The sequence below is a fragment of the Protopterus annectens genome, chromosome 3.part1 (assembly GCF_019279795.1).
Source record: "Protopterus annectens isolate FY-2018-M chromosome 3.part1, PAN1.0, whole genome shotgun sequence".
NCBI lineage: Eukaryota > Metazoa > Chordata > Ceratodontiformes > Protopteridae > Protopterus > Protopterus annectens.
The window spans coordinates 1,593,577,483-1,593,649,571 of NC_056732.1; positions in this window are offsets into that span (position 1 = coordinate 1,593,577,483).

The window sequence follows — 72,089 nt, forward strand, 5'->3', positions numbered from 1 at the left end:
ACCAGGGTCCGTAGAAGCACCGCCTTTGTGGAGTGGGACCACAGTTGCCGTACGCCACTCTTTGAGTACGTATCATGTGGTAAGGCTAAGATTAAACAGCAGCCTTATGTGTGGGTTTAGTTCCTCATTGAGTTTGTGTAGTACACAGCCGGGGACACCATCCGGTCCCATTGATGCTGTGTTTTTAGCTTTAGAGAGAGCAGCTCTCACCTGGGCATTTGAGATGTTTGGGAGGCTACACTCTGCTGGGATAGATATTTCTCCTTTTGTGGGGGGGGGGGGGGAGAAATTTGCAATGAACCTGTCTGCCAGTATGTTGGCAATGTCTGTGGGTTCAGTGATTTTTGTATCATTTTGGACTAATTCTGAGCATATCTGGGAGTTTCCACCCAGGTTTCTAACATAGCTAAAGAAGGCCTTATGATTGTCTTTTGAGTCCTTGGCGATTTTTCTCTCAAAGTTGGACTTGGAGGATTTTATGAGTGATTGTAGTTTTTTACTAGTATTGATCAGAGATGTCTTCCCTTTTAGGGATTTTGCTCTATCTGGAAGTAGCTTTCTCCTCTTGTTATAAAGTTTGTTTATGGCTGGGGTCCACCAGACTGGGTGCTTGCCTTTGGTGGAAAGGGTCTTGATTTTATTTGGGATTGCTTGATCCATGCAATCCTGGAGGTGCTCGTAGAAAGCATTTATAAGGGATTCGGCAGCGTGGGTTGTGGTTTTCACTGGCTCAGGGGCCTTGAAGGATACCACACCACTCTTAAGAAGTGTGAAGTTGGCTTTTGAGAAGTTCTTCACTGTGGTCTTTTTTGTTGGGGGTGGGGGCGGGATGTGGATCTCCAGTGAGATTAGTTTGTGGTCTGATCTCACCAATGAGGGATATACTTCCAGTGTGGAGCATTTTGTCCCCATGCTTGTGATGATCAGGTCTAGTATATTTTCTCCTCTTGTGGGAATGGTGACTAGTTGTTGCATAGCATTTGAGTTTATGAACTCCAAGAACCTTTGGGCTAGGGTATTGGGGCTTGAGTAGTGTTCCCAGTCTATGTTTGGGTAGTTAAAGTCACCCAATATGATGGTGTTTGGAGAGACATTTATACTCTCCAGTGTCTTCAGGAAAGCTGTGTGGGGTTCCTGAGTTTGAGAGGGTGGCCTGTAACATGCTACAAATGGTAGGGCAGTTTTGCCTATGGTGTTAATTGCACCTGGATGGTCTCCGATGCTTTGTGCATTGCCACCAACCTGGAGGTGTGGGTGTCCTTGATGAATATGGATACACCCCCTCCTTTTGCGGTACGGTCCAGGTTTTGGAGCCGGAACGCATGATATGAGGTAAAACCTGATAGTGCCGGGGTGCTCTCAGGAGCCTTGAACCAGGTTTCAGTCACAGCACAGACATCGATGTTCTCCATACTGAGGAGGGCTTTGAGGGTGTGCATCTTGAGATTTAGACTTCTGGCATTGAGCAGCATTACCCTTAGTTTTTTTCCATTGTTTTCTAGGGTGGTAGGTTTAGAATTTGAGCCTTGCCTAAAAAAGGCACTATGGGGGTGGCAAGAGCCTTTGCCAATATCCGGAAACCCAGGGGTGACATGTGCAAGCCGTCCCTTGCAAAGCAGCGTGGCTTGTCAAGCATGTCATCCCAGGCAGACAGACATTGGATCCCCTTAGAATGACACCAGAAATTAAGCCAATTATTAAAACTGATCATTTTTTCTCTGTATTGTGGCATCATTCTTGGTGAAGGTAGGATACTGCTCAGGGTCAGGGTCATACCCGCCTGGGCTACATAATCTGAGAGCTCCTCTATGTCTCTTTTCATGTAGTCCAGGGAGGTACGTCTCAGGTCGTTCACACTGGCATGGGCAATGACGGAGTCATACTTGTACTTGCTGTGGAGTGACCTGAGTGCTTGTGTTATGTGGCGGATTCTAGCACCCGACAGGCAGCTTACTGTGACCCTCTCCTTGTTCAGTCTGGTGAGTGGGACGTCAGTGTGTCTGACTATGGAGTCACCTATGACAAGTGTGTCTGGCATTGTGTTTGGCCTTAAGGGCTGTGACTGATTTGCACACTGACTTTGTGATCTATGTGTTGCTTGTGTTATGTCATGAGGTGGCAGTTGCTTGGGTGTCTGCTTTGGAGGCCTCTGCTGTTTTGGTAGATTATTGATCAGTGCCTCCGAGTATGTCTTTGTGTGTTTATGTGTTTGATTTGTAGTTGTGATAGTTCTATGTGATACTGGGTTTGTGGTGTGTGTGGCCACCTTCTCCTCCTGTCTGGTCTTGCCAGTCCTGAGTTGAGAGAGCTCAGCCTCCAGTTTGGCTATATGGTTGCATCTCTCACATGTATTTGTGTTTTGTGGGAGGAGGAGAGGGTTGTCTGTGTACATGAGGCAATTGTAACATTGCCTCAATATTCCCAGATTCACCAGCTGAGCAGGAGAGGATGCTAGCAACTGACCCTTCGTCATGCTAGAAGAAATGAAAAAAGTTTGCTGTGTAACTGAGTCAGAAAGGACCTATAGGGAAGTGGGTATTCAAGGGGGTTTTAGGCTAGTGAAGTACTTTGTATAATATAGAAGTGCTTTACCTGACTAAAAATGCTTTAGGAACAAGTGCTGAGCTTTTGAGAATGAGAATAGATTGTTTAGATTACAAGTAGAGCAGTTATAAGGGAAAAAATGAAGAGCAGACTTTACAGAGCCAGAAATAGTTTAACCTTGTTTAACCGGCGCTGCCCGATGGTGCTCTAGTGGCAACTCCGTGCTAAAGCATGCTAAAGCGTGCTTTATAGCAGGGGGTTGGAAAGAGCTAGGAATTGAACCAAAATGGCCAATAGACTACAAGTTTCTGGCTGGAACCACTCCTTTAAGGACAAAATGCAAGTTTTGAGAAAAAAATGATTTTAAAAATAAGTGCAAACAGGAAATTCAGTAAACAGCTTTAGGTTCATAGATTATAGATTAGTACTAAACTGACTGCCCTTGTGAGCCATTTTAAGCTTGGCCAATTATCCCTTGTGAGACTCAAACACGGCACCATGTGCTTGTAAGGCAAGCACCTTAACCATTAGGCCACCCTCCCACCCCCTTAAGGTTGTGCTCTAAATACAGTTACTAATGCAGAAATCAAGTTTGACAAGCCATAAAATGCTCAAAATAGGTGGCTATGCAGAAAAACATAGCAAATAAACAGAGGAAAAATACTTAAAATCTCAAAAGTGGCTCCTTTCTTCTCTCAGTGTTTTCTCCTCTTGGTGGGTGCTTCACCAACAGTCAACAAGCCTGAAAAGACGCCAAAACCACAAGGCAACCCGTTTTAAGAGAGGAAGATGAAGGAGTTTTGGAATTGACCCAAAATGGCCAATAAAACTACAGTTTCAAGTCAGTAACCACTCCCACAGGGGCAGGCAAGCTGCTTAATGTTTTTCACTGCCACTGATCAACAGACAGACTTCCCTTTAGCCCAAGCAAAAAATGGCCTCACAGAAACTTACAAACAGTTCAAGAACAGCAAGCCTGTAACTGAACTTTTTTAAATCTCAGAAAAGTGGGAAAAAAGCAAGATTTTTTTTGTTTTTTTTGTTTTTTTCAGAGATAGCAGAGGTTCACAAGTATTAACAAGTTATAACAGTGCAGTAAATGACCCCACATAAGAGTGCTAGGCCAAAGACAGATAATATGCAAGTTTTGAGAAAAAAAACGATTTTAAAAATAGGTGCAAACAGGAAATTCAGTAAACAGCTTTAGGTTGTGCTCTAAATACAGTTACTAATGCAGAATGCATTCACTGGGAAAACTACTCAAGTACAAATTCCTAGGCCTAGCGCTTCCTGGAATTCATCAACTCATTTACCCTGGATGAGCTGGTAAACTCTCTACCAGAAGTGAAAACATATTGAACCTGGTCATCACCAACATGGGTGACAGGTGTTCCACACCAGAGGTCAAACCGTCACTGGTTAGATCAGACCATAAACTAATCACTCTGGATGTCCACACCCCTCTACCACCCCCAGCTAAGGAAACCACAGTAAAAACTTTTCTAAAGCAAACTTCACCTTACTTAAAACACAGGTGGTAAATTTCACAGCCTTCACGCTAAAGGATAACACTGTCCAAGATGCAGAAACCTTTACAAATGCACTCTTTGAGCACCTACAAGGATGCATGGATTGTGCCATCCCTAGAAAAACCAAGACTCACTCCCCTAAGAGAAGGAAACCAGTCTGGTGGACCCCTGTCATAAACAGGTTATACAACAAAAGGAGGAAACTAGTTCAGAAAAAAAGCAAATCCCAAGAAGGAAAGACATCCCTGATCAATATCAGTAAGAAACTAAGGTCCCTCATGAAATCATCCAAGGCTAACTTCAAAAGAAAAATAGCCAAGGATTCAAAAGATAACCGCAAAACCTTTTTTAGCTATGTTAAGAATCTAAGTGGCAACTCGCAGATATGCACTGAACTAGTGCAAAATTGCACAAAATATACTGAACCTATTGATATTGCCAATATCCTGGCAGATAGAGTCAGTGCAAACTTCACCCCCTCTCACCTCCAAAAGGGCCCACAACAATACCGGAAAAGTGTAGTGTTCCAAAAATCACAGACGCACAGGTGAAAACAACCCTTTCAAAAGCCAAAAACACAGCATCAATGGGACCAGATGGTGCCCCAGGCTGCGTCTTGCATGAACTACAGAACGAACTAACCCCCCGCCTAAACACACTTTCAACCTCAGCCTCTCCACAGGCTACATGCCCATAGAATGAAACACAGCAACAATTATTCCTCTCCACAAAGGAGGGGCCACAACTGACCCTGGTAACTACCGCCCCATAAACCTGACTAGCCTGGTCTGCAAGGCTATGGAGTGCATCATCATGGAACTCATTAACAAAGACATTGGGAACCTCCAAACACTTGACCCGACCCAGTTTGGCTTTGTTAAGGGCAGATCATGCCTACTAAACCTGGTTGACTTCTTTGAGACAGTCACCAAGGCCATAGACAAGGGAAAAGTGGTTCACACAGCCTACCCTGACCTCGTCAAGGCTTTCAACATAATTCCCCACTCGGGTATTACAGAAAAACTTAATAGCCTGAACATAAACCCCTACTTCATGAGATGGGTAGCCAACTGGATTACAGTCAGAACTCACACGGTAAGAATAGCAGGCTCCAGGTCCGACTATAAACCAGTCACAAGTGGTGTCCCTCAAGGCTAGGTCCTGGGACCCCTACTATTCGGCATATACTTCTCAGAAGTACAGGCAAACACAGGAGGACTATGGCTAACCAAGTTCGCCGATGACTGCAAACAGGGAGCCATAATTGACTCTCCAGCTGACATGGACATCCTCGAAAAGGGCCTTACTGAGATGGACACCTGGTGTCAAAGTCATGGCCTCAAGCTAAATGCTAAAAAATGCATAGTTATCCCATATGGGGAAAAAAAAACACCCACAAATTACCAAATAGGTGGCAGCCCCCTTAATACAGAAGAGGTAATAAGAGATCTGGGGACTCAGGTAGATAGTAATCTCTCCTTTGACAATCATATTGCCAAAGTAGTTAGGAAATCCTTCTATGTGGCCCATCTAATTACTAAAGGGTTCGCATTTAGAAATAAAGAGATTATAGTGCCCCTCTACTTGTCACTCATTAGACCCATCATAGAGTACAATGCCCCATTTGGGATGTACCTCACAAGACACTTCCAACAGCTGGAAAGACCACAAATGTACCTCACCAAGAGGATTACTGGCCTCAAACATATATCCTATGCAGCCCAACTGAAAAAACTCCGGCTGTACTCAGTGGCATATCGCTTACTCAGAGGTGATCTCTGCCTGACTTACAAAGCCATGTCCAACTCAGAATTGATGGACATGCTCCCCTAAGGAAATCCAAGTCACTGCGAGCCACACGCTCTAGTGAGCTAAACCTCACCACAACAATAAATAGAACATGCTGGAGGGATAGATTCCTGTCACAGAGACTCCCCATGCTTTGGAACAAAATTCCAAATTACATCAGGCAGAGCCCCTCACTGACCCTCTTCAAGAGAAACCTTGACGAGTGGATGGGTAACAGAAAATACACCCCTGGGATCACTTCATTGGCTCTGCTTGACAGAGGATCAGTTAATTAATCAATGGGGCAGGGAAAGCCGACACACTCTGGCTAGGCTTATAAATGCCCTCGGGCAGATAGCCTAGTACCTACTTATGAACCTATGAACAACTACTCCTCTCATGCTTCAAACACCTCTATTGTACCTAAGGATCTGTCCTCAATACTTTTCTTTTTTCATGTTATGTAATTGACCTCCCTTCCTTCATTTTCTACTCCCACCTTATATTATATGTTAACATTCTTCTTGTTCAAAAACTGAATGTCCCAATTTAAATCTTATGCCAACTGTACGTTAAGAAACTTTTATTTATAGATTCATAGGTTTTTACAGGCAAAGAAGACCATGAAGAAGCTCAGTCACATTACCCAGTACTGTGGGAGAATAACTGTTCCTTATTAACAGACTTTCTCTACATATCCTTGGTGAAAACTTGCAATCACCCATCCAGTCATCCAGACATGTTTTAAAGCTTGGTAGGGATGCATTTCACAAATGGGTATACATTGGGTTAGGTATGTGTCATGCCACTTAGTGTTGTTGACATGGTAGTATAGTATAGGTTTGTTCGGTATATATTGAAATATTAAAAATGTATGTCTCAGAATGGATTTTCTCTAGCAGAATTATTTTAGACATTATGACTGTCAAAGAACTGAATTTCTGTATTTCAGAATTACTTATTGGTAAGCTAGACCAGAAAACATGTTTGTATTTTTTTAGACATGGATAAAGCAAGTTTAGACTGAAGGCACAGTTCTTTGTTATTGACAAGGAATACTATAGAAAAGAGTGCCTAGGAAAATCAGTTAGTAACATGAACAATATGCCATTTAGTTTGACAGTTCTATAATGAATGCAGTGTTGTTTGTGTAAAGGAAAATTGCTGCACACATGGAAAACAGCACAGTGTATAAGAACATACTGAAATGTAACTGTTAGAAGTATGTAGACTACCTCATGGCCTTATCCTAGTATTCTGTCTCCTACAGGCTTTTGAGGGGAGATCTATGATTGGCATACAGGCATAGACATATCTTATTAAAGGACACATGGCTTAAACAACCTGTCCTACATGGACCAACTCAAAGCCCTGTTACGTTCTAACAGTTTAAGAATATGAATTATGATTGGAAAGAATAATCCAGAAGGTGCCACACGAGCTGGCCAGTGCCTTATTTCATCTACTTAACTCTGTACTCTGCCATGATGGAAATGATTTGGAATTAGATTCACATTATGTGTAATCTTAGCAGCTGTAAAATACTATTCGGATTAATAAATATCTTGCTACAAAATGCTTTATGTCTCAGTGGATTTAATTATGATGGACAGTAACAGGGATTTCCCAACAAGGTTAGGCCTATAGGTTCATAGGTGTTTACTAGGCTAATGACCACAAGGGCCTTTTTAAGCCTAGCTATGCATCTCAAATCTCTGACAAGTTCTGATACCCTTGATAAGTATAAACAGGATTTTGGAAGATGAAACATTTACAAGCAGGGGCCTGTGAGATGAAACATTTACAGGTTGCCTGCGTCCATTAGAGACATAGGTGCCAGACTAGGGATTAAATTCCTGTTCCCCATCCAGTTGTCCAGGTTGCATTTGAATTGGTTTATAGAGCAACTCTGCTTCACATGGATGGGGAGCCTTTCCATAGATGGAGTACTCTGGGATACATACTTGTCTCTCCAGCAGGTCCTACATCACAGGCAATGTTTAAGTCTTTAGAATGGGAAATTCTAGTGTTGTTTGTTTTGTGGATATGCAGGAAGTCCATCAGAATGGGGTCTGACAATGCCCTGTATGCCAGGCATAGATCTCCCCTCAAAAGCGTGTAGGAGATAGAATACAGAGATAGAGCCTTGAGGCAGTCTGCATAAGACATTTTACTTATGCCTGTATTCCTTTAATGAGTAACCTATGTGGATGTTCCACTTGTTGGATATGCCTGGTTAGGTACATACCAAAGGGAGCATTGTATTCAATGACAGGTCCAATGAATGCTGAATACAGTGGGACAATGACTTCCTTGGACTTAGATGACATGCCTTTGTTTATAAGTTGAGCAGTATAGAATGATTTCCTCACTACTGTAGACACACACACATACAAAGGCCAGACTACCATCTGTGTGTGCCCCTAAGTCCCTGACCACTGGGTCAACTCTAAGAGATGTGTTGTCAATATGATAGTTACCAGGGGAGGATGACTTCCCAAAGAGTACTATTATGCATTTCTTGGCATTTAGTTTTAGTCCATGGCTCTGACACTAGTTGTTTGTGTTAGCCCCTCTTGGAGAACTTTTGTGTCATTGTGGGATTCAATGACAGGTCCTAATTTGGAGTCATCTGCAGATTTAGTCAGCCAGAGATCACTGACATTGGCCCTGACTTCAGAGAAGTAAATGCCAAAAAGGAGCTGTCCAAGGATTGATCCCTGAGGGACTCCACTTGTGACTGGCTTCTTTGTAGAGATGGACTCCCCGTTTCTAACTTTCTGGGTCCTGTCTGTGAGCCAGTTGGCTATCCACCGGGTGACATACGAGTTTGTACCTAATGTCTTCAGTTTGTCAACAATGCCCAAGTGTGGTATTGTGTTAAATGCATTGGCCAGATCAAGGTAGGCAGTGTGAACTACTTTTCCCTTATCCATTGCTTTGGTTACCTTCTCAAAGAAGTCCACCAGGTTGAGTAGGCATGATCTGCCCTTGACAAAATCAAACTGGGTTGGGTCCAGTGTCTGAGGGTTTAATATATCTCTATTGGTCATTTTCATGATTATTCTTTCCATGGCTTTGCATAAAAGACTAGTGAGACTTAATGGCAAGTAGTTTCCGGGGTTTGTAGATGGCCCACATTTGTGCAGAGGGATGACTGTTTGTTCTTCATTCATGAGGCATGAAGCCTGTTTGGAGGCTACAGTTAAATATTAATTCCAGAGGCCCTGATATGTCATGTTTCATGCTATTTAGAAGGCATCCTGGGATATTGTCTGGGCCCATTGATGCAGTGTTCTTGGTCTTAAGAGAGAGCATTAAGGGCCTGTTCTCTAGTGGTAGTATCAGGAGTTATATTTGATGGTATTTCCTGAGGGAAGGTTGAGGGGGAGAGAGGGGTAAAGTTGGAGCTGAATCTATCAGCCAGGAGTTTTGCTATATCTTCTGGCTCAGTACAGGTGGCTCCATTTTCAATGAGCTCTGCACACAATTGTGTATTGTCTTTGAGGTTGCAGATAAAGCTAAATAATGCACTGTGGTTGTCCTTAGCCTGGGAGGCCAAACTTACTTCAAATTTGGCCTTGGTAGACTTTGTTTGTCTTCTGAGTTGTTTGTTTAGTTTGAGAGAGCTTTTATCCATAATTTTCTTCCTTGTGTTATACAGTGTATTGCTTTTGTGAGTCCACCAGTGTGGCTTGTTTTTTGAGTTAGTTCTGTACTTCTTGGTGGGTACAGCTGCTTCTATGCAGCTATTAACATGCTTGAACAGGGTTTCTATGAACAGTTCTACATAGGCAACAGTGTTTTCATTGTTTATGGGGCTTGAAATTTTGCCAGATTATCACTTAATAGCAGGAGGTTAGCCTTAGAGTAGTTCCTGAATATTCCAGGCTTAGCTGGGGATCTAGGTTTTATTTCTATTTCATAGTTGACCATTTTGTGGTCTGACCTTACCAGGGAAGAAACTACAGTAGGGGTGTGCAGTACTCTCTCATATTAGTGAGGACCATATCCCAGTATGGTTGCACCCCTGGTTGGTGTATTGACTATGTGGCCCAGGGAATTCGTGTTTGTAAAATCCTGGTATCTCTGTGCCTGTACGTTGGGTATCATATAGGATTCACAGTTACTACTGGTGTAATTAAAGTCACCCATGAATATGGTATTGGGTTGGATTGTTAGTGTTTTAATAAGTTTAAATATGGGTTTCCAGGGTCATACAGGGGGGCCTATAGCTTCCAAGGAAGTGGTATTGGATTTTGCCTATGGTGATTTGAACATGGATCAGCTCAAGTGCATTGTGCTGTTTAACCAGCCTTTAAGTATATTTATTTTTGATGTAGAGACGTCTCCACCTTTAGTCCCTACCTGTGAAGTAGCTAGTCTAAATGTGTGGAAGACATGATAACCTTGCACTGTTGGTGTGCTCTCAGCAGCTTTAAACCATGCCTCAGAGACTGCACAGACATCATCATTCTCTAGGGTGAAGAGAGCTTCTAAGGCTTGGAGTTTTTTTGTTTTTAGACTTCTAGCATTGAGCAGTATTCTTGGTTTTGATTTCCTATGTCGGAAGTACTATCAGTGTGGCATTGCCTAAAAAGGCACTATTGGGGAAGACAATGTTTTAGCTAATATTCTATATTCTATAGAACCTGTTTGCTTTACCACTGGTTTCATTTAGGTGAAGTAGTTTAAAGAGTGCTGATCATTCATAGCCAGGAAGGCTGAACAGAGATCATCCCTCATCAGTCTGTATGACTCTGAGTGCAGGGAGAAAGCCTTTTCTATATCAAAGTCGCTAAGGGCACTGAGACCTGAGAATTTTCTGGTGAAGAAGCTGTGACAATGTGAGATATTGCCAGCTATGCCAGAAGAATTAGGGAGTGGATTTGTAACATATGCCAGCACAGTTAGTTGGAATTTAATAAAGAATTATATGCTATTTGCATATCAGAGTGATTTGCACAGATGCTTGTGTTGAAATGTATTTGTAAAGTTGCTTGTGTTAAAAATGTATCAACAATGTATCCTGCTGGACAGATGAGGAAATGTATATGTACTGTTGTAATTGTTGAAATGTATATATTGTAACAGAGGATACTGTAAGATAAGGTGTTAATTTCAATCCACCTGACTTTGAAAAATAGTAAGAAATTAAATTACTTAATTTAGGCCATAAAGATTGTATTTTACAGTTCTCAGTGTAGCCAGAGACAAAAAAGTCTGTACTAGAATGAAGCTTCCTGCATTGTCATTGGGGTGAACTAATTGCTACTCTGGAAGGGTGGAGGTTTCAAATTGTTTTATGACTTCCTGGGGCTGCAGCAGATCTTAGCAAGGGTGTATGTGTGTGTGTGTGTGTGTGTGTGTGTGTGTGTGTGTGTGTGTGTGTGTGTGTGTGTGTGTGTGTGTGTGTGTGTTTATGTAAGTGTGTGTGTATTATTAAAACATGTGATAAATCCTGACAGATTCTAGCCAAGGGGGTTTGCAATGGAACCAGATGTCAATCTGTAATCCATCACTAAAATAATGTTTTAATACTAGCTGAGACTGAAGTCTCATGGTACTCTGTTTTTGTAGCCTGACAAAGAAGGGTCTCTCACCTACTTCATCTTGCCTTGCTCTAGTAAGTAACCAGTGAATAATAATTCTTTAGATCAGTCAGGAAAATACAGTGAGATTAGTTAAGCATTGTTTTTCTATAACTGTGTGAACCTGTCCACCAGTATTATTTGTAATATTTCCTGTGAATGAAATTCTGGTGTTTATTGTAAATATATATTTAGTATTTTCCTGTGCTTGTCTTTATTATTAAACATATTTAACATTTTCATTATGGCTGGTCTTTTAGAATATTTTAATCTCTGAGGGTGATTATATATATTTGTTTACAGCTCTGACCACTCCAGAAAGCCTTACAGCATTGGCCAAACACTACCATTTGTAGTAATATTAATTTCACTCAGTATAATTGAGTACCCTTGTAAAAATCTTGGAGTAGCTGGCTTTGAGGTGTCTGGTGGCAGTGTAACTATGTTATAGTCTGGGCAGAAGGGGGCATAGCTAGTAAATCTGTTAGCTTTTCCTAGGTGTGTGTGTGTGTGTGTGTGTGTGTGTGTGTGTGTTTGTGTGTGTGTGTGTGTGAAAATCAAATCTCAAAGTGTATGTGTGTCAGGTACTTGGAGCAGGGACACAAAGCACTAGTTTCACAGAGACAGTGGCACATGAAAATTATTTTCTTGGGTGGAAAAAGCCAGGGAACCTTTTTGGCTGGGCTTGTATAGGCCCCAGGGATGATAGCCTAATACCTACCTATGAACCTATGAGAGAATGGTGAAAAACTTGGCTTGGACACTCAGCTGAGATCTCAGCTCTATAGATGTGCCAGTGGGGAGTCTTGCTGGGGACCTGGAGGGAAAGCCAGAACCCCACTGAGGGTGTTCCCCTGTGTGCTCTTAAGTGAAATTGTTCTTGATGCAGACAGCTGCATCTGGAAATACTGGGTCTATCCATTTTTGTTCCAAGTGAATGTCTCTATCCAGTGGCAGTGGTGAGGATTCAGTCTCCTTGATTACTGTCCCAGAGTGGGGACATCAGGGATGCATTGAGGTCTTTCAAGCTGTTTTAGGTGTTAAGAGATGCTGAAGTGTGCATTATATTCAGTGATGGTCCTAGAAAGGTATGAATAACTATGGACTATAACTTCTGCAGACCTTGATTAGATAAAAGGGTATCTTGTGAAAGGTAGAATGATTTTCTAACCACCACAAATACATGGTGGTCAAAGAAGAGTATATTATCAACATATGTAATTGGAATATTAGCTATATAGAAAACAGAAGTGATTTTAATTTTACAGAAGGAAATTATGCTGTATTTCTTGTTGTTGAGGGTAAAATCATGATTAATATACCAATTATTTGTTTGTTTTTACCCTTGCAGAAGAATTAATTATCAAAATGGGATTTGATGACCAATCCAAATTTGCAATAATCTGCAAACCTGGTTAACCATAGTCCCTTGAAACTGTCTTTTATATGAAATAAATGCATACTAAAGATCAGGGCACAGGACAGAGCCCTGTTGGATATCACTGATGACATTTTTATGCCATGAGCAAATATCACCATCTTAATATTATGGGTTCTGTCAGAGGGTTAACAATAACAGTGTCCCTTATTAAGCAGACCATCTCTACTTATCCCTGGTTTGCCAGTAATCTTGAATGAGGGATGGTGTCAGTGTCCTTAACAAGTTCCATATTATCACTGTGGATTATATTAGCCTTATCCATGATCTCAGCAACCCTTCCAAATAACTCAAATAGGTTGAGCAGGTATACTCGGCCTTTAGAAAGCCACCATCTATGAATAGAAGATCAACGTATATAATTGTTTATTAGTTCAGCTATGGTACATTCCATAGCCTTGCAAATAATACTAGTGAAACTAATATTCCTTTAATTCTCAGATTCAGAAGAGGGACCACCGTTATACAAGGACACCACAACTGCAATTCTTCACACCTTGAGGACATAACCAGTGGAGAGACTCAATTTGAAGGGTGGTGTTGCTATGTGTGACTACATACTTCTCAGCAGACATCTAGGAATATTGTCAGGACACATGGAGGCACTGTTTTTAATTTTGGAACATACCCAAAGGGCTTGGCCCAAGTTGACTTTTCTTGTAGGTTACCAGCAATACCTGCAATCAGCTGTATTTAACTCTGTGCTTTTTGGCATCTCACTTAAGTCTGTACTGCTTATTCTGTGTCATCAAATCCAGGGAAATGTTAGCACACAAGTTAATATACATGCATACATACATGCATACATACAAATAGTTCAAGCACGGGCATTAATGCCTTTCTTGCCTGCCAGTATACCAAAACACTTGCTCCCATAATAAGTGTCCAGGCTGTTCTTAAAAATATCTAAACTAGTACTTGTTTTAATGTAATTTGGCAGTCTGTTCCATGTATCAGCTGCTCTCTCAGAGAACCAATTAGTAGACTTTTCATTCCTATAGAATCTTATACATACATAGGTTGTCCAGTGATTCTCTACTACTTTTTGATACCTCCAAACATTTCCAGAGGTAGTTGTCTCTAAATGCCCTATATACCTGAATAAGATCTCCTCTTAGATATCTATAAGAGATACTGTGAGTTCAGATATTTTAGTCTTTCATAATACATTTTCACATCTAAGGATGCCCTTAGTATATTTCCGCTGTAGTCTTTCCAGTTTACTCATACTTGTTATCTTATAAGTTTTCCATATTGTTATTCCATACTCAGATTTGGGCCTAATGTAACTAGCAAACAATGACATCATCATTTCTGATTTCCTAGGCTTTATAAATCTTTTCATACAACCTATAGTCATTTAATTATCATTAACCAATTGGTTGATATGATTAAAAAAACTTAATGCTGGATCTACCCATGTGCCCAGGTCCTTAAATGAATCTAGAGTTTCAATCACTGTGTGTTGTATTAAATATTCACCTTTCAATTTGTGTCTCCCAAATCTCACAAGCTTATTTTTTGATGTATTTATCAGCATATTATTCTCCTGTGCCCAAATGGTCAATTTAATCAAGTTCTTTTGCAGACATGCCTTATCTATAACATATGTAATCAGTTTACCCAGTTTCAGGTCATCTGCATATAGACTGTAGTACACCTCAAATCAAAAAGTTTGGTCTGAAAGATATAATCTAATCAAGTAAGAGCTTAGAACAGAGCCCTGTGGGACACCCTGACTGTAACCAGGAATTTCACCTGCCCAATTGCTGTATGATACTTGTCATGTCCTATTTGTAAGCCATGCAGTAATCCATCTTATCAAGAGTACATTGATACCTAGTTGTTCTAATTTATTGATCAGTGTTTTGTGTATGACCCTGTCAAATGCTGAAGTTAAATCTGTATAAATTACATCACAGCATGATTTTTTTATTCATAGCTGTTATTATATTGTTGTAGAACATCAGGTTACAGGTGGTAATATATCTATTTTCAACATATGCATGCTGATATATGGTTTCAAGTCCCAACCTATCCAGTTCTGCCAATAGCCTATCCAATATTACCTTCTCCATTATTTGTCCACAACATGAAAGTAGACTTATGGGTCTATATAACTCTGGGTTTGTTCTACTTCCCTTTCCCTTAAAGAGAGGCTTAATACGTGCATGTCGAGGAATCTCGTCATATTTATATGACCTAGTAAGTAATAGATATAATGGTACTGTATGTTCTTGCCAAGGTGATCTCAGGTATACGAATTCTGTCTCCTCCTGGTGCTTTGTTTGGATCCAGTCTGAGCAGTTCTTTTTCAATCTAATCTAATTTGATTCCAGTATCTGAGGTTACCTGGATGTCATTAGGACAACTTATCATACTCGGAGCTAAATTGTTTTGCATAAGATTTTGTAAATATATATATAACTTGATGTGTCTGAGAATAAATTTTAGAATCTACACACAGTTTATCAATGTGGATGTCTTTATTCCTTCCACATCTTATGTATCTGTAAAATGATTTCCTATTACGCTCAATATCTTTATATGAATTTTCTTCAAATGTTCTTGTCTTACACCATGCTTAATTTGTTTGTTCAATTTGTTTATTTCAGTTTTCAAAGTTGCAGTTTGACCTCTCTTCCATTTCTTATATATTTTTGTTTCTCACCTTAATCATGTATTTTGTTCTTATGGAAATATATCCCCCTGATTTTGTATACCTAGATACTGATATTTACATTTTTTTTTTTTTTTCACATTTAAACAAATTCTCTTTCAAAACTGTTCACGTTCCATCTGCAGTTTTTCAATTGAATATATAATTCCAGTTAGTTTTACATAGTGACTGTTTTGCTTCCATATAATCTGTAATTAAATTTCTGTGCATTGGTTTAGATTTCAGTTTCACAGGAATTATCTAGCAACAAATTAACCTTTATAACCCCATGATCACTGCACATCAATGGTGGTAAAACTTGACTAGAAGTATCAGTAATTTCTTTAGGACTACAACCAATGTCTAGTAAGTTCCATTCCTTGGTAGTTTTTTTTTTTTACAATCTGAAGCAATTGCTGTTCCTGAACATCATTTGTGAATAATTTCCTTACTAATGTTATTGAATCAATATTATTTCAGTCTATTTCTGGTAAATGTAAGTAAGTTCCCAGCTAATATTATTCTTTCCTCCTGTGTTTCATGCAAGAAATGTATGAATTCCTCTGGGTCATCTGCACTTGACATTTGTGGTCTATGCACCAATAATTGCTATATGTTCCAAGGTTGTCTTTATTGTCACAGTTACAGTCTGCAGTATTGGTGTTATCATTGAACATGTAATAATTACAGGTCTCATAACTATCTTTAATCCCTATCATAACACCTCCACCTGATTTTTTTTAGAATGTCAGTAAAAACATTCATATCCTGACAAAACTGGTTTCAAGTTATTATTCTTTAATCATGTTTCACCTGACAGCAAGAGGTTCTCCGGTTCGATCCTTGGCTGGGGTGCCTTTTGTGCGGAGTCTGCATGTCCTCCCTGTGGTCGCATGGGTTTTCTCCTGGTGCTCTGGTTTCCTCCCACATTCCAAAGACATGCTGTAGGTGTATTGGATACTCTAAATTGGCCCTAGGCATGAGTGTGTGCATGTGTTGCCTTCCATGGAAGGTTGGGCACCAGGCTGGCAACTGAACAATGTAAAACTCCACTGCCAATCATGAGCAGACAGGTGATCCGTTATGGCGACCCCTAACCAGGAAAAGCCGAAAGAAGAAGAAGAATCATGTTTCACAAACAATAACAACATCAATCTTGTGGAAACATAGCAAATTTTCCAATAAAATAACTTTATTATTAATGCTCCTAGCATTAACGACCATCAGAGATGCATCAAATGTTACTATCTGTGACCTGTTACATTTTCGACCTGGCAAAAATTCTTCCTAGTGTTTGTCAAATACTGCAAAATATCTGCTGCAAAAAATCTCTATCCTGATCTTTGGACAAATGCATGCCATCTTGTCTGAACATATGTGTGCCCAAAACTAGGCTTAGATCCTCTATGCATTTCCATTTTTTAAAACAGGACATTTTTCCATGTAGGTATTTACCCAAGAAAAACTTTTCATTCATGGTGACCTGACTATACTTTTTATATGTGATTTCTGAGAAATACGTCCTAACACCAGTACAAGCTATACTAAGAGGGCTGTAAGTTCCCTCCTAACAATCAGAGTCCTTGTGGATGAGATCATTTGTACTGACAGGAATAAAAACAGATATGTACTTTATTACATTAAGGCATTCCAAGGCTTGCCTCACATCATCTATATTTGCTCCTGCAAAGCATAATACTATTTGGTGTTCATTATCTTCTATGCAAATGTAAGTATCAGTTCCTCTAATAATTGAATCTCCAATTACAAAAATAACTTTTCTGACCAGATATGAAGAATCTTCAACTTCTAATATAGTAATATCTGCTGTATCAATTGTTATAAAGGAATGATCTTCATCACCATTAGACTTATTAATCCCACTGTTTTCATTGTGTATTAAATTTGCAAGCATACAGTTCTCATCCAGCTAACTTTGTACATCCTCAGCTTGAGCCATGTATGACTCCCCACCACTGGACCAGTAATCAAGGAGCTTCAATCCTCACCACTGGCACCAGTGGGGGACGTACATTGGGAGGATGACAAGTACACATGCAGTATTTCCAGATGCAGTTCTCTGCATCAAGTGCAACTTCCCTTAAGAGCACATAGATACCACAGTCAGTCTGGGGCTGGTTTCTCCCTCTTCCTCCAGATCCCCAATAAAGCTCCCCACTGGCACAGCTATAGAGTTGAGTCCTTAGCCAGGTTTCCAAGCCAAGTCCTCTAACACTCTCCCTTTCCAACCAGTGCCTCATGTCTCTGCCCAAGTAGCTGACACACATACTCTTGGAGATTTGTTTTACACACACACACACACACACACACACACACACACACACACACACACACACACACACACACACACACACACACACACACACACACACACACACACACACACACACACACACACACACACACACACACACACACCTGGGAAAGGCTGGCACAAGTTTGCTAACTATGCTCTCTTCTGCCCAGACTATAAGGTAGCTATCACTGCCACCAGAGCAATTTATCAGCTACTCTAAGGCCCTTAACAAAGGGTGTCCAAATCTTCCTCACCAGATTGTCTTCTGCTTTTCTGCATGTGTCCAAACCACCATAATATGTTCTTTTTGATCTTTTCTGCAATTGGAGCTACTATGGCTTCTGCTCTTATGTCCTCATTTCTTCGTCTGTCCCACAGTGTGCATCCTACCACCCATCTCAGGCACTTGATTTACATCACCTCCAGGTTCTTCAACTGTTCTGCCTTTACTGCCCAGGTTTCTGTACCATACAGTAGTACTGGTCGAACCACTGTCTTGTGCACCTTACTTTTCAGCTTCTTTGACTTTCTTCTGTCATAGACTACACCCTACACTCTATGCCAGTTGGCTTCAGCCCCTCTGATTCTAGCTTTGACCTCTTCATTCAGACTTCCCTTCTCCTCAACCACCCCTCCCAGATACTTGAATCTGTTTACCTATTCCACTATCTTCCCTTCTATCTCAATTCTCAGCATCTTCTGATTTCCACAGTTTGCTGCCATTACCACTGTCTTATCTGTGCTTAGTTTCATCCCATGTGCCTTCAGTTTTGCATTTCATTCTCCTACCCTTTGTTGAAGTTCTTGCTCAGAGTCAGCCTGTAATGCCACAATATCTGCATAGAGCAACTTTGTTGAGCTGTCCACTCCAGTCTGTTTGCTAATGTAGTGCATCACCAGTGTGAACAGCAGTGGGCTCAGAGCTGGACCCTGGTGTACAGCCACTCCCATTGGGAACCTTTCTGTGAGGCTGAACACCATTCATACTTGAGGCACTGGTTCCTTGTACATAGCCTGCACTAATTCTACCAATGTTTCTGGGACTTCAAACCACAGCAGCACTGCCCAGATCAGCTCTCTTGGGACCTTGTCATATGCTTTCTCCAAGTCTAGGAATGTCCAGTTAGACACTCTCTCCTCATCTCTCACTGCAAACATTGGGTCAGTTATGCTGCATCCTGATCTGAAATTGAACTGTTCACCTCCCATCTTACATTCTACTACTTTGTGTATCCATTTATCAATCACCATTTCCAGAACTTTCATACAATGGGATAGGAGTTTGATGCCTCTGTACTGCCCACAATTGTGGATGTCCCCTTTGTTCTTGTACACTGGCATGAGTTTGCTTATTCTCCAGTCATCTGGGATACAACTTTCTCTCCACACTGCTATGAGAACCCTCAGTTGCCATTTCTCTCCTATCTCACCCAACATCTTTATCATATTTATTGTAGCCTCATCTGAGCCTGCTGCTTTCCCTGACTTCATTTTCCTTAGTGCTGTTCTTTCTTCTTCTAGGGTGGGCTCCTCTTCTTCTCTCATCATAGGCTATTTCTGGGGAAGTACAGCTTCTGTAGAGTTGTCTTCATTCAGAAGCTGCTGGAAATACTCCTTCCATCTGCCTTTGATGTCCTTGTGGACTGGTGAGCAGGTTTACCACATTAGCAGCAACCCACTAAGCACACAACCTGTGGTGAGAGACCTGGGAGCACAAGTTGACAACAATCTCACATTTGACTTATCATGTAGTGGCAGTGGTCAGAAAATACTTTTACTTGGTTCATCTCATAAGTATAGAGATTGCATTCGGAAAAAAAGAGGTTATTACCTGTACTCCTCCCTCATTAGGCCAGTAATTGAGTACAATGCCCTGTTTGGTATGTACCTCTCCAAACACCTGCACCAACTGGAAAGGCCACAGACATACCTTACAAAGAGAATCCATGGCCTCCAACACCTGTCCTATATGGACAGGCTCAAATCACTATCACTCTACTCTGTATCATACAGATTGCTCAGAGGTTAACTGTGTCTCACTTACAAGGCAATCTCAGACCCTGCTCTACTAGAGATGCTCTATATACGTAAGTCTAACTCCTCGCATAGTACCCAATCGAAAGGCTTAAATCTAATGTGTGACATTAACAAAACCTGCTGGAGAGACAGGTTTGTTTCCCAGAAGCTGCCCCATCTCTGGAATAGACTCCCCATACACGTCAAGCAAAGTACGTCACTGACCCTCTTCAAGTGCAACCTTGATGAGTGGATGGGCAACCACAAATTTGTCCCAGGGGTTCCACCTGTGTCCCTCATTGTAGGGGTGACAGGTGCTGATTGTGGTTTCTTTTCTGGGGATAAACTCTTGGCTAGGCTTGTAAGGGCTCCAGAGCCATTAGCCTAGTAATCTTCTATGATCCTATGAAGGGTGTCTGACTATTTTCTCTATCTTTCTGTCTTTGCCTTGCATCCTGATATAGTTTCTTTGTGCCGCTTACTGAGTTACTTTCAGAAAGTTGGTAGAATGCCTCTGATGCCCTATTCTTTGGTATTGCAACTTCATTCTTAGCTTCTTTGTTAACCAACCAGTAGTTCTTCCTAGCCTGGTCAGTCTTTTCTATCTCCCACTTCTTCCTGCACTCTTTCTTTGTTTTGATGACTTCCTGTACTTCTGCATTCTGCCACCAGCTTTCCTTATGTACCTTATTTCCATACTTGGCTCAGTCTCCTATCTTGTCTGTAGCCCTAACACATGCTGTTTTAAGCGCTCCCATTCTTGTTCAACTCCGCCTTTTTCCTCTTCTTCTTGGGGTGCTAGAGCCCAGAGTAATTCCTTGAACTGCTGTACTTTCTCTCTAGTCAACTTTCAGGTCTTCAGTCTGGTCTCTGTTGACCTTTGAGCCTTCTCTGACCATTATGGCAACTAGTGGTTTATGCTGTGGGCCAACTGTTTCACTGGAGATGACTTTGCAATCAAGGATTCTACCCCAGTGCTTTTTCCTTACTAGGAGGAAGTCTACCTGAGTTGCATGTTGGCTAGTCTCATATGTGATCTTGTGACTATTTCTCTTTCTGAACCATGTGTTGGCTACTATTAAGCTATTTGCCAGACAGTCTAGAATGGCTTCTCCTTCTTTATTCCTGTTGCCCCACCCATGTGGACCCAGGCAGTCCTCATATCCTGTTCTGTCTGTCCCGATATATACATTCAAGTCACCCATTATCAACACCAATTCATGTTGTCCTGCTTTTTCTAGTAGGTCCAAATACAAAGTAAAAAGCCTGTACGCTATGCCAAAGTCCCAGTAAGCTTCAAAGCACAAACAACTCCAAGTGAAAAGCAACAGGACACTGCTGTGTTGATAAAATATAGATAAAATTTAATCCAACATAGACAAATAAAACACCAGGTAAGCGCTTTCGGGTTACACCCTTCATCAGACAAAAATACATTCTTCAAACAACATTTTTAAAAGATGAGACAACCAATAGCATCTAGTAAAAACCCACCTATTTTGGAGGGTGGGTTTAACTGGAATGACATCATTTAATCCTGGTATTCTGTGTGCCATAAACTCTATGATCCATCTGGATTCAGCCAAAGCTGTCTGATGTTTTACATCACCCCCCCCCCTATTGTTTGGTTTGATGTTAACAATAGCCCTGAATTTGAAGCTATGTGTGGGGTTGCCACTGATATGCCTATATAGGGCATTACTTGGGTCACTATTCCTGATGCTACTCAAGTGCTGCAAGATTCTAACCTTGAACATATTGTTGGTCATTCCAACATAGAAACAAGGACATTCAACACATTCAGCTAAGTACACTATGTTCATTGTCCTACATGTGGCCCTTCCTTTTAAATGAAACACCTTCTTAGTTACTGGATGTATAAATGTGGTTTCTTTATTAATATGACTACAGGCCTTACATATCCCACAGGGAAGTGTTCCTGCAGTGAACTTCAAAGATCCACCTTGACCACTCATCTTCTCCTTACACAATAGATCTTTAAGGTTCCTGTTTCTCCTTTATCGGAAACTGGGACTATTGTCTACAATCTCCCTTAATCCAATATCACTGGTTAAAATGTTCCAGTTATTTTGTACAATCCTATTAATGTCTTTTATATTGCTGCCATATGTGAACATCAGTTTGGGACCCATTTGCACGTATGCATTATTATCAATTGACGATTCCCCTCCATATGTTCTCTTTAACCAGGGCTTATATCTAGTCCGTCTTAACACTATCATCAATAACACGATGTACAAGTCTTTCATTGTAGCCTCTATCCTTAAAACATTTATCTAGTTTATCCAACTCTTCTTCAAATTGTGTATCCATAGCACTCACCCTGGATATACGACTGACCTGCCCCTTTACAATGTTTGGAAAAATGTGTCGGGGGTGCATGCTGTCATAAGACAGCAAAGTGTTTTGCCAACACTCTTTCCTATATAAACTAGAAACAAAACCTTCCTGTGTCTGTTCAACACAAACATCCAAAAACTATATATGAGTGTAGGATGTTGTGGCAGTAAATTTCAAGAATGTAGTGGTGGAGTGGATGTAGGAAAGTAAGCGGTCAAATGAATTACAGTCTCCATTCCATAAAATAAAAATATTGTCCACAAAATGGGCATACATACTTATGTAGCCCTTCCATGCTTTGTTGTTCAAAATTGTGGAGGATTCCCAATTGGAGAGAACCAGATTGGCGTAGGTGTTGGCACAGGGGGTGCCCATGGCTACCCCCTGTGCTTGTCTGTATATCGAACCTGCTCCTATAAACACATTATTTTCCAATACAAGTGTCAGCAAATCCTTCACTAACTCAATTATATATGAATCCACATCTTGCTTTGCAAGAAGCTCACTCACTGCTGTTGTACCATAATCATTCGGAATGACAGTGAATAAACTGTTAACATCTAATGTAGTCATTAACAGACCATCCATTCCATTGGGTCTTACTATACCCCCCAGAATCCTCAGGAAGTGTCCTGTATCCACTAGTATGTTATCTATCCATTCCATATATGGTTTTAGGGTAGCTTCCAACCATATCGATATGTTCTCAGTGACCCAGCCCCTGCCAGACACTATAGGTTGCAGGGGTGGGTTACTTAGAGATTTGTGTATTTTAGGCAAGGCCTTAAATACTGGTGTGACTAGTTTGTCCACCCGTAAAAACTCATGTATGTCAGGTGTGATCCTCATGTCATACAATAAAGACCCTAAACGTTGGTGCACCTTATCAATAACTAGTCTAACACCTAGGGGATTGATCTCCAAATAAGTGTCATCTGTTAACATGTTTTTTACTCTCTCATTATACCATTCAGTGTCTAAAACAACCACTGCACCTCCCTTGTCAGCCCCTTTAATGGTTAGATCTTTGTTATTCATCAAACATTGTAAAGCCATTTGCTGTGATGTGGTTAGATTGTAATATCTGGTAAAATTACCATCTGAAAAGTATTTAATTAAATCCCGCTCACAACCATTCATAAAAAGATTCAGTGTGGGTGTAAAAGGTGGCACAAAGCTGCTCGATTTTTAGGAAAAGCAACATTATTTTCAGTATTGCCAAACATTACCTTCAACATGACATTGCGACAAAACAATATCAAGTCCATGATAATTTCATTGTAAGAACAAACCTTGCTGGGTACAAAGGTGAAGCCTTTGTTCAGTACTGTCAATTCATCTCTACTTAACGTATAAGAAGATAAGTTGTAAACAATACTAGTACTGACATGAGTAGTCAATTGAGAATCTTTCTTCTCTTGTCCAGGTCTCTGTCGTCGCTTAGAGATCTCTTCCATGCTCCTTTCTTCCTTACTGCAGCTGGTAGCCTGTCCAAAAAACCTTCTTGCACTTGGGCTACCTTCGGTCGTGCTCCAGAGGCGTGTACAATACTTTCATTGCCCATGGAGTTTATGAAATTATCATGGACTTGATGTTGTTTTGTCGCAATGTCATGTTGAAGGTAATGTTTGGCAATACTGAAAATAATGTTGCTTTTCCTAAAAAAACCGAGCAGCTTTGTGCCACCTTTTACACCCACACTGAATCTTTTTATGAATGGTTGTGAGCGGGATTTAATTAAATACTTTTCAGATGGTAATTTTACCAGATATTACAATCTAACCACATCACAGCAAATGGCTTTACAATGTTTGATGAATAACAAAGATCTAACCATTAAAGGGGCTGATAAGGGAGGTGCAGTGGTTGTTTTAGACACTGCATGGTATAATGAGAGAGTAAAAAACATGTTAACAGATGACACTTATTTGGAGATCAATCCCCTAGGTGTTAGACTAGTTATTGATAAGGTGCACCAACGTTTAGGGTCTTTATTGTATGACATGAGGATCACACCTGACATGCATGAGTTTTTACGGGTGGACAAACCAGTCACACCAGTATTTAAAGCCTTGCCTAAAATACACAAATCTCTAAGTAACCCACCCCTGCGACCTATAGTGTCTGGCAGGGGCTGGGTCACTGAGAACATATCGATATGGTTGGAAGCTACCCTAAAACCATATATGGAATGGATAGATAACATACTAGTGGATACAGGACACTTCCTGAGGATTCTGGGGGGTATAGTAAGACCCAATGGAATGGATGGTCTGTTAATGATTACATTAGATGTTAACAGTTTATTCACTGTCATTCCGAATGATTATGATACAACAGCAGTGGGTGAGCTTCTTGCAAAGCAAGATGTGGATTCATATAAAATTGAGTTAGTGAAGGATTTGCTGACACTTGTATTGGAAAATAATGTGTTTATAGGAGCAGGTTCGATATACAGACAAGCACAGGGGGTAGCCATGGGCACCCCCTGTGCCAACACCTACCCAATCTGGTTCTCTCCAATTGGGAATCCTCCACAATTTTGAACAATGAAGCATGGAAGGGCTACATAAGTATGTATGCCCATTTTGTGGATGATATTTTTATTTTATGGAATGGAGACTGTAATTCATTTGACCGCTTTCTTTCCTACATCCACTCCACCACTACATTCTTGAAATTTACTGCCACAACATCCTATACTCATATAGAGTTTTTGGATGTTTGTGTTGAACAGACACAGGAAGGTTTTGTTTCTAGTTTATATAGGAAAGAGTGTTGGCAAAACACTTTGCTGTCTTATGACAGCATGCACCCCCGACACATTTTTCCAAACATTGTAAAGGGGCAGGTCAGTCGTATATCCAGGGTGAGTGCTATGGATACACAATTTGAAGAAGAGTTGGATAAACTAGATAAATGTTTTAAGGATAGAGGCTACAATGAAAGACTGGTACATCGTGTTATTGATGACAGTGTTAAGTTAATACGGACTAGATATAAGCCCTGGTTAAAGAGAACATATGGAGGGGAATCATCAATTGATAATAATGCATACGTGCAAATGGGTCCCAAACTGATGTTCACATATGGCAGCAATATAAAAGACATTAATAGGATTGTAAAAAATAACTGGAACATTTTAACCAGTGATATTGGATTAAGGGAGATTGTAGACAATAGTCCCAGTTTCCGATATAGGAGAAACAGGAACCTTAAAGATCTATTGTGTAAGGAGAAGATGAGTGGTCAAGGTGGATCTTTGAAGTTCACTGCAGGAACACTTCCCTGTGGGATATGTAAGGCCTGTAGTCATATTAATAAAGAAACCACATTTATACATCCAGTAATTAAGAAGGTGTTTCATTTAAAAGGAAGGGCCACATGTAGGACAATGAACATAGTGTACTTAGCTGAATGTGTTGAATGTCCTTGTTTCTATGTTGGAATGACCAACAATATGTTCAAGGTTAGAATCTTGCAGCACTTGAGTAGCATCAGGAATAGTGACCCAAGTAATGCCCTATATAGGCATATCAGTGGCAACCCCACACATAGCTTCAAATTCAGGGCTATTGTTAACATCAAACCAAACAATAGGGGGGGTGATGTAAAACATCAGACAGCTTTGGCTGAATCAAGATGGATCATAGAGTTTATGGCACACAGAATACCAGGATTAAATGATGTCATTCCAGTTAAACCCACCCTCCAAAATAGGCGGGTTTTTCACTAGATGCTATTGGTTGTCTCATCTTTTAAAAATGTTGTTTGAAGAATGTATTTTTGTCTGATGAAGGGTGTAACCCGAAAGCGCTTACCTGGTGTTTTATTTGTCTATGTTGGATTAAATTTTATCTATATTTTATCAACACAGCAGTGTCCTGTTGCTTTTCACTTGGAGTTATCTAGTAGGTCCTGCAATCTGAATGCACTCTTTTCCTCACTGCCACAACCCCGCTGTGGGGCATAGGCAGAGATTATGAATAGTGCCCTATCATTATACTGGAGTCTGATTGCCATGCATCTGTCAGTAATTCTGATGATATCCTTCACTGCCTTCTGAAGCCTCTCTCTCACCACAATTCCTACATCATTTCTAACCTGTCCCCCACCTGAGTAGCAGAGTCTGGATCCCAAGCCAAGTGGCTTTGCTGCACTGCCCTTCCATCTTGTCTCTTGGATACATATAATGTCCAGCCTCCTCCATATTAGGTCTATATTAGAACATTGAAAGTTTAATGGTTTGAATCACTAAAGGTCGACCTTTAATGATCGAACCATTAAAATTTTGAATGTTCAGAAAAAATAAATTAAAAAACAAAAAAGAAAATCTAAAGGGTGTAGGCAGGGGTGGCAAGCCCCCCTGCACCCCCCACCCCCACTACTTAAATATACCAACTCCGAGACTGCACTACATTGAAGTAAACTGAAATCCCCCCCTACAGAGATTTCCGTTTACCCGTTCAATGTTCTGCACTTATGCTATGCTCGTGTCAACAATGTCGGATTCAACATTGTTGGCTTTCGAGAATATAATTGGTGATCCTCTGTATCATGTCATCCACTTCCAAGCTGCTTCCTGTCAGTGAGCCTACATTAATTGAAGCAATTTTCAATTCATATTTGGCAAGTTGGTTGGTTTTATGTCCAGCTTTCGCTCAACAGAGCTATCCCAGGTAACCCAGGCTAGGCAACTAGACACATGCCGCCAGCAGCTTATTGACTCAGGGCTGTGGCAGGCACACACTAGCCAATAGGGGCACATATACTCCTCCCACACTTAGCATGGGTCCCTGGCATAGGTCAGAGTAGGCCAGGTCCTCAGCCCACTTATCACCGGTTACGCCCCAAGCCCATTTTGGCAACATTAGTCAACATGACCGAATCACCTAGAGAAATATTTTACACCATTGAGTGGCTAGCCCTGCCACGACATGCAGTTTGTTATCCATGTTCTCCTATCTTGAGGATACTGTGCACCACAGCAGATACCCAAAGTGGTTGATCTGTACATCTCTTCCTCCTATATTGCACCATGTAGAGTCTGTGCTGCTGCCCACAGCTCCATTCATTAGTGAGTTTAAGATGGAAATGCTCAGCTTGCTTTTTGTTCATGGGAGGAACCCCAGGGAGACACAGGAAGAACATACAAACTCCAAACAGGCATTGGTCAGACATCAGAATCGAACCTTGTACCTTGTGCATGAGAGGCGAAGAACTTAACCATTATGCCAACTGGTCTCAATAATAAAAATCAGTTTCCACAAAATTGAAAGAGAACTTAAATCATCTTCCATGAGAAAAGTTACACAAGCACGAAACAACTAAATACTATATAACTTAAATATCTCTAGACATGTCAGCCACAATGAAAGGTTTAAATATATTTAATAATAAATAATAAAAGAAGAAGAAAATACTCAGTATATATTTACAGTGATGTTAGAGTTCAAAATCACAGGAAATTATTTCTCCTTCAAGAAAACATAGAGAGCTCCCTAGTATAGACATCCTGTCTCTTGCTCTCATAAAGAAATTTAATTTCAGCTATTTTTCTGAAGTTAACCTTCTGTATCCCACTTTCCACTGTTATAAACCCTTTCAAACATGAATAAAACTCAAAATTATCACTCTCTGTGAACTGTGGAAGAAATGTACTGACCTTTGTTGCTTCTAGGTTCAGTTATTTTCTTCCCCATTACCTCCATGACCCTGGTGAAGAGTCAGCATCTCCTTTTATTGCTGCTTCTGCCTCTCATTTTCTTCAGCTTCCAGATGTCTCAGTCTCTCTGCTGAGTCTAATGCCATTTGTTTCTCCTTTTCTTCAACCTCCAAATGCTGCAGTCTCTCTGCTAATTCTAGTTGTAAGCATTTGGCCTCCAGTTCAAGTTTCTTTAACTCCAGATGGATTTATAAGGATTTTGGAGCTTTACTCCCGGCCTCCACTGAAAATGGACATGTATCCAGTTGGACTATCCTGGTCAACAGATGTAAAATAAATAAATAAGTCCTCTGATGCAAAGCTGAACTGTCCATTTTCTGAGAGTTATTCATCCCCAAGGCTAGTCTGGTTGTCCTACTGGTTGCTGGTTTGTGATGGAGCTGTGGCTAAAGCTGCAATCATTCTGCTTTAGTCAGGTTGGCATACCCCAATCCTTTGGCTTGGCATATCTCAGCCAGCTGGCTCCTTGTCAGCTTGCCATACTCCTCTGCTGACATCCTTGCCTGCCTTCCCTGACTAAATAAGCTAACAAAACAAATATTGTGATACGAAACTCTGAATGTTCACTGTGTGGCTGACTGAAAGTACAACCATAATCTTTAGTGACCACTATTTACAGGCTACAGGAATTCAATATCCACACCACTGAATCCCAATATGTGGATATCCTACCACTGCCAACCAATAAATGTGATACCCAACCACTGGAATAGTAATCAAGGATCCTCAGTCCTCACCACTGGCACCAGAGTGGGATGTACATTGGGAGGATGACAAGTACACACACAGTATTTCCAAATGCAGCTCTCCGCATCAAGTGCAATTTCCCTTAAGAGCACACAGAGATCACAGTAAGTCTGGGGCTTGTTTCTCCCTCTTTCTCCAGAGCCTCAGTAAGACCCCCCCACCGGTACAGCTATAGAGTTGAGTCCTTAGCCAGGATTCCAAGCCAAGTCCTCTAACACTCTCTCTGTCCAAGCAGTGCTTCATGTCCCTGCTCAAAGTAGGTGACACACACATTCTGGGAGATTTGTTTTACACACACACACACACACACACACACACACACACACACACACACACACACACCTGAGAAAGGCTGACACACGTTTACTAGCTATGCCTCCTTCTGCTCAGACTATAAGGTAGTTATCACTGCCACCAGAACCCCTTATCAGCTACTTTAAGGCCCTTAACAAACAGTATTCAATCTTACTGTGTAATGTTACTATTAATACAAATGGTAGTTTGACCAAGAGCAAGGCTATTAGGAGTGGCCTACACAGTGCCACCAAATAAATATGCAAGTACTCTCAGAACTTAAATATCTCTAGACATATCAGCCACAATGAAAGGTTTAAATATATTTAATAATAAAAGCTAAGTCCCAAGCTGGCAGAGACAAGTAATATAGAAAAAAAATCGAGCTCTCAAAGATAAAAAGTACGACAATTTATTTTCACATAGATATGTAAGCGCTTTCACGGTTCCAAAAGACAGCTTCCTCAGACAATTACAAATATCAAAGAAAACCTATTTAAACTTTAGAAGATGCATCACATGACATTCTTTGTTAATTGCATTTTAAAGTGACACATCCAGTTTTAAAATACTCATTCATACATACAAAGCAATATATTCAATATTGTACAAATACAAGAGCTAATGATAAACAATAGAAAATAAATGTTAATAAATAGTGAATATTGAAAATTAATTAATAATTAATAAAGATCACTAATATTAATAAATGCACTATCATCCCATCTAAAAATATATACAATGTAAAAATACACTGGTAAATACAAAACCTAGAATAAAATAATAAATATGAACCACACAGATCCCTTGACAACCTACCTAGCTGATGGAATGTAAAGGACAATATAATAGTCCCTAGTGCCTCAGTCACCTAGACTTCAGCACAGGTTTGAGGGGGACGTTATCACTGAGGCCAGTGGCCTGATGTGCACCCAACCTCAATAGCCATTCCAATTCAGCTGCCTATGTGCGATTCACCACATCCCCTCCACATATACCATCATATGTAACATGTAAAACCTGATATAAAAAAGAATGGGTCATGTCTGTCTGTAATATATGTTTAGCCAAAGCTCTATAGCCATGACGTTTACAGATACAATAAAGGTGGTCTCTGACTCTTTCTTTAAGACTCCTATTGGTTTTCCCCACATAAAACTTAAATCACCTACAGCAGTGGGCCAAATAAACAACATTTCAATCTCGACTCATCAACATATTGACAGTAATTGCAATTATTACATTTAGATGTACCATTAATATTCATGGGACGGGGTATCCTTATGCTCTGAGAGCACAACCTTTGTTTCGAATTCCTCATGTTACTATATACAAATCTGGGACCTGTATTTAAAAATTCTGAAAACCTAGTATCTGTCTCCAAAATGTGCCAATTCCCTTTAATAATATTCTTAACAACATCTATTCCTTTTGCAAATGGAAGCACAATGGGTGGACACATGATTAGCAGTACATGCCACTATATTAAAGTTATTCTCAGCAAAATAGGGTCTACCCCTCCCTTCCCTCTCATTGCGGACCTTGTAACAGGCTGCTTCCAATTCTGTTTCATTGTGTCCCCTAGATGTAAATTCAACTTTAAGCTCATGTAAGCTCCTGTCTAGATTGTGATCTTCACTTGTTAATCTTGATACCCTCAGTGCCCGTCCAGTAACAATATTACCAAAAGTATGGTTGGGGTGCATGTTGTCCCTGTGCAAGTAGGTGGGTCTGTAACATTCCTTCCTATGCATACTGGTACAGAAGCCATCATCCACCTACCTAATATTCATGTCAAGATAGTCAATCATTTGCTGTGAGCATGTCATAGAAAATGTTAAGAACAAACTGCTACTATTAAAATATCTCACAGCCTCTTCTAAATGTTCCTTATCACCTTTCCATGCAATAAACAAATCATCGACAAAATGTTGATAAATAATGATATTTTCATTCCATTTCCCTAAGACATTAAGATAATCCCATTCAGACATAACCAGGTTCGCATAAGAATTAGTACAACTTGTGCCCATAGCTACACCTGATTTCTACCAGTACTGAGTTTAAGATATAAGCCCCTCAGAAATTTTTCCATGTCTTTATGAATAACCTCACTTAACATCAGCACCTTCTTGAGTTGTTTATCCAAAAATATGGATATGGCTTCCATAAGCCAGCCACCTCCTGCTACTATTGGCCTGAAGTCATGTTCAAAGGGGTTCTTATGTATCTTGCGCAATCCGTTGATATTTGGCACAATTGGGAACTCAGTCAGAAAATAATCTGAAAGATCTTTGTCTAATACACCCAACCTATAACATTCAGTAAGACAATGGTCAATTTTATGTTTCATAACATCTATAATACTAATGTCAACTTTGATATACACATTTATATCAGAAGGCATAGCATTCATTTTGTTAGCATAGTAGTCAGAGTCAAGTATGACAATGGGACCCCCCCCCCTAATCAGCAGGTCGAACAGTTATTGAAGGATTCATAACTAGCTGGTCCAATGCCTTAATGCCTTCCATTCCAACTCAAGAATATGTTGATGTTAACTGAGGTTATTCTTAAAGACACGGAACAATTTCTGAGGGACTTATATCTTAAACTCAGTAATGTGTCTACAACTGATGTAGACTATGTTGTCACATTATATGTAGTGTCACTATTTACCTGTATTCCCAATGAAGCAGGCATTACTATGGCAAGAACAGCCATGCTCAGAAGTGGTTGTTTAGCAATGAGTTTTGTGATTTATTATGCCTGCTACTTGAGCTGGTGTTGGAGCACAATATGTTTTTCTTTCAAGGCGACTGCTACTGGCAGAAATCAGGTGTAGCTATGGGCACAAGTTGTGCTAATTTTTATGCAAACCTGGTTATGTCTGAATGGGAATATCTTAATGTCTTAGGGAAATGGAATGAAAACATCATTATTTATCAACATTTTGTCGATGATTTGTTTATTGCATGGAAAGGTGACAAGGAACATTTAGAAGAGGCTGTGAGATATTTTAATAGTAGCAGTTCTTTCTTAAAATTTTCTATGACATGCTCACAGCAAATGATTGACTATCTTGACATGAATATTAGGAAGGTGGATGATGGCTTCTGTACCAGTATGCATAGGAAGGAATGTTAGAGACCCACCTACTTACACAGGAACAACATGCACCCCAACCATACTTTTGGTAATATTGTTACTGGACGGGCACTGAGGGTATCAAGATTAACAAGTGGAGATCACAATCTAGGCAGGAGCTTACATGAGCTTAAAGTTGAATTTACATCTAGGGGACACAATGAAACAGAATTGGAAGCAGCCTGTTACAAGGTCCGCAATGAGAGGGAAGGGAGGGGTAGACCCTATTTTGCAGAGAATAACTTTAATATAGTGGCTTGTACTGCTAATCATGTGTCCACACATTGTGCTTCCATTTGCAAAAGGAATAGATGATGTTAAGAATATTATTAAAGGGAATTGGCACATTTTGGAGACAGATACTAGGTTTTCAGAATTTTTAAATAAAGGTCCCAGATTTGTATATAGTAACATGAGGAATTTAAAACAAAGGTTGTGCTCTCAGAGCATAAGGATACCTTGTCCCATGAATATTAATGGTACATCTAAATGTAATAATTACAATTACTGTCAATACATTGATGAGTCAAGATTTTTTAGGCATCCCAAAACATGTAATTTATGGAGCATTAAGGTTAATGCTGATTGTTGCACTAGAAATGTTGTTTATTTGGCCCACTGCTGTAGGTGCTTTAAGTTTTATGCGGGGAAAACCAATAGGAGTCTTAAAGAAAGAATCAGGGACCACCTGTATTGTATCCATAAAGGTCATGACTATAGCACTTTAGCTAAACATATATTACAGACAGACATGACCCATTCTTTTTTATTTCAAGTTTTACATGTTACATATGATGGTATATGTGGAGGGGATGTGGTGAATCGCACAGAGGTAGCTGAATTGGAATGGCTATTTAGGTTGGGTGCACATCAGGCCATGGGCCTCACTGATAACGTGCCCCTCAAACCTGTGCTGAAGTCTAGATGACTGAGGCACTAGGGACTTTTATATTGTCCTTTACATTGCATCAGCTAGGTAGGTTGTCAAGGGATCTGTGTGCTTTATATTTATTATTGTATTCTAGGTTTTGTATTTGCCAATGTATTTTTACATTGTATATATTTTTAGATGGAATGAAAGTGCATTTATTAATATTAGAGATATTTATTAATTATTTATTAATTTTCAGTATTCACTGTTTATTAACATTTATTTTCTATTGTTTATCATTAGGTCTTGTATTTGTACAATATTGAAAATATTTCTTTGCATGTATGAATGATTATTTTAAAACTGGATATGTCACTTTAAAATACAATTAAAAAAGAATGCCATGTGATGCATCTTCTAAAGTTTAAATAGGCTTTCTTTGATATTTGTAATTGTCTGAGGAAGCAGTCTTTTGGAACCGTGAAAGTGCTTACATATCTATGTGAAAATAAATTGTCGTACTTTTTATCTTTGAGAGCTCGATTTTTTTCTATATTACTTGTCTCTGCCAGCTTGGGACTTAGTTTTCAATGCATTTATTTGGGTCAGATTCTTGGTTTATCAGATATTTAATAATAAATAATAAAAGGACAAGAAAATAGTATATATTTACAGTGATATCAGAGTTCAAAATCACAGGAAATATTTAAAACATCCTCCCAAGACAGTCTCAGATAAATAAAGACAAATATCTAAAATAAGCTTTGCTATATTCCTGATTACATCTAAGAGAATTATACTGTTCCCTAGACTTACTTACTCATAGCAAGGCAGATGTGTAGTGAATGGGTCTTGACAGGTCCAAGACAGAATACAGAATTCTCCCTCCCTCAGGGAGTACTTAAATGAATATGCCAAATATTACTGCTGGGATAGCTAGCAGAATTACATAATTTCTTATCATCTGACTCAATCCCAGGTAAACCCCCACTCATGAAAACTAGCAATATTTAGCATGTACCTGTGAAGATACCCAGACAAAAGCTTTTGCTGAGATATGTGCAGCTATTGGAAGTCATAAAACACTAAAACAATTCTACATCTCAAGCCTAGTAATTATTTTTCCTTCAAGACAACATAAAGAACTCCCTAGTGTAGAAATCATGTCTATTGCTCTCATAAAGTAATTTAATTTCAGCTATTTTTCTGAATTTAACCTTCTGTATTCCAGTTTTCACTGTTAAACTATATACATCTAAACAGTTACAATAGTGTTTATACATTTCTGTTCTTTTCCAGTAGAGCATGTTATGGTTACATTTTAAGCACTTTGCAAAAACCTTTTCAACACACAATTCTATACCAGAAGTTTGATATACACCTGACATACAGGTCTGATACAATTGTAACATAAGTATCTTATATGAATCATGTTGATATTCACAAATGACATATAATTATTTACAAAATTCCAGATAGCTGTGATAGCATATGAAGCATATGAAGCAAACAAAGCATCTATAATGCTCGTAGCTTTACGGAACTGTAAAATACCGTAGCTGAAGTGAAAGCTAAAATGTTTGCTTGCACAGTGGTTAGCTTTGTGTGCCTGTAAGGATTTTATTTTTACTGTATTTCTATTTTTAGGTAGTCCCCCCTCAAAATACCTTAACTAAAAGGGCTTTTCTACCTGAAGGGCACTACCCTGCAGAAACTGTGCCTATCTGAAGTCAGACCACAACAAAATGCTAAGGTTAATACCTAAACCTGTAATCCTACCTAAACCTGCAATCCTTTGCAAATGTACACTGCTGACCTGGGTCTAAAGCACCTATAGTCTGTCCCCCACAGTAATTTGGCTCCCTACTGCCCTAATTAAATCAGTTACCCCTTGTACTCTGCAACACTGTTTTCTAAGCTTACAAAACCCTGAATATTACACTAACATATTGGTTTCCCACCTTAAAACCCTGAAAATCATACTCTAAAACCTATAATCTAAACCTAACAAATTCCCTAAAGAGCTTAAAATACAGTTTACAGCACAGCTATTAAATATAATCTTTAAATACTTACCTATGGCTCCAGGAAGCCTCAGAAAATACTTGCAGTCACTGTTAGCCCCACTTCGTTCACCTCCCTGCCCCCAATTCCCGCCCACCTCCTAGTACCACTAAATTTATAGTTACATAGCCACACCCCATCTATAATAACCTATCAGCATCCATACCCACACCCCCATATATAAGAATCTATCAGTATCCACCTAACATACTTTCTCCACCCCCAGTCTATTACATCTAAATCTATCATCCTTTCTTCTGGTATTGGACCACCCAAACATTACAGACCCTCAACTACCACACTCCTGCACACATAATGCTATACTTCTCCTTACTAACCATTCTGCTGGCCCCTTATCTACCCACCCTGTACAAAAACCAGTATCTCAGTGGATATCAGTTCCCAATAGGCTACATTCTCTCCCCAACTGTAAGCCTTTCCACCTTTCACCAATCTTACAGTACAGTGTCCAGCCCTGCACCTTGCTCTCGCTATCAACCCGCCAATCCCAGAAGCATTAATTTTAGATTAAAACATTATTATAAACTCATAAATAAACTCTTGAAGCTCATCACTAGGTTTAAAACTAACCCCAACCCCGGCCCAACTACTTCAGTCAAACCTACCCCCCTAATTGTAATCCAAGTTATAAACCTACAATTGATAGGCCAGCTAACTCTCTACTGGCCTATAACTGTAACATTAGAAGTATTAACAGCAAGGTACATGAACTCCATGCACTCCTAGCTATCCACTCCCCTGCGATTCTCTGTTTATTTGAAACCTGGCTAAAACCTAGCATTACAGACAATGAAGTGCTATGACCTGGGTATAACGTATACAGGATGGATCGTGCTTCCAGGAAAGGGGGTGGGGTAGCTGTACTATATAAATCTGCATTGAATGTCACCATTGAAGCTGTACAACCACCTCAAATTAACAACTCAGAAATTCTTGCCACCAAACAACAAATTAATAAAAAATAAATGTATCCATGTCATCTGTATATACATTCCCCCAGGTAATAATGTAGCCACACTTGAAGATACCCTTCACTGGCTAGCATGTCACTACCCTCAAGAAACCATACTACTTGTAGACCTCAACATAGATTTGAAAACCTGTTCCTTAGACTCCCCAGTAATCCATGTCAACCTGCATGCATTCTCACAAGTCATCACAACCCCTACCAAGATAGGCAAACCAAACCAAAAAGAAAGCATACTTGATTGGGTACTTATAAGTAGTCATCCCCAATTGTATACCTCTGGGACCCTCCCTGATGACCAAAGTGATCACCTTCCCACCTATATTATTAAGCACAAAGCCATAAACCCCCAACAACCTTTACTTAGAATGGTAAGAAACAATCAAAACTGTAACCCCACCAAATTTCAACAAGAGCTAAACTCATGTAAATGGTCAGTTTTAAGACACCTCCCTTTAGATGAAGTAGTTGGGTACTTTAACAACAAATTCATATAAATCCTTGATTCTCATGCACCCATACGTTCAACAAGAACTAAGGCAAAAACTGCACCATGGCTTTCCAAAGAGTCTAAACAAAAAAATCACCCTCAGAAATAAGGCATGGGCATTATGGTGAACTATTAAAGACCCCCAAGACCACATTAAATATAGGCAGCTGAGGAACATCACTAAAAAATCCATTCTACTAGACAAAAAAAAATTACTACTATAATCTACGGGAAATAAATCATAACAAGCCACAGAAATTCTGGGCAGGTATAAACAAACTATTACATACTGGACAAACAACCACCTCATTCCCCGCAGCCTCCACTGATAAACCTCCCGAGGAAGTCTCTTTCAGTTTTAACCATTTCTTTACTGAGACCATTCAATCCCTAGCAAGCCAACTACCTCCCAGCCCCCCATCATGAAATCAACACCCCCAGAAACCAACCTACATTTAGATTCCAACCAGTTGTCAACTCCCTCATCCGTACCCTAATTAAAAAACTGAAACCAACTACTCTCTCCACTGACCAACTCCCTGCCGAGTATCTACAAACAGCAGCCGATACCATTGCTTAGCCCACCTCAGTACTAATCAATCAACAGTAGCAGAATTCAGAATCTCCTCTATTTGGAAAATATCGTATGTAATCCCACTTCACAAAGGAGGTAGCTCTACTGAGTTATCCAGTTATAGGCCAATAGCAATACTATCCCCACTTGCAAACATTATGGAAAAATGTATCCATAAACAATTGATGCATCACCTAACTCAGAATAACCTCATGGCAGACTCCCAGCATGGCTTACAACCGCACCACCGTACTACTTCAGCCCTTCTGGCCTTCTCCAATACCATAAACCACAGCCGCAATAGCAATAACATATCCTCAGCCCTCTTCTTGGATCTCTCCAAGGCATTTGATATGATGGATCACCAATTACTAATCCATATCCTGGAAACTTTTTGCCTAGATAATACAGTCATCCAATGGTTCCAATTCTATCTGAAAGATAGACAACAGGCTGTCCTTTGGCAGAACAAACTTTCTAAACTCCTACCCAGCACACTAGGTGTACCCCAGGGATCCATACTAGGGCCCCTTCTTTTCTCCATCTTCATTAATGACCTCTATTCTCCTATCCTTACAGTCAGTTGTGTCCAATATGCTGACGACTCCACCTTGATTTGCTCTGCCACTTCTCCAAATGAACTGTGGTCAGCTACACAAACCACCTTTAACACTATTGAAGACTGGCTTTCTGGTCATTGTGTGATCCTGAATCTATTCTCACCAACACACAGGTCTACTGCATTCACTTTTACCATTAAATCTAATAATGGCACAATAATCTCCCCAGATTCCTCTACAAAAATTGCTATGTGTTTTAATTGATAATAATCTCAAATTCAACCTACATGTTAATCAATCTATAAAGACCATCAATAAAAACTAGGCTCACTTTACAGGATGGAAGCCTTCTTAACCCCTCCTGCTAGATCTGCCATAGCTTGCTCTCACCTACTTTCAACTCTACTGTATGCATCCCCGATACTCTCCAATCTAAACAAATCTGTCCTCAACAAACTCTCTATGTGCTATAACCATATTGCCAGATTTGCCACCGGCCTGCCTTATAGGCCTCACCATTGTATTAACCTAATCCAGCTTGGGCAGCTAGAATTTTCCAGCTTGATCCAGTATAACCTCATGATAACTGCCCATAAGATAGTTTGCAATCCAGATAATACTCCTGCTCTTAAAAATATTATGAGCCCCTATCACAATCACAGGCCACTTCGATCCTCTAATAAATTACTAGTCCAGACTATCAAAACTAAAAACTCTGCCAGTGACTCTCTCTTTACAAACTCTGTTAGCAGATCCTGGAACTCTCTCCCAACTGAAATTACTTTACTCAGCTCCCTGTACCAGTTCAAGACTAGACTTAAACAACATTTGACATTAAACTGGATATCTCAATGTAGCAAACCTGACTAACTCTTCTTGACAATGAGACTAAAATAGTTATTTTGACTTATCTGTGGACTATCCTGACCTTTACCTTGTCTAACTCTAATGTGTTTTGGCATGTAACCACTGTAAATATTGTATCTGTAAATAAGTTAATAACAGCATGCCTAGCTGCCTTGAACTACTTAATGAAGACCTACTCTCTGATTTTTGTTAACCCCATAACTACTATTATTTTCTTAGGTATGTAACCTCTGTAAAACTTGTAATCATAAACCTTATTGCTTGCTTAGATATGCTAACTACTGTATATACTGCATTTTAATCTAATTTTGGTGACCTTGGAGCGTTTCTCCCTAGACCTCTGCTGAAAATGGACATGTATCCAGTCGGACTATCCTGGTCAACAAATGTAAAATAAATAAAATAAATAAAGCTGGGCTGGCAGTATCTCCTTTTGTCACACTTCAATCTAAATCATGTTGATATTCACAAATGACATATAATTATTTACAAAATTCTAGATAGCTGCATTGGCAGTATTATCTTTTGTTACACTGCTATATAAATCATGTTAATATTCACAAATGACACAATTATTTATAGAATTCCAGCTAGCTATGCTGGTAGTACCTCCTTTGTCACACTATGTTGTCAAAATCTGTCTTTCTCTTCTTTTTTTCTTACAGTAATTTTCTTCAGTCCTTCCACATTCAATTTTGATTTATTTCTTTTCACCTGCCCCTTGCCTCTTTTTTCTACCTTATCTTTTGGAAAAATTATGCATTTTTCTGCAGACTGAAGGTTTTCTGACAGAAAAATGTTATAGCTCCCTGTAATCTGTGTGTTATATAACAAAGCAATGTCCTTTTTAGTATGTATTCTCTTTACTTTACCGACATTTATCAGCTTCTTTTTCTTCCTTATTATTTGTTGTGAACTTCCTCCTTTCTTTCTTTTTTTTTTGCATACTTGCATCCAGAATTCCAGAGTTGTCAGGGCATTGTATAGTTTCATAGGGGTTGAATGATCTTTACAGATAATGCACACATCCTTTCCTAAATGTGCTCTATTTGCTCTTTGCTTAACATTATTTATCTCTCCAGTCCAGTCACTAATATATGAAACAACAGATGTTCTTTGTGTTTCACTGTTGCAGTCATCACGCTTAGGTTATCTGCCTGCAGGTAGCCCTCAGTCGGCCCGGATACCAGAGTCTTGGGATTTCTGTGTCGGATGCTGTCGCCTCTTCCATGATGTCAGGACATCAGGGGTATAAAACATGCAGCCGACACCATTACATCAGCTTTTCTTGCCACGTGGGAGCCTGAAGCAGGAGCAGTTCGCAAGTGCTGGTCAGCCAGTACCTGAACTTTTCGTTGTTCGAGTTTCAAACCTGAAGTCTTCTAAAGCTAAGTACCCTGTTGGGGGTCCTTTTTTCTTGCTCTAAATGATTGCAGAAAAAGTTAACAATTGTCTTGCCTGTGGAAAGCAAATACCTCACAGAGATTTTCATTCTTACTGCGTCACATGTTTAGGCCCAGACCATGACATTCCTAGCTGTTGGTTTTGTGCCTTGTTTAACACCTGAGCTATTCATCATTGGGGTATCTTTGTCACTAAATTCTTTTGCTCTCATTCTCCGTATTCCAAAATGGCTTTGATAAGCCATCCGACTACCGATCTTCCAAAAAAACATAAAGATAAAGACAGAGACAGACCACATAGGCTGGTACTCAGTGAGGCACATTCGCAGCCCCTGATACCCACTTCTACAGATTTGCAGGCCTCTGCTGAGACCCATTCAGAGTCCTGTATGCCGAGAGATGCTTCCTGTCTCTACCTTGGATGGGTCTGGAGCCGCTGTGCAGGCACCGGCTTCTGAGGGTGTATTCCAACCTTCCAATGTTCGTATTAAACCGACATCTTAGTTTTTGACTAAAACTACTGAGTTTCTCAGGCCCAGATTTTGCACTACGCCTAGAAAACCAATGATAAAAGCCCATGCTTAAGCTCCCATGCCACAGAAACAAATACTTAAAATGGCTGAATACCTTATAACTTTAATTAGGGGCAGCCAGCCTTCCCCCTCTAAAAGACAAAGGATTGATTTGCCTTCTGATTCTACAGACCATGAGTCCGATGACTCCAATTCCTCTGATTACCAGGGCATTCCCTTATCTACCTATGAGGATTCATATGCAGAGGATTCCATTCCCTCTGCCTCCCCTCTAGAGGACTTTTCTTTTGGTGAAACCTTGCATACCTTAAGAGAGCATTTCCACTGGGAATTCCCTGACTACCCACAGTCCAAAAAGAGACTCAGAGAATTTTTAGACTTGCCTCAGCACAGGCCTCTAGCTATACCCCCTGTCCTGGATATTGTAGATGATGTCTTCATGGAATCCAGTCTTATTCCTGATACTTTACCACCCGCTCCTAGAAAGTCCGACAGGTACTACAGAGTACCTGACTCACACAAATTTCTCTTTAAGAATCTCACTGCAGATCCAGAGACCATTTCCCAGGGACCTAAAGGTATTAAGGCTACTACATCCAAAAACCCTACCCCTTTAGACAGGGATTCTAGAGCTTTAGACAGATGGGGTAAGAAGGTATATACTTCTGCAACTCTTGTCATAAGGGCACATGTTGAAGTACCAGCAGCATATTATGGAACTAATTAAACAGAAAATGGTGTTGCTTCCAGATTGTGCAGAGAATAAAGATTTACAAGAGTTAATGCATTCTGCAAACCAAGTTAGTAAACATACTTTGCAGTGCGGTTTTGATGCCTTAGAAGCATCTTGCAGGGCTGCTGTCAATGGGTCTGTACTGAGAAGGCATGCTTGGCTGAAGAATCAAATCTTGCTAGACCATGTCTAAGCAAAATTACTAGATGCTCCATTAAACCAGGAACATTTGTTTGGCACTAAAGCAGAAGAAGTTCTTAAAAAGATGGTGAAAAAAGCTAAATGTATGCAAACTGTTAAAGATTTTTTACAGGTACAGCCACCTAGATTCAGTTGGCATTGGCCTTCTAAAAACCGGTCCTTTCCAGTCCCTCCCTGACCTTCTCAGTCCAAACCCAGGGGCAAAGACCAGCAAGACTGCAGTCTCATGGTATAAAGAGATCTAAGCAGTGGAGTGCTCCCACCTCAAAAACAAGGAGTGGTAAGCCACCCCATTAGGGAAAAAGATCACAATGACTTGTCTATCATCCTTCCCAGCCATGCCCAAGTACTTGAACCCGTAGGAGAAAAACTTGCCCTGCATGGGATAAAAATGGGATGTCCATTACCCAGGACCAATGAGTGCTAAACATTGTATCCCAGAGATACAAACTCTACTTCCACTCACTGCCAACCCCAAGTGGGTTTTCAGACCTTCCTCTAAACCAGTGGGCAGAGGCCCAAAGGCAAGTACTTTCTCTTCTCAGTATCAGGGCTATTCAACCTGTTCCAATACAACAAAGTGGACAGGGTTTCTACTCCAGACTGTTCCTGGTGCCCAGAAAAGAGAGCTCATGGTGCCCTATCCTGTATCTGTCCATTTTCAACACCTCCCTGGTGGTCCCAAAATTCAAAATGCTTACACTACAACAGCTGCTTCCTATGCTAGCCAAGGTCTCCTGGCTAGTCACCCTAGACTTAAAAGAAGCTTATCTGCACATCCCCATAAGAGGTGACAGCATCTGACGCAGAAATCCCAAGACTCTGGTATTCGGGCTGACTAACGGCTACCTGCAGGCAGATAAACCAAGTGTGATGACTGCAACAGTGAATACACTCGGACATCTACATTTATGGTAAGTGTACACAACTGTACTTTCTACAAGCCATTCCAATTACACCAATGCAATCATCATCTGTAAGTCTAAATTTACTCCTAACTATGGTAAGCAAATCATCCAACTTTTGACAAGAGTAACACAGATTACCAGTGTTATCAGATGTCACCTTTAAATATGCATAGCATTTATTACACTGTACAAGATTTTTTGTGTATTAGCAAATCATTAATGGCATATTCATTCTAGGAATCCATAGTCAGCTTCAAATGAATAAAAAGTTATAAAAGAAAAGAATAACCAAAATCAGTAACCACAACATTCAGAGACCTTAAATCAACTTCCATGAGAAAAGTTACACGAGCACTATACAACTAAATATTAAGGTAAGTACAGTAAAGTTGTTGTTCTGAACGTGCAAGTTCTGAAAGTCAGATAAAAGCTGTAACTCCTTTACGTGCGGTAGCTTCTGCTTGCTGTCGCTCACAGTCACATTTCTTTTTAACAGTAAAGATCAATAAATCACAAACTAAGATAGGATTGTTTAGATAAGCTCTGGATTGTCCTCTTTGCAGCATGTGTGAATTTATAGCTAACTAGGCACCTTGGGATGGCTAGAGCTTGCCTGTCTAAAACCTATCCATTTCTTACAACCAACAGTGAAAATTAAAAGTAAAACAACACAAATAAATCAAAATAAATCTTCTTGCCTACAAGCTATCCCTTCCTTCATACAGACAGTTAAAAACAGTGGTAAAAAATAAAATATAAATTCAAATAAAACTTCTCTTACCAGTCAACCCCACAGTAGACCACAAATCAAGACAGGACCATTTAGATAAGTATCTTAAGTATCTTAGCCTTCATCTTGATCACGATCTAAACACCCATAAACAAGTAACCATTATTGTCTTTAATGCCAACAAGTATGCAGACTTACTTGTCTCAATAATCTTGAAACCTAGGGTGGGAGGATGACAAAATGGTTAAGGTGTTTACCTTAAAGACACAAGGTGCAGGGTTTGATTCTCACATGGGGTAATTGGCTAGGCTTCAAATGGTCCAAAAGTGCAGTTATCCTAGTACTAACCTATGAACATTGCTAAAAATGCTCTCATCCTTAAACTTGAATATATTCTCACCATTGAAGCTATGTGCAATCCTCAAAATACCTTAACATTGCAAAAATCTTACACCTTGCTCCAGGACACAGAGGACAGAGTGTTGACCATGACCCAGGTGGCTGGGATTGGACTAGCCGTCCCATCACTGGAGGAACCAAGCAGAGATGAAAGGGGATGAAGGGATGTGGTAAGGATGGTTGCCTACATATGGAAACACACTGATTCAATATGATTTCCTTAGTGGAGACTGGCGGAACCACAACCCATGAGTCCTGAATTAGGGCTAGGGCTGTTCACAGAGCTTTGCTGAGTGTGTGGAGCTTTTATGCTGCAACAGAAAAAAAGCTGAACCACCCTGATGGCTGCCTAAATGATGGACTCTACTCACCAATCTTTGCCCCAGATATAGTGAATGGGTAGGCTAATTGTTTGGCAGAGGGCTGATGATCAGCAGGGAGTGAAAGCAAAAAAATGTCAAAATAAAACTTGCAAAAACTCTACTCAGAAGCTGCTGATTTATAACTATAACTAAGCCATTCACTCATCAAGTAACCTGCTTCACTCTACCAGTACTTTTCCTAAAATGGAAATAACCTCTCTCCTTCTGAGGATCAACATATATAAGCTTCTATATATTAATTTTGTCTGTTTTTAGCAAATAAAATTCAGGATCATTCTGCACCTCATTTTCTCTGTTCACAGACTTCGGGATATCAAGCACTCTGTTGCCCTCCTTTTTGTCTGTCTCAGAACATCTTCTGAACTGAATCCTTCTGTTTAGAACTTAATCTCCATCAACCACCAGCCAGTGAACTCCTACCTACTTACTTCACTGTTTGGACAACTCCAAATGTAACTGTTTCCCTAATTAAACATCCTCTCCTCCCACCTCTATCACACTGCGTTATGTTATATTTGCTCACTAATAAAAGAGAAAAAGTAAGGCTACAGTGTGAGGCATTTTAAGAACATTTAATATTCTATCTGTTCTCCATCCATACCTTCCTCAGTGTTTTTCAACTTGTCCTGTGCCCTCTTGAATTATTCAGTGGGTTTTCTTTACCACCGCTGTTTATTATATTTCATAGATCTTCAATCCTCTCTGTGCAAAAGTACTTTTGGCGATCCAGGAAGTAGTTAGTCCCTATCGTTTGATGTCTGTACTTGATTCTTTTGCTTTGCACTTCCTGTTCAGAATGAAACCATCAGATCCCTTGGGTATGATTTTGTGTGTCAGTATCATATCCACCCCATAAAGTCTGGCCTCTTATGGGAAGATCGTAAGTTCTTCTAGTCTGATGACATATCCCTTTTCCTTCTTCTCACCGATCTTTTTAGTAGCTTTCCTATGGATTTCTTACCATAACGTGATGTCTACATCCTTATATGGTTTCCAGAACTGCATGCAGTACTCAGGGTAACGTCTGGCCAAGGCTCTTCAGAGTGAAAGCTTTACCCCTTTGCTTCTGCAGTCTGTTCCCCTGAAGATAAACCCCAGCATTGTGTATGTTGCTTTCATTGCCACCTAACTTGCTTTTGCTTTTCAATGCAATTGCTTTTCCAGTCACTATATTGATAAATAGATTTATATCCAAAAACTATGCTTCTTTGATCTGGTAAATGTCCATTATTATACCTTTTCACAAAGCTGGCACATCTATAGAGTTTAATAACTACAGGCCCATTGTAATCCTCTCTCCCCTGTCAAAAATACTTGAAATGTATTCTTCATACATGCTTCTACATCACCTAAATTCAAATAATCTGCTCTTAGAAACACAGCATGGTTTTAGATCCCATCACAACACAACTACCACACCCCTTCACTTGACCAGCACTATAAGCCAGCATAGGAATATTGCTAACCTAGTGCCAGCTGTGTTTCTAGACTTATCCAAAGCTTTTGACACGGTATCACACTGTTTACTTCCTGAACTCTCTTCTATAGGTCTCTCTGTCCTCCCTTAAATGGTACCTTATTTATCTATCTGGAAAACAACAAGGAGTCAAATAGCAATAGGACCTCTCTGCCCCTCTTCCAGTTACCATAGGTGGCCCTCAGGGGCCTATACTAGGACCTCTTCTTTTTAATATTTTTATAAACAAGCTTCACACTGCTGTGCACAAAACAAACATAGTACAATATGCAGATGATTCAACTTTAATATGTACAGCCCCACAATATCCAGACTATAAGAAATCACCCAGATTTGTTTCTCTTCAGTTGAAACCTGGCAGAAAATTTCAATCCTACCCCTTAATCCAAATAAAATAAAATTGATGCTTTTCACCCCAAAACACTACCTCGATCAAAAACAATCATTCTTAGTTACATCAGAAATAATGCTAAAATTGAGGTAGCACTACTGCAGACTAAATTACTGGGCATTACTATGGATGACAATCTTAAATTCGTTCAACATATTCTTCAAACAATAAAAAAGACCCACCAGAAACTTGGCTCCCTTTAAAGTGCAAAACAGTACCTTACAGGCCCAGCAAGAAAAAACATAGCCTCATCCTATTTGTTTCCAGCCCTCTTACATGCCTCACCTATCCTTACAAACCTAAGCCTTACACTAAAATCCCAATGAGACTTCTGTTACAACAAAAGTAGTTAAATTTGCTACCAACACTGCATACCAAACTCACAAATGACAAGCCTTAAAGCAGCTAAGCTGGCTAGAGCTTAACAACTACATAACTTACTGTCAGCTAGTTATCGCACACAAACTGTTATATTTTCCTGAACAATGGCCATTAAAAATATTTTATTGCCTATACCTCCACAAGGGACCTATATTCTAATGACAAATTTCTACTGAGCACTTAGGCAAATAATTCATCAGGGGACTCCCTATACTCCTGTTACATCTCCAAGCTTTGGAACACCATCCCTACACAAGTAAAAAATGATTAACAAACTTCCAAGTTATACAAGTCAGCTCAAAGAATACCTTACCCGATCCTGGTCATGCTCATGTTAATCACCAGGATGAGACCTCTAGTGAAAGCAGAAACTTCTTATTGTTTATCACAAATGTTTTGCCCTCCTCTGCTTGAATCCTTGCACCCGTAACAATTTTCCATCCTGCATTTGAATTCATACATCCCTTTTCACCCTCCCACTCAACACTTCTCAGTTTGTTCTTTTTCTAACAGCTCTCATCCACCGCTCTACCTCTCTCATGCAGCTCCTGTATACTTAAGTTATAAACCTTCTAGATAACACCATTTTGGAACAGGCAGCCTTAATAGAAACAATCCTATACCATGCTCTCTGTCTTATGCTATTACCACTATCATTCTATATAATTCTAATATCTTCCATCCCCTCCTTTATAAGAATAAAGAGTAGTTGATGTTCCTGAGATGATGAATGTGCGTGTGTGTGTGTGTGTGTGTGTGTGTGTGTGTGTGTGTGTGTGTGTGTGTGTGTGTGTGTGTGTGTGTGTGTGTGTGTGTGTGCATGTGTCTGCTTGTATAAAGGTGAGTGTAACCAGGAGTCTGTCTGAGAGTATAATGACAAATGAGTGTTTTTTATGTGTCCTACTTCTGGTGTTATCATACTCTACAGAGTTGAGTGGAAATTTTTTTGTTTTATGTACTAACTCCGGGGGCTGTGATATCCACAATGTCTGCTCCAGAGATCGCATGCCTGCTTCCACATATTGTAAGTCCTCTGTTTTATACAGCTAACTGGGCCATACTGCTGCATCTCATACATCTCACTCTCCTGAATGTATCAGCATTGCAGAAAAGTAGACTGCTTTCTTCTCCTGGAAATGGGCAAACCAGCATTGTCCACTTACTTTCACCATCCCAGCTCTTTCAGTGCCTAAGCTAATACTCAAAAATGGGTTTCTGGGTCATAGTAAGGGCTCTATGCTTGTATGCTATAGAGCCAATCTTTAAGGAAATGGCTTTGATGCATTTTCAGGTTTGTGTCATGGCATTCACTAGTTTTTGGTAATCATTCAGTACTGAATTAATTGCTTTAGCTAAAACTGATAATTAGGAGCAGAATGTCAGGAATGCCATGAAGTCAGCTGCTTTGTCAGAATCTGCCTTATAACGTTCTTTAGCTGTGATGACATACATTGTTATACATTGTTATAACAACACAGAATTTCTTTCGAAAAAAAATAAAATAGTTTCAATAATAACAATATGCATTTCATGGCTTTTTTAATATTAAGAATGACTTTTGTACTTGCTAAATTAATTGCACCCAAAGGAGGTAGATATGTTTTCAAGATGATCTGTGGCAATGAGAAGTTAAGTGACTTAATAAGAGTCATACAGTTTGTAAACAGAGTTTGTAGGACACCAGTTAAAGTAATCCAGATCCTTAATATGTAACATTTATGGTTATATTGCCAGTGCATTCTGTAAAACATTTAGCAGCAGCTTAAAAATACAAATTTTGAAAGAATTTTAGTATTCATGTGTTTTGCTGATAAATATTTTTTGTGGATATGGCACAAGGTAACATAAAGATAACACATTAACATGTAACAATACAAAAATAGTGAAAAAAAAAACAGTTAATAAATCTCTCTCCCCTCCTTTCTTTTGTAGGCCATTGGCATTGGATTTATTTTGGTGTTTTGTATCTTCATGCTGGTGCAATCCTATAGGCATGACTGCACCTGTGGTTCTTGCTGTCTGTTTCTGTAAAGGGAAGCATTACTAGGAGGTGCTGTACAATGCCATCACCTTTGAGATGAGTGATGACTAGTTTACTGAAGAAATGAAAATAATTGATGCTAAAAGTCAAATAACAAATATTATTTAAGAGTTGGCAAACAATAAACAAGTCCAAGAAAAGCTCCAGGAAGTATGCAAAACTGCATACTTCTGCAATAAGGTCAAAGCTCTGACATAACAAACGACTAAATAAAGTAGAAGAATTTCTGCTAGTGGGCCTACCTGTTGAACAAACAGATATTACTATTGTTGTTATCATTATCACCACTAGTCAGGTGGAGCTTGTCCTGTAGTGTTGAACAAACGGATATTACTATTGTTGTTATCATTATCACGACTAGTCAGGCGGAGCTTGTCCTGTAGTGTTGAACAAACGGATATTACTATTGTTGTTATCATTATCACCACTAGTCAGGCGGAGCTTGTCCTGTAGTGTTGAACAAACGGATATTACTATTGTTGTTATCATTATCACCACTAGTCAGGCAGAGCTTGTCCTGTAGTGTTGAACAAATGGATATTACTATTGTTGTTATCATTATCACCACTAGTCAGGCGGAGCTTGTCCTGTAGTGTTGAACAAACGGATATTACTATTGTTGTTATCATTATCACCACTAGTCAGGCGGAGCTTGTCCTGTAGTGTTGAACAAACGGATATTACTATTGTTGTTATCATTATCACCACTAGTCAGGCAGAGCTTGTCCTGTAGTGTTGAACAAATGGATATTACTATTGTTGTTATCATTATCACCACTAGTCAGGTGGAGCTTGTCCTGTAGTGTTGAACAAATGGATATTACTATTGTTGTTATCATTATCACCACTAGTCAGGCGGAGCTTGTCCTGTAGTGTTGAACAAACGGATATTACTATTGTTGTTATCATTATCACCACTAGTCAGGCGGAGCTTGTCCTGTAGTTAGGTGATGGTATGGCCCAACAACATGGCAGGCATAAGACTCAACATCTTCAAAGACATTGTACTGTGTTTCTTTGCTTAATTGGCAGTGACATTTGGACTACTGGTCATGATGTACACAGTTGTTCTATGTGATGGTCTATAGCACTCACCATACTCCTTTAAATGGTTTGGAGGTTGATGATATCATTGTCATCATCATGGCTGGGGGTGCCTTCCCCTCTATGCTTGTTTTTTTTTTACTTTTATAAATCTTGTTGGAAATAGACGTGGGGGTAAACTTTTCTATCAAATATTAGGACTTGGAGGACTCATGGTTTTGTTATTGCTAGTTGTTTGGGATACCGAATGGCACTGCTGGCCCCACATGCTTATTTTCTGGTGTGTATTATGTTATATTTGTACCTGGAACAGCTCCTGTTTTCATGTCTTTGCTTTAACATATTGACTGTGCTTTAGACAACCTGGCATCTGTATATAATTTAATCTACTGAGATGAACTGGGTCTGCAGAAATTATGTGCAATCTCTTCATTTACCATTTACTCAATGTGTTAACCATGGATATAATTTAAAGGTTTGTTTACTGCTACTCAGGTACTATTCTGTACTCCTAATTTTCCTTTGTATTGTGTTACAATCTTCTCAATAACTATTAGTAATAATTTTTATATATTTTTAATATATCTTGATGATTCATATAGCTGTCATTACTTTTATGTCACCATTTTTATATGTTTATGGTTCCAAAAATTCTATACAATTCTTAAAATATTTTGTTTTGTTTATTTATTTTCATAAAACAATTTATATGTATGTGTGTGTGTGTGTGTATATTGGTTATAATAGGTCTTTATATGTGTGTGCGTTTGTGTATATATATATATATATATATATATTACACTCATGCATTTTCTTACATATTTATGGATTTTAATGTAATTCTAATATTTATATTGTTTAGTTAGTATTAGTATGTGTATTACGTTTATTCCTTTGGTTTGCTGTTTTGGTTGTTGCCTGAGGAGTTTTTGTTTTTGAAAGTTTGTCAAATTTACAGGTTTGTTTTACAATCTTCTCTTCTTATACCCCTGCAGAGTATTAGTTCTGCTTATGGTGGGCATTTAATTTCTCTGTTAATGGCCAACAGGTTGGGGGAAAACTGCTGCAGCCAACCTAGCTAGGTCACATACCCCAGGGTTGTTATGTCCCAGGGTCAATCTGCATCTTGAAGGCCAGACTGGCATGTTTTTACCACTTTCAAGTGATTTCCAAAGGATCTTGTTATACTTGTCTTCACAGGCCCCAGTCGGAGTCCAAATGTTGAAGAAACATAGTGCATAAGATTATTTCCTTCTAGACTCTATGTTTCAAAGGCAAACCTTTCTTATATAAATAGAGATGGAGTTGGAGTATGATGTTTGTCTTAAACAGGTTGTCTTCTTGCTCATGCTGGTACCATGTTCACTACAGTGGATTTGTGGAGGGTGTGGCTATAAAAAAAGTTGAGAATAGGTTGTTAAGAGTCATTGTGAATGGCATGGGGTTCCAAAGCTAAATTACTGAAGCACACAATTTAGGATGGCTTAAGGGATGCATATGCCACACTATAAAGAAGTCTGAGTCTGTTGGAAAGAATTTCCTTGTAGTTGATCTTCTGGAGGTCAGGCTAATTGTAGAGTAACTTTCTGAATTAGCAAACAGTGTGGGAGGGTGGCCAACACTGAGTTGGGAGCTGGGAAAGGCCATGGTGTGTTGACCAAGGGCTTCTTCAACACTGTGGGTGTTCTATAGGATTTCTGCTATGTGAGTCACAGTTAGCTTCATAATTTTCTTAATGGTTCTGCAGAATCATGAGGCTGCCATTGTCAAAACTGGTATACAATTAACTTCATTATTTCCCATAATGTTTCTGTAGAATCAGGGAGCTTGCCGTGTCATTATACCCACAAGTGAACACAGTCTTGATCAAATGCTGCTATTTTTGGTAGTGAACCACCTTTTACCAAAATAATGAGCACCCCTTTTAGTTGTCATCATCATCAGCCCCCTTTTTCCCATTTTCTACATGGGGTCAGTGCATTGTGTTAACTGTTGCCATCTCTCTCGATTCAGTGCCACACTCCTGCCTTCTTCAACAATCATGCTTGAGTGTCACAGATCTTTCACACAATCCATCCACCTCTTTGCTGTATGTCCTTGTTTCCACTTACCTTCTTCCTGTCTGTCCCAAATCTTCTTTACCAGATTGTCTTCTGCTTTCCTGCACATGAGTCAGAACCATCATAATCAGTTCTCTTTGATCTTTTCTGCAATTGGAGCTACTTTGGCTTCTGTTCTTATGTCCTCATTTCTTCATCTGTCTTACAGTGTGCATCCTACCATCCTTCTCAGGCACTTAATTTCCATCACCTCTAGCTTCTTCATCTGCTCTGCCTTTACTGCCCAGGTTTCTGTATCATACAGTAGTACTGGTCACACCATTGTCTTGTACACCTTATATTTCAGCTTCTTTGGCATTCTTATGTCATAGACTACACCTGAGACTCTATGCCAGTTAGCTGCAGCCCCTCTGATTCTAGCTTTGACATCTTCATTCAGACTTCCCTTCTCTTCAGCTGCCCCTCCCAGATACTTGAAGCTATTTACCTATTCCACTATCTTCCCTTCTATCTCGGTTCTCAACTTCTTCTGATTTCCCCAGTTTGCTGCCATTACCGCAGTCTTATCTGTGCTTAGTTTCATCCCATGTGCCTTCAGTTTTGCATTCCATTCTCCTATCCTTTGCTCAAGTTTTTGCTCAAAGTCTGCCTGTAATACCACATCATCTGCGTACAGGAATTTTGTTGATCTGTCCCTCCAACCTCTTTGCTAAAGTCATCCATCACCAGTATGAACAACCGTGGGATCAGAGCTGAACCCTGGTGTACACCCACTCCCACTGGGAACACTTCTTTGAGGCTGAACACTGTTTGTACTTGAGTCATTGGGTCCTTGTACATAGCCTGCACTAATTCTACCAATGTTTCTGGGACTTCAAACCACTGCAGTACTGGCAAGATCAGCTTTTTTGGGACCTTATCATATGCTTTCTCCAAGTCTATGAATGCCCATTTGGACTCTTTCCTCATCTCTAGCTACTTCTCAACTGTCTGTCTCACTGAAAACATCGGGTCATTTGTGCTGCATATTGATCTGAATTTGAACTGCTCATCTCCCCTCTTACATTCTACTACTCTGTGTATTAGTTTATCAATCACCGTCTCCAGAATTTTCATGCAATGTGATAGGAGTTTGATGTCTCTGTACTGCCCGCAGTTGTAGATGTCCTATTTGTTCTTGTACACTGGCACGAGTATGCTTATTCTACAGTCATCTGCAATACGGTTTTGTTTCCACACTCCTATGAGTACCCACAAGAGCCATTTCTCCCCTATCTCACCCAGCATCTTTAACATATCTGCTGTCACCTCATCTGAGTCTGCTGCTTTCCCTGACTTCATCTTCCTTAGTGTTGTTCTTACTTCTTCTAAGGTGGGCTTCTCTTCTTCTCTCATTGTAGATTGTTTCTGGGGCAGTACAGCTTTTGTGGGGTTTTCTTCATTCAGAATCTGCTGGAAATACTCCATCTGTCTTTGATGTCCTGTAGACTAGTGAGCAGGTGGTTGCTGGCATCCCTTATGAAGGATATTTCACTATCTTCTTTATCTTTCTGTCTTTGCCTTGCATCCTGATGTAGTTTCTTTGTACACCTACTGAGTCAGTTTCGAGAAGTTGGTAGTACCTCTGATGCCCTGTTCTTTGCTATTGGAACTCTTTTCTTAGCTTCTTTTTTAGCCAACTAGTATTCATTCCTAGCCTGGCCGGTCTTTTCTATCTCCTATTTTTTCCTAAACTCCTTCTTTCTTTTGATCACTTCTTGGATGTCTGCATTCCACCACCAGCTTTCCTTATGTAACTTATTTCCATACCTGGATCGGCCACATATCTGTTCTGCAGTCCTAACATATGCTGTTTTGAGGTGCTGCTGATTATGGCAACCAGTGGCTTATGCTGTAGGCTGACTGTTTCACTGAGGATGACTTTGCAATAATAGGTTCTACCCCAGGCCTTGCTTTTTCTTTACTAGGAGGACGTCTACCTGAGTTGCAAGTTGACTACTGTTGTATGTGATCTTGTGACTGTCTCTCTTTCTGAACCATGTGTTGGCTAGTATCAAGCCATTTGCCAGACAGAAGTCTAGAATGGCTTCTCCTTCTTTATTCCTGTTGCCCCACACCCAGGCAGTCCTCATATCCTGTTCTCTCTGTCCCAGTATGTGCATTCAAGTCACTCATTATCAACACCAATTCATGTTGCCCTGCTTTGCCTAGTAAGTCCTGCAACTGCTGTCTGATTGCATTCTTTTCTTCAATATCACAACCCTGTTGTGGGGCTGAGATTATGAATACTGATCTAGCATTACACTGGAGTCTGATTGCCATGTGTCTGTCACTAATTCTGATGATATACCTCAATGCCTTCTGAAGCCTCTCTATCATCACAATTCCCACACCATTTCTATCCTGTCCCCCTCCTGAGTAGTAGACTCTGGATCCCAAGCCAAGTGGCTTTGCTGCACTGTCCTTCTATGTTGGATACATAGAATGTCAAGCCTCCTCTGGATCATCATGTCATCCACTTCCAAGATGCATCCTTTCAGTGAACCTACATTAAGTGCAGCTATTCTCAGTTCATGTTTGGCAGGTTGGTTAGTTTTATGTCCAGCTTTCTCTCAACAGAGCTATCCCAGGTAATACAAGCTGGGCAACTAGATACTGGCCAGCCAGTAACTTATTGACACAGGGGTGCTGGGCTTTATGGTAGGCACACACTGGCCAATAGGGGCACATACACCCCTCCCACCATTAGCATGGATCCCTGGTGTAGGTCAGAGTAGGCCAGGTCCTCAATCAACTTATCACAGCAACATTAGTCAACAGGACCAAATCACCTAGAACCATATTTTACAATATTGAGTGGCTATCCCTTCCATGGCACACAGTCTGTTATCCGTATTCTCCTATATTGAGGATACTGCGTACCACAGTTGATGCCCAAAGCAGTTGGTCTGTACAGCTCTTCCTCCTATAGGGTACCATGTAGAGTGCTGCCCACAGCTCCATACATTGGTGAGTATTGAGATGGAAAAACTCACCATGCTTTTCAGAGGTGGAAGAGAACCCCACAGAGACACAGGGAGAACATCCAAACTCTTAACATACATTGGTCGGAGGTCAGGATCGAACCTTGTACCTGGTGCATGGGAGACAAAGAACCTAACCATTATGGCAACTCGTCTCCACTGGTGGTTCCACTGGGAAATAAACCCAGGACCTTCTATGTATCCCCTTTAGTGCTAGATCTAAAATCCTTGATCAGGATAAACTATATAGACCATACAGTTCAACTGTTTTTGAGTAATCCTCATTTTATCTTTATCTAGAAATAAAGGCCTTGTTATTGGTGTCAGAACACAACTACTGTGGAATCCACAGTTTACTAAACACTGGTATTCTACTTCATAGAAACTCCGTAAGGGACAGGCTTGATTCCCAAGAACTCAGCTCATGCTATTATCAGCTTTGCTGTGCTGCCATGAAGGTATCAAGAACATTGCCTAATCCCTTAAGTCAAATGAGCTAACTAAATAATCCTGTTTGTTAACCAAGTTGGCCCACTAGGCACACAGTCTCTTTCCAAGGGTGACCCGGAAGCAATGTCTGGTTAAGTGACTTGCTCAGGGTTACACAGCAGGCAAATGAGGGTGAGGCTATCAATCTCTGTACCACAAGAAATACAGCTTGCAACCTTAACCTCTGCTCCAGTTAGTGCAGCTGCAAAGTATTGGGACCTCAGTATAGGGAAGGCAACTTGTATGATAAGATTTTCATAGCACTTTCTGACCTAGATTAAATAAAGTTTTGATAGTGAGAACTGCAATTTAGTTTATTGGTGGCCAGTGGCTCTAGCTTAAACCTCTTCAGTGAAGCTCAAATTGACCCTTGTGAAAGCATGTAACTATGTCAGTTTTACTCTAGTTTTTATTAATAAGGTGATATGTACAACAAGCAGATTTAACAAATGTGGAAAAGGGATACCATATCTCACAGCATGGGAGGTTGGCATAATGGGTAAAGTATTTATCTTGCAAACACAAGGTGTAGGGTTTGATTCCCATGAGGGATAATTGGCTATGCTTAAAATGGCCCACAAGGTCAATTAGCCTTGTACTAATCTATAAACCTATTTAGTTTGCATGTTGTGGTTCTGTCTGGAGACCACTATCTTTTAGTTTATATTTAAACAGGAGTGTTAGGTTTGTCTAGTGCTGTTAGGTTTGTCTAGTGCTGTTATCAAAGAAACTTGTATTTTAGGAGATTATACTCTGTTAGTGTGAGACTGCTTGTACCCGTGGTGGTGGTGCTGCGGTAGCATTGTCGCCTCGCAGTAAGACGCTGTCCGGCTCGATTCTCAGTTAGAGCGTCTTCTGCGTGGAGACATGCATGAATGGGCATACCTTCGTTGAAGGTTGTGTGGCAGGGCTAGTAACTCGGCACGTAAAAATCAACTACCAATCATTAGCGGACCGGAGTTCCACTGTGGTGACCCCTAACCGGGAAAAGCCTAAAGACACAACAACAAAGTGTGAGACTGCTTGAATCATCTGCCCATTCAGTCTTTGCATCATGAGGAAATAGCTGCTTGTGTCTTCTTCCTCACTCCTGGAGAAAAGTGTGACAAGTATTTCATTGTACATTTATCATCACTCTTTTCAGAGTGAGAATAATAAAGGGGCATAGGAGAGATGGTACCAATGGGTGCAGAGAAGCTTTCTACAGCAAAAAAAATGTATTGTTTTCATTGGTGGTATGTTTACCTTTAAACTGTATAGGGTTGAATACACGTGTTACAGGCATATGTGCACTTGAGCTGTTATTTTCTAACTGTGTTTGCTGTGGAATTTTGATACAATGTCTAAAGTTTCAAAGATGCATAGTGGATCATGTTTTTGGACTCTGTCATATTGTCTGAATGCAAGAGAGCATAAAGTGGATAAGCCCTGTAAGCAACTTCCTTAATTGATATTCTTTCTCTAATCTTTGCTGAATGCCAAGTAAAATCCTTACCCAAGTTGTGAAAAAAATCCTTAGTCGTCTCTATAAACTGCTGCACGCTTACCACCACAATAGACCGCTTGTTGTAATATTCATAAAACAAACACCTCTATAGGTTCTTTCGATTTAGCTCTTTATTGCATGGTGGATGAGCACCACAGTGTAGAGAACATTAGCTTTCCTCAGTACAGTTTTTACAGATTTTAAATTATAGCAGGAAGAGCCTCTGTTGGGATTGCTGTCTCTGGTTGGTTGGCTTTGAGGGTGAGGTTCCTGATAAAACACTGCACATTCAGTGCTAACCAAAATTGATACAAAATGTATATGACCCAACGGTTAACACCAATCCAGAGTGGGTATGCCAGTGACGATCTTCCTCCTTACCATTAAACTCATATATGGATTCTTTATTTTGCAAGGAATGACTAGAGGTAATACAAATCTGTATACATAGGGGAATAAGCACAAAAATATAATTGTTATACTTTTAACACTTTCAGCATCACTTTCACCATCATTAGAGCCATCTTAATTATCCAGCCAGCTTAATTTTGGTGCAAAGGTATGCTAGTTCTTAATAGGCATTGTTTGTATTATAAGTTGTTAATGACAAAAATGCATTATTTTATTGTAAACTAACTACTGTTTAACCCACTTTTTATGGGAGCTACAGTAAGTGTCTGGGTTCATGAAATGATACATAACTGTGCTATTATTACACCTTCTTTCCAAGAATTGTATATCCACCTTTATGGGGTATTAACTTAGTCAAGTTGAACTGAATGCTCAGATTAAAAAAAAAATTAAAACACCTTCTCCAAAACCAGAGGATTTTTCACAGTAAATTCCATTTTTGTAAGGGTTTCCTTATACAAGTGAGCCCGTGGACCATCTACTCACTTTTACAGGTTATTACCTGGGGTAGCCCTTAAGGAGTATGCATATGTAATTCTAACAAAGAGGAGAAGGAGGGGGGCCCACTTTTAAGATTAAGTGGATGGCCAGCAACCCACATTGGTAACTGTGTTGCCCTCAGCTCCTTTGGCTCTTTTGGTCAGCACCAACCTATCTCAATGAGTTTGTCCCTTCTGAGCACTCCAAGTCCCAGGTGAAAATTTTATAAGGGTATAGAGCTAGATTTGACAGAAACCCTGCTTTTATGGGCTGAGGCCCAGAAACCAGTCCACAAAGAATGAATTTAACCGTAAAGAGTGAACATACTTATACCTGAATGAACTTAGCCATGATAATCACACCCAGGGATCACTAAGGACTTGTGCTGCTCTTGTCTTTGAGTACCAGAGGGATGATCCTATCTGAGGACAACAAGTGGTGACCTTGGTGTGGTTGGCCTAATTACTCAGCTCCTCTGTCAGGGCCATGCACCTAGGGAAGGGCATGCCAAGGGTTCTCATGAGGTCTTAACAGCCCCGGGCCATTGGGTGGAACTTCAATTCCCTCCTGTAATAACATTATTTATAATGCTTGAAGTGGACTGAGCTAATAAATAAACAAGCTTAAGATATCAAAAAATTATCAGTTTAAAAAGTACCCAGTTCAAAATCCACTAGTATTCTGTCAATGCACCATTGCCCAAGGGAACGCCAGTTTATATCATCACATTATCAGCATGCACTTCAGGATAATATAACAGTGAAAAAGAAATATTATTATTATTACTATTATTATTATTAATATTGTTATTTATGGTGTTCCCATCCTTATTAACCTCCAGGCATCACAAAAATCAAAACTTGAATAATGCTATAACAAAGTTGCTAAATTTGCAGCAAATACCCCCTTTCAGAACTCACCAATTTATACCACTAAAAAACCTTAGTTGGTTAAAAGTACCCCTTCAGCTTACATACACACAGCTTCTTACCACCTATAGAATTACCCAGCATCCATCTACTTGTTCAGCACTAAATACCATTCTATACAACCATGTTGGCAGTTGGTCATTACGATCCACTGACCAAAACCTTGTGTCTGTCAACAAACCAGTCAAATTTGCTGGGCATTGTCTGTACTTGTACCATGTTGCTAAAGCCTGGAATTCCTTACCATCCTATGCTTCAAAACCATTGTGAAAGACTTCCTAGCCAAAATCTGTCTTTGTTCTTGCTCAATGCCAGGATAAACTGTATCCCTAAATGTGAGCAAGTACCTATTCATACCTTACGCCTCCTTACCCTCCCTTCTTCACTTGTGTACTTGCTTCAATCAATTCCTCTCCCTTGGCTCTCTCGCTAAACATACCATAGACCCTCTTTTCCCTCTCACTTCATAGTGCAGTTAGTGTTTGTATTATAATAATTTACCTTTAATTTCTCTATAAACTGGCTAAAATTTTCTCTAAATAATATCTCTAAATAATAACATGTATCTATCCTTAACCAATGTTTTTATGTATAATTGGCTATAATTATTTAAACTGTAGATGTTTTTGTATTATTTTTGAAGACTGTAAAATTATTGTTCTTAAAATGTTTTGTAATACTTTGGAGCTTTTCTCCCTGGGCTTCTACTGAAAATGTGCTTCTACCCAGGTGGACTTTCCTAGTAATCAGATGTCAATAAATAAATAATAAATGCATAATATTAAACAACAAATATCAAATGGATAAGAAGCAAAATCATAGCAGTCAATAACAAAACTTATGCAGACAGAATTGGTGTCGTCAAACTCTTAAACCTGGGAGGAGTACTTGTACTTGTGGAGACTTGGTCATGGGAATCATCCCAGTGTTGGTCCTCATTCCATGTGTATATGAGGAGGAAAGCTGATATTTATGGTGGTCTGGGTCTGTTGTTTAAAGGCTGGACAGTGTTAATTATATGAGGCTACCATGTGCTTCTGCTATGGCTGGTCTGTTATGGTGAGGACCTAAGTCCTTTTTCATGGTGCCTGTTTTGGGGTATATCCTGCTGCTGTTTCTGTAATGGGTTCTTCATGGTGAAAAAACGTATTAAAAACTGCTCAGCTGAAGTATGCCCCAGACATGGGGCCATCCAGGCTGTGCCTGGACCAAGATTTTTGATATGACAGAGTTCCTGTGGGTATGCCTTATGGTGGGAAAGCTGGCTGATGGTTGGGAAAGAAATGAGATTGTGTGAGAAGCCTTGTCTGACCATTGGGCCTGTGCCTTAATAATGTGTGTACTTTAAACTATGAAATAAAGCTCCCTAATTAAACCAGCTTTTTTCTAACCAACTGGATCATGAAAAAACGGTCATAGTGGAAGGTGGGGAGCATGATTAAAATATGAGGCCTGTCTGCCCTGTGGTTAATATGACCTTTTGCTCTGTTCTTGCTTGTGCTGCCAGGGGGTTAGGGTTGTCATAGTGGCCCCAGAAATTGCACATACTTAAAATTAGATGTAGTTGAGCTTTGATAACTGTCATCATAGGGAAGCCTGTTCTAAAGGACCAGTAACTGTATGGCATATTGAATGGTAATATCAGAGGGGATCTTGATGGGAAATGAAAGGGTTATAACCAGAAACTTCATTATGAATCTTCAGTCAATAATTTAAAAGAAGCACCTACTCGATTACTTCCAAAAAAGGATTCTTTAATGGATGGAAGTAGGGACTACATTAAGGCCTACCACCCTGGGAGTGTATAAACTATGAGAAGGTTTAGATAAAGACTGTATATGAATACCCAAATTACTGAAACAGAAATGAACTATTGCACTAACATAATGAGAGGCCATCCCAAAGGTGGACAATCTAACACTGTTGTTTTTCTCTTTTGTCTTTCCCCTACCTTTCAGACAGTGAATGTTGATTGACATTGAAAGTCTTAAGGCGGGACACTGCAGCTCAGCTTGTACTGTGTGGCTCTCAGAAAACTGAAGTGGGTGAATGAACTAAACAGTCTATCTTATAATGCATAAATATTCATTCATTCATTCATTCATTCATTCATTCATTCATTCCTTTTTCAGTTACTCACCTAATCTAACTCAGGGATATGGGATCCAAGCCTGCTTCTTAACCATTCCTGCTTTCATTTTGACTCCCCAGAGTCTGGAATAGACTGCCCATACATGTCAAGCAGAGTGCATCTTTGGCCCTCTTCAAAAGGAACCTTGACGACTGGATGGGAGAAAGGAAATTCACCCTGGGGATCACATTAGTTGCCCTGCTAGACAGGGGTCCAGGGAAGTAAATAGTGTGGGAAGAAATAGCCAGAGAATTTTTATGGCTAGGCTTGTATAGGCCCTAGGGCTGATAGCCTAGTACCAACCTATGAACCTATGAACATGAGGCTCTTCCAGAAGTTTTCAATACTTGCAATTATATTTATGTTTTTTCCACATTTCTTGCCTTCTCACCTGGTCCTTCAACTTATATTCTTTCTTTTGTTTTTCAGCACATTCAGTTGCTGCCTGGTTTTTAATCCACTTCTGGTTTGATTTCCATTCCTGCTTGACATCGATATGCTTCTGCTAAATTAAGCAGAAATATCATCTTAGATTTATTCTCCTCATTTCAAAACTTTCACCACATTTGGATCTTGTGAGATCAGTAGATATGTGTGGAGTCCCATGATTGCAGATATATACATGTAATCAATTTTAAGGAGGCCCATCCCTCCTTCAGAACAGGGAATATATAATCTTGGTATACACTGATTTTTATAAATCATTTGGTGAGCATGAAACATCCTTCTTGTTTTAATATCCAATCCATCCAACACTTTTTGGGGCCAATCGATCACCCCAAAAACTATAAGTTAGGACAGGAAGGGCCAATTGATTTATAGCTTGGATCTTGTTCCTAGGTGTAAATGCTGTTTTCAGGATTAATTTAAGTCTTCTAAAGTACTCCTTACTAAGCTTTATTTGCATTTTTTCATGTTTTATTTCTGCTCCTTCATCAATTCCCAAGTATTTATACACCCCATCTTGCTCAATTTCTTTTATATCACATTCTTATTCCAAACTGATGTGTTCCTGGTGCTGCAATTTTCCTTTTTTAAAGGTTGCCTTTGCATGTTTATCAAGACCAAATGACATTCCAATATAATCTAAAAAAGTTTTGACAATCTGCAGCTGTCCTTTCAGTTCCTCATCTGATGAGCTATACAATTTTAAATCATTGACAAAGAGAAGATGAAAAGTCATTAGACTTTGTTGTTTTCTAGAAGCCAAATTATAGCCATGGCCTAAGCTGTTAAGTAAAGAGCTTAATGGGTTAATGGCAAGGCAGAATAGCAAGGGTGACAGAGAGTCACCCTGGAATATCCCCCTTTCAATTTATATCCCTGGGATAATAATCTGTCCTTTATCATGGCTTAATTGCAAAGTGGTCTGCCACTGTTTCATGGTTACTGTAATGCAGTCAATCAGTGCAGTGTGTATCTTGTACATTTTTAAGCACTCTATTGTCCATGAATGTGGGATACTATCAAATGCTTTTTTGTAGTCAATCCATGCCATACTTAGGTTCTTCCCCTTCTTTAATTTCCACTATAACTTTGTTTAACAACAAAACAACTGTGGGGCATATGTCCATTATTGACTTGTTTGTTGCCCTTTTTTGTGCCTGATTGAGTTTTCTTCTAAATGACTATAAACTCTGTATATTTTGTACATCATCTGAAGACAAGTTGTTGTTTTCTAGAAGCCAAATTATAGCCATGGCCTAAGCTGTTAAGTAAAGAGCTTAATGGGTTAATGGCAAGGCAGAATAGCAAGGGTGACAGAGAGTCACCCTGGAATATCCCCCTTTCAATTTATATCCCTGGGATAATAATCTGTCCTTTATCATGGCTTAATTGCAAAGTGGTCTGCCACTGTTTCATGGTTACTGTAATGCAGTCAATCAGTGCAGTGTGTATCTTGTACATTTTTAAGCACTCTATTGTCCATGAATGTGGGATACTATCAAATGCTTTTTTGTAGTCAATCCATGCCATACTTAGGTTCTTCCCCTTCTTACAATTCTCCACTATAACTTTGTTTAACAACAAATGGCCCTGTGGTCCATATGACTTTCGTTTATTGCCCTTTTGTTCTACTGCCTGATTGAGTTTTCTTCTAAATGACTATAAACTCTGTTGGCGTCAATTCCCGTGTATATTTTGTACATCATCTGAAGACAAGTTATTGGTCTATAATTTTTTTAAGGTAGCTTGCAGGTTCACTCTTAAGTAAGAGCATTGCTTTTACTGTTGTTAACCAGTGTGGTGTATGTTCGGGGTGCACATATAAACAGTTGAACATGATAGAAACCTCAAGAAAGTTCTGAAAAGAGCTTGTGAAGTAAATCTCAAGTTGAACCTCAGAAATGTAAATTCAGGCTATGAGAAGTTATTTACGTTGGTCATTTGTTTACCAGCTAAGGCTTACGACCAGATCCTTCCAAGCAAACAGCTATTCTTGAGATGCCAGCTTCAGACAATGTCCCAGCCTTACAACATTTTCTTGCCATGGTCAATTATTTAGGCAAGCTCATTCCAGACCTGAGTCAACCTTTAGCACCACTTAGAGAACTGACACACAAAGATGTAATCTGGTCCTGGTCAGAACAACATCAAAGACGATTTGATGTCCTGAAACAGAAAATAGCCAGTCCACCTATTTTAAGATACTGTGGTGTTCACAAACCAGTAACTCTTTCCTGTGATGCTTCTAAGTTTGGTCTTGGTGCAGTCATTCTTCAAGAGGGTAGACCAGTAGCCTATGCACTGAGAACTCCTACCCAAACAGAGATGTAGTATGCCCAAACTAAGAAAGAACTCTTGGCAATTGCTCATAGGCTAGTTGAGAAATCCAATGCACACAGCTCCTGAGAGATTGCAATGCATGATGCTCAAATTGCAAAAGTACAATTACAATCTTGTTTACACAAAAGGCAAACTACTTTCTCTTGCTGTTACTTTATCCTGATTGCCCAGAAAAAACACAGAACAGCATGAGAATGAGCAACCTTATTTTGAAGTCATGGAAGTGAGAAATGTTTCTCCCACAGGTCTTGATTAGCTTAGAACTCACACAGCTTCAGATCCAATTCTCCAGAAGCTCAACAACTTTATCAGTCAAGGATGGCCTTCAAAGCAATCTTGTTTGTCAGTAGATGTGCAGCAGTATTTTTCCTACAGAGATGAGATTTTGTCAGACAATGGTATCATCATGAAAGGTCCTAAACTCATTGTTCCAAAACCCTTGCAACAAGAGTACATTAAGATCTTGGATCATGGCCAATCAGGAACTGATTCTACCAAAAGAAGAGCGAGAGGTCTAGTATTTTGGTCTTCTAAGTCAAAGGATATTGAGAAGGAGATTTCATATTGTTCTGTATGTAATAGTCCAAAGCCGCATCAACAAAAAGAACCACTTCAGTTAAGCCAGATTCCTGAATTACCTTGGTCAACAGTAGCCACAGATATCTTCGAGTGGAATGATCAGAATTACTTGGTGTTAATAGATTTTTATTCAAATTGATTAAAAATTGAACTTCCTCCTAATCTAATGTTTACTATGTTGAAGAGACATTTTTCTGTCCATGCTAGCCTGCACAGTCATTTCTGACAATGATGCACAGTTTACAAGTCATCAGTTCAAGAAATTTGCTGAAACGTGGGACTTTGTTCATATTACAAGTGGTCATGAGTACCCTCAGTCAAACGGGTTGGCTGAACGTGCAGTTCAAAGTGCAAAACATCTGTTAGAGCGAGCCAAACATGACAATACTGATGTTTTTCTAAACTTGCTTAATCTCAGAAACATTCCTTGCAATAATCAACTTGGTTCACCTGCCCAGAGACTTATGTCGAGACAAACCAGAAGCACCTTATCAATCAGTAGTAGTTTGTTGGTTCCATATCCTAAAAACAACAAAGTAGTGAAAGTCCAACTTCTAAAAAATGCTTTTGTCGTAGAAGTCCTACTATGTTAAGACCAGCAAACCTCTCAATCCATTAAAAGAAGGGGAGATAGTGAAGATGCAGACAATGAAAGGTTTTGGTCTGATTGGACTTGTGAAAAGTTTGAATCAAGAACTGAGATTGTACATAATCCCCCAGATTCAGTAAACTTCCATGCAGGAATAGCTTATTCCTGCATGGAAGCAACCGTTTAGGAGCAGCACAGCAGCGCGCCATGCATAGTAATAAAGGCGCGCTGTCTGAGCTCCTAAATAGACATGGAGCATGGACAAGTGCAGGGGCCGTGTCTGAGACCAGAGCTCAAACAATATACATGCCCCACAGTCAAGAACTGCAGTTTAGCTATTAAAAAGAGTGAGATCGCTCATAGGGGGTTGCATACCCCCAGCAACATCCCCCAAGTTTATAAGAGCAATATTTAAAATATAATAATATAAACAATTTATTTATTTTTTTATCAGACAGATTAAATTTAACTGTAGGTACACGGGTTTGCCCATTGCTTAGCTATATATACTGTAGCTTAAATGGCACAAGAAGATAAATATCAAGATACATGCAAATGCAGCAGTACTGCAATAGTGTAGTGGTCAGAGCATTTGCTTACGAGCAGTCATTCCCGGTTTGAGTCTCACTCTAGTACATTACATTTTCCATGTCAAATCACTTTATGAGCAATAGTTTTTGTTGTATAACCTACTAAATAACATATATTTGTGAACTGGAGTACTGCATTAAATGCATATGTAAGGTGTCATTGTAATAATGTTGTAAAATCCATAGATAAACACAAGTGACCTATACAGTATATGTACACATGCATCAGGGATACAAATCGAAGGTATAATGTGCAGTGAATGATAAATCCATACAGTGTCCAAATCCACCACCTTCCCAAGAACTATGTTACATTTCTGTCTAAATTAGTGCGGGGTAAGCAGGAGTAAGCACTATTAAGTAGTAGTAGTAAGCAGGAGTAAGCATATTTAAGCAGCAGTAAGTGTGTTTAGACCTGTTTGCATCAGAGTAAGCAATGCACACACAGGTTAAGCAATATTGAAGCTAACCCTATGTAAACATATTTAACCAGAAGTTAGCATTGTTTACCGTCACGCAAATCCACGCAAACCCACTTACAATTGCTTAAAAGTGCCTTAATCACTCTGTATCCAACAGCCACTGTTCTGCCCAGAAACAAAATAGACAGCCCTTGAACCCAGGACCCTGTACACTATAGTCACAGTAGTTAACCAGTAAGCCATCACAGCAGTACATAAGACTGAGGTATCCCCAAACAGATCATCACTATAGCGAAACACAATTTACATGTGAAAGGAATCTATATACAGTTTTGTGTTGTATAACCCACTACATAACATAAATATGTGAACTAGAGTACTGCATTAAGTCCAGATGCGAGGTGTCATTGTAATGTTGTTGTTCTTCTTTTGGCTTTTCCTGGTTAGGGGTTGCCACAGTGGAACTCTGGTCTGCTAATGATTGGTAGTAGATTTTTACGGTGGCGAGGTGCCAGCCCGATGCCCAACCTTCAATGAAGGCACGCCCATTCACGCATGTCTTTCGAACACCACTCAACCACAGGGAGGACATGCAAACTCCACAGAGAAGGTGCTCCAGCTGAAAGTAGAACAGGAGAGCTTCTTGCTGTGAGGCGACAATGCTACCGCTGCGCCACCAAGGCTACTGAGGTGTCATTGTAATAAAGTGTTGAAATCACCTAATAAACACAAGGACTCCATACAGTGTATGTACACATGAATCGTGGATACCAAACACATATATAACATGTATATATAACCAAGGTCGATTCTTAAAACTAGAGCTAGACCAAATACCAGCACTTCAGGGGAAGAGTCCTCCCTTACTGATTATGATAGTACTGGACACAGAGAATCCCCCAATCATAAAAGAACTAATATGTCTGTCCCTTTAGATATGGTGTTAGGCGTCGAGGTGGACGCAAACACAAACAAAAAGCACAACTCCCTAGAGGGATTAATACAGAAATTCATAACGTAACTAGTACTGAATACCACAATGTTTTAAATTTGTCTGATGTTATTTTGTCTGAGGAACAGGAACAACTATTGAATAAAGGACTTGGATATGTACCAGGGGGTTTTTTTGATGAATATCACACTGTTAATGACATTACCAGTTTTTGTCGCAATTTAAACTTAAAATAGTTTTTTCATGACAGGGAATCTCAAAGATCAACAGAATTCAGATTTCTCAAATCTGATTTTCAGCCGCCCATGGATAAACATGTTTCTATTTTTATGCAATCAGTACTTAGGGACTTGCATTTTGAACACAAGGAATACTCTATTCTTGGTCATAATCTATCGCCTCAGGAAATATCAGCTTTACAACAATTACGTCATAATCACAACATTGCAATTTTACCAGCTGACAAGGGTGGAGCAGTGGTGGTTCTAGATATGAATTATTATCTCGGTGAGGGTAGATCTCAACTTTCAGACACCAAATGCTATATGCATATGGATATGGACCCTACTCCAGTTTTCAAAAAGGAAATTGATTCCTTTTTACATTTAGCTGAGGAAGAAGGCATCATTAGCAAGACTAGAGTCATGTATCTCACTGTTCATGATCCACAAAACCAAATTTTGTATCTCCTCCCCAAGATTCATAAATCACTCTCAAAGCCACCGGGTAGACCCATTGTCTCAGGTATTGGTTCCTTGACTGAACCATTATCCATGTTTTTGACACAATATCTCAAACCCCTTTTGAATTTAGTTAGGGCCAGATTACAAGATACCTCACAATTCTTACAGATTATATAGGAGGCTCAGTTGGAACCCACTTGGCTTATGTGCTCTTTGGATGTTAAGGCATTATATACAAGCAATCCCCATTGGGCTGGACTGCAGGCATTACAATACTGGCTAGACCAATCTGCTTTGTATTCTCCTGGATTTAATACATTACTGATATGTATGACCGAACATGTATTAAATAAAAATGTCTTTTATTTTCATGGGGAATGCTATTGGCAGCTTCAAGGAACAGCTATGGGGGCCTCCTTTGCTCCAATATATGCCGATTTGTTTATGGCATTTTTTGAAGAATGTATGATTTATGAACCTTCACATAATATTTATTTGGTGGAAATTGATATCTGGCGGAGATATCTTGATGATTGCTGGATGGTGTGGCGTGCGGATGCCACATATCTACATGAATATTTGGATTATCTTAATGGCAATATTTGGGGAATTGAATTTACGGTGACATATGATCTATACTCCATCAATTTTCTTGATGTCACGGTTAGCAGAAACATGGATCACACTTTAAACACCAGGACTTTCTGTAAATATCCCCAATATAATACTTAATTGCACGCTTCCAGCATGCATCCACGCCACACCATCTGCAACATTCCTAAATCCCAATTTATGCGGGTGAAACGCATCAATTCCACCAATAAGGAATATGAGAAAGCTAGTCTGGATTTGTTCCAGAGATTTGTTAACAGAGGCTATAAACAACTGGACTTAGTTAAGGCTTGGGATTGGTCAACCAGTATGAATAGGGATACGTTATTGCAATATCAGACACAACCCAGGGACTTAAGTGCATCCTCCATAAGATTTGTTACTGCTTATGGTAGAAACCATAATGCAATTCAGAGCATTACCAATAAACATTGAAACATTCTATTGGCCAATGATCAGCTAAGACCAATATTGGGGTCTCAGTGTCAATTCAGCTATAGAAGAGGCAAAACCTTGGGCTCGCTGTTCAGTCACTTTAAACATAAAGAAAGTGGTGGGGCTGTATACCGACAACTTACTTTGTCTGGAGACAAACTGCTGGGAACCTTTCCGTGTGGACACTGTGGGTCTTGCAAACAAATTTGCAAATCCAAACAATTTTCCAGTCAAAACATCAGCAAAGTATATGATTGCAAGATATTTGGTAACTGCAGCAGCAGTTGGGTGGTATATTTGGCCACATGTCACTGTTCTGCCTTCTATGTTGGCCAAACATCCAGACCATTGAGAACACGTATTAATGAACATAGAAGTGACATTAATAATAAGAAAGACCATAATGCTCTTTTTAGACATATTTTGAAGCATTCACAGGCCCAATATACATTCATGATTATTGACAGAATCACAGATCGAAATAATCCTCAAGGTTGGCATAGCATTCTTAATCACAAAGAAAGGTATTGGATTACCACATTGGGAGCACTTTTCCCACCAGGTTTGAATGATCATTTATAATTAACATTTTTATTGTTAATTTATATGCTATTTTAACTTATTTTTTCATATTTATGTATTCCAGGTTCCTGTAGATACCTTATTTGATGTTGTGTTATCATGAATGCTTACCAATAACCACAAATTTATTGAGAACAAAAGTGTTACAAATTTATTATGTATATTTTGTGATTTCTATCTTATCGTATATTTATTCTTATCTATATTACATTGTTCAGCTCATTACTCTATAATGGAGTATATATATATTCCTGGCTCATGTCCATTTATATTCAGTTTTTGATTGATATATAAGTATTTATATAACCCATCGGTTATATTTGTTTGTGAACCCATAGACACACTGATTCATTTGTCTTTTTTTCAAACTTTTTTTTCAAAGTTTTTTCTTTTTCTATTGTGGGAACAAACCATCATTAATTATGCAGGGTTTTTCATTCTCATTGGTTAGGCACTCATAAATATTAATTGAGTATTATCCAATGTTTTTGCTGTGTATCACTGATGAAGGCATATATTATTTTGCCGAAACCGATCTGATTATTAAAAATATGTATAATCAGCGAACAATTGAGTAATTGTATCTTTTTACTGTTACATGTATCTGCTGGCCAACAGTGTTTTTTAATAAATCGCCAACATCCTGGCAGACAGGTTTAGTGCAAACTTCACCCCCTCTCACCCCCAAAAGGGCCCACAACCATACCAGAAGAATGTAGAGCCCTTGAAATCACAGACACTCAGGTTAAAACAGCTCACTTCAAAGCCAAAAACCCAGCATCAATGGGATCGGATGGTATCCCAGGCTGCATCCTACATGAGCTCAAAGACAAACAACTCCTCACCTAAACACACTGTTCAAACTCAGCCTCTCCACAGACTACATACCCATAGAGTGGTGCACAGCAACGGTTATTCCGCTCCACAAAGGTGGAGCCACAACAGACCCCGGGAACTATCGCCCTATAAGCTTGACTAGCTTGGTCTGCAAGGCTATGGAGTACATCATCATGGAACTCATTAACAGAGACATTGGGAACCTCCAAACACTGGACCCTTCCCATTTTGACTTTGTTAAGGGCAGATCATGCCTCCTAAACCTGGTGGACTTCTTTGAGACAGTTACCAAGGCTATAGATGAGGGAAAAGTGGTAAACACAGCCTACCTAGACCTCGCAAAGGCCTTTGACACACCATTCCACATTCTGGTATTATAGACAAGCTCACCAGCCTGAACATAAACCCTTATGTCAAAAGATGGGTTGCCAACTGGCTCATGGACAGAACCCACATGGTGAGAGTTGTGGGAGCTAGGTCCGACGCTAAACCAGCTACAAATGGCATTCCCCAGGGCTCAGTCCTAGGACCCCTCCTGTTCAGCATATACTTCTCAGAGGTACAAGCAAGCACAGGACTATGACTGACCAAGTTTGCAGATGACTACAAACTAGGGGCTATAATTGACTCTCTGGCTGAAACAGACATCCACCAAAAGGGTCTCACTGAGACGGATACCTGGTGTCAAAATCATGGCCTCAAGCTAAATGCCAAAAAAGTGTATAGTCATCCCCTTTGTAAAAAAGAAAGTACCCACAAGCTACCACATAGGTGATAGTCCCCTAAATATGGAAGACGTAATAAGGGATCTGGGGCCCAAGTAGATAGTAATCTCTCCTTTGATAATCACATTGCCAAAGTGGTTAGAAAATCCTTCTATGTGGCCCACCTAATCACAAAAGGGTTCACATCCAGATCAAAAGAGGTCATTGTGCCCTTCTACTCATCACTCATCAGACCCATCATAGAGTACAATGCCCCATTTGGGATGTACCTTACAAGACACCTGCAACAGCTGGAAAGACCACAGAACTATCTCACCAAGAGGATCACTGGCCTCAAACAGATGGCCTATGCAGCTCGACTGAAGATACTCCAGCTGTATTCAGTTGCACGCTGCCTACTCAGAGGTGATCCCTGCCTGACATACAAGGCCATGTCCAACCCAGAATTGATGGACATGCTCCACCTAAAGAAAACCATATCCCCTCGAGCCACATGCTCTAGGGATCTAAACCTCACCACAACAATAAATAGGACATGCTGGAGGAATAGATTCCTGTCCCAGAGACTTCCCATGCTTTGGAACAAGATTCCAATCTACATTAGGCAGAGCTCTTCAAACACTCTTCAAGAGAAACCTTGACGAGTGGATGGGAAACAGAAAGTTTACCCCGGGATCACTTCACTTGCTCTGCTGGACAGAGGTGCAGGGAGCTAATCTAAGGGGGTGGCGAAAGCCAACATATTCTGGCTAGGCTTATAAATGCCTTCGGGTAGATAGCCTAGTACCTACCTATGAACCTATGAACCTATGTACTAAATACACCAGACAATATGGCAGGAAGAGTCTCATATAGGTTGTATGTAAATAAAAGTTTAACAGCCTGGCAATAAAGGACTAACTGCTAGACTGCTTGTGTTTACTCTAGTATCCTATAGTAATGTAGTGTTGCAATCTCTTAATAGTGCTGTTGTATTAAGCACTGTTACTCACACTGTGCTACATAAATAAAATGTGCAGGAATGTCTGTATATGATTGTTGTAATCACATGAGGTCATATTGTACAACAGAGAGAGAATTAGACAGAAAACAGTGAAAAGATAGACAACATAATCCAAATAGCATACTCAACTGAGATGTGAACTGTTATATTTTTAGCACACACAGCCATGATTCGAATCCTGGGAGTAGCAGTAGTAAGCTGTATGCAGAATCATACCCCATAACTGTACAGATTTGTCCAGAATGTCCAGTTAATTGGCCTATATCTGCTGCCTGTCACCCTGTCCCCCTGGCAAATCAGTGGGATGATCGCAGAAGTTTAGGCAGAAAATAATGACATAAACTGATTGTCAGACATTATAACTGACAGCAATATATCTATAAGAGCAAACCTGTCACTCTAGTAACTCACCAAACTGTTATCAGAGTAATAAGAAACGTATGTCCCTTCTCCACCCCCATGTTGTGAAGCTATGACCAGAGTGTGTGCAGTAACAGAGTGAGACGTATGTGCATAATAATAATGTGGAATCTGGTAATATGTGTGACAACATTTAGGTAGTCTTAACAAACATTCCCCCCACAAGTCTGTCAGATATGAAAACGGTGCCTAGAAATAAAAGATTGAAATCCTGGACTGGTACTGTTTACTTTCGTATTGTATGGCATTGTTAGTGTTGCAGTTTCGCTGAATAATAAGGTATTACTCATCACTGTCATCCACACTGTGCTAGATAATAAAACTGTCTAGGAAACCGTGTATAAGAGTGTTGTAATTACAAGGTCAGATTGTAAAACCACGGGAGACTTATAGACAGTAATCAGAGAAGAGATACACAGCAATATCTATAAAGCACACTCAACTGTGATGTACACTGTTTTATTTTTAGTAGACACAGCCATGGTTCGAATCCTGGGAGTGGTAGTAAGCTGCATGCAGAATCATACCCCTCAACTGTACAGATTTGTCCAGAATGTCCAGTTAATTGGCTCATATCTGCTGGCTGTTACCCTGTCCCCCTGGCATATCAGCGTGCTAATCCCTGACATGTAGGCAGCATTTAATGACATATAATTGACTGTCAGGTCTG